At 49.1% G+C, this 70685-nt stretch overlaps 1 protein-coding gene across 1 annotated transcript; it reads left to right on the top strand.

Annotated features, from left to right (window-relative positions):
• Nucleotides 1-22653: 22653 nt before the first annotated feature.
• ZCCHC14 (zinc finger CCHC-type containing 14) lies at nucleotides 22654-70459 on the top strand. Its single transcript, XM_027977713.3, has 13 exons — nucleotides 22654-23255; nucleotides 39402-39525; nucleotides 46202-46275; nucleotides 55760-55831; nucleotides 58706-58815; nucleotides 59551-59645; nucleotides 59727-59781; nucleotides 60717-60996; nucleotides 62325-62416; nucleotides 62730-62857; nucleotides 63704-63844; nucleotides 63934-65406; nucleotides 66427-70459. The coding sequence occupies exons 1-13, from the start codon at nucleotides 22701-22703 to the stop codon at nucleotides 66480-66482; spliced, it is 3255 nt and encodes a 1084-aa protein (XP_027833514.2). The 5' UTR covers nucleotides 22654-22700; the 3' UTR covers nucleotides 66483-70459.
• Nucleotides 70460-70685: the final 226 nt, after the last annotated feature.

The raw sequence follows: 70685 nt of genomic DNA, 5'->3' as shown, positions 1-70685 counted from the left end.
AGGGAATAAATGGCATGTCCAAGGCCAAAGTGGGAAAGACAGAAGCCGGGTTCCAAAGCCCTGGGCTTTCCCAGCTGTCCCCTCTGATGCTGCTAACTATTCATGAACCCAGATGACACGAAGAATGTTTTAGCCTGATCATCTCAGGATAAAGGCAGGGCACACCCTGTCTCCACGCTAGTGATATGCAGTGCTGTGTGAGTGTCAAGGGAATGACCAGGATGAGGAGGCTGTTGCTGAGACATCTACTTCTCCCTTATCTGTGGCGGTGGAGCAGTGATAGGTGAGACAGCAAGTCTGGGGAAGCTCCAGCCTCATTACAGTCAGCCCCTGGGACCTCCTCTCTCCTCAGCTTCCCAGGGATGCTATTGAGCGACCCAGGCAAACCCAACACCTTCCAGTCCTGGTGTGGTGCTCAGAACTAGCTAAGGGGTGGACAAGAAGGAAGAAAGCACTACAAGCTGAGGAATGCATTTCCTGCAGAAGAAGAGGTAATTAACCTGGCAGACTTGACCCTCGCACAATGTGGGACTGAGCTATGCAGTTATCTGAAGCTAGACTGTATCTTCCCAGCTATAAAGTTAATGATTATGGGGCACCAACACTCTCAAAAGCGGCCTCTAATGGAGTACAACGGCCACTGTGATTATGACGGTAAAAGGGCAATAGCAGCTCTGTAATAACATAAGCCCCTCCCTCTCCAGCCTCGCCACCGCGTGTAAAGCAGCAGGGTGCTCCAGTGGAGAGAGATTTCAGGTCCGACAGATCTGTGTTAGAAACCTGGCATAAGGCATATCAGATGCGACCTCCTGCAAGTTATATGACTACTGTGAGCCTCAGTGGCCTCGTTTGCAAACAGAATCCTGATATTACTCTGGCTTCCACACTCTGTTCCACAGCCATGGGCTTCAGGAGAGGCTGGCTCCAGCCTCAGAAGGTGCGTCCTTATTGGTCAACAATGACTCTACAACTAAAGATGACTCTGTTCATCTCGTCTGAAGTTAGTTTAAGCATGGGCACGTGCTACAACCTGAACTAAGGGGCTTCAGTCAAAGTTGTTTTGTTTTGTTTTTCTTCGCCCTTAAAATTGTCATACATGGAAAAATCATCTTTCTTCTTCTTCTGGATGCTAAATGTGATTCCTGGAGCAGTTGCAGCCACTTGTGAGCATGAGGAGAGCCAGACTAAGGTCAGGGCTGACATTCTGAGGCGGGCAGAATGTACAGACATAAGGGTGAGTCTTCAATGGTACACTTGGGCCAATACACTCACCAACTCTAGAGTCTTCACACCTCAGGACTTTCTGACAGTGAATTTCTTTTTTTTCTTAAGCCTTTTTCAGTTGGATTTTCTGGTATACATAGTCAAGAGCATCCTATCTATTGCAGAGTCATGCTGAGGATTAAATATATATGGTGCCCACTATCATGCTTGGAAGCTTGTGTTGCCCTGTGATGTGATGATATAAGAAGCAAGTGTAACAAACCTCCGTGATTCCAAGGGCTGTCTTCATTCCTGTGTGTACATGATGTTCCCCAGCTAGAGACAGAACCTTCCTGAGAGACAGCGCCTTGGAGTCTGTGCTCTGCTCCAACGCCTGCTTCACAAGCGCTCTGCTACCAATCCGGGGTAAACAGTGAGAGCTGCCTACTGTATCAGGCCACTATGGCCCCAATAATGCTGAGAAAGACATCATCATAAATAGAAATCAATGCTGATTAAAGGTTACAAACATTCAGTTACAAGATGAATAAGTTCTGGGGATCTAATGTACAGTGTTCACCACTAGAGTTAATACCATATTGTGCCCCTGAAATTTGCTAAGAGAGTAGATTGTAAGTGTTCTCACCACAGACAAAAAAAGATAACTATAAGACATTGATGAAACAAATTGAAGATAATAAAAACAAATGGAAAAATATACAGTACTCATGGATAGGAAGAATTAATACTGTTAAAATGACGATACTCCCCAAAACAATCTCTAGATTCAATGCAATCTCTATCCAGTTACCAACAGCATTCTTCACAGAACTACTGCAAAAAATTCTGAAACCTGTATGGAAACACATAAGACCCCAATAGGCAAAACAATCTTGAGAAAGAAGAGCGAAGCTGGAGGTGTCGCATTCCCTGACTTTAGACTACACAAAGCTATGGTAACCAAAACAGTATGAGACTGGCACAAAACCAGACACAGAGATTAATGGAGCAGAGGGCTCAGAAATGAACCCACACACTTACGGTCAATTAATCTATGACAAAGGAGGCAAGAATATACAATGGGGAAAAGACAACCTCTTCAATAAATGGTGTTGGGAAAACTAGATGGCCACAAAATAATCAAATTGGACTATTTTCCCAAACTTCGTACAAAAATAAACAAAATAAAGACTTCAAAGTAAGACTTGAAACCATTAAACTCCTAGAATAAAATATAGGCAATACACTCCTTGACAGAGGTCTTAGCAGTATTTTTGGAGGATCTGTCTCTTTAAGCAAGGGAAAAACAGATGATACTATATCAAACTAAAAACCTTTCGTAACTATCAACAAAAGGAAAAGGCAGTCTACTGAATGGGAGAAGATATTTCCAAACAAGATATCTGATAAGAGGTTAATATCCAAAATACACAAAGCACTTATACAACTCAATATAAAAAAAATAATCCAGTTGAAAAATGAGCAGAGGATCCGAATAGACATTTTTCCAGAGAGACATACAGATGGCCAATAGGTACATGAAAAGATGCGCAAGATCGTGAGTCATCAGGGAAATGCAAATCTAAACCACAATGCAGTATCACTTCACACCCGTCAGAGTGGCGACATCGAAAAGACAATAACATGTATTGGAAAGGATGTAGAAAAAGGGAACCCTCGCACACTGTTGGTGGGAATGTAAATTGATGCACCACTATGGAAACAACACAGAGCTTCCTTTAAAAATGAAAAAATAGAATTACCATATGATCCAGCAATCCTACTCCTGGGTATTTTTCTGAAGAACACAAAAACACAAATTTGAAAATATACATGCACCCTTAAGTCCATACAGCCAAGACACTAAAGCACCTAACTCTTCATTGATGGATGAATGAACAAATAAAATGTGATATACATCAGTTCAGCTCAGTTCAGTCGCTCAGTCATGTCCGACTCTTTGCGGCCCCATGAATCACAGCACGCCAGGCCTCCCTGTCCATCACCGACTCCTGGAGTTCACTCAGACTCACGTCCATCGAGTCCGTGACGCCATCCAGCCATCTCATTCTCTGTCGTCCCCTTCTCCTCCTGCCCCCAATCCCTCCCAGCATCACAGTCTTTTCCAATGAGTCAACTCTTCACATGAGGTGGCCAAAGTACTGCAGTTTCAGCTTCAGCATCATTCCTTCCAAAGAAATCCCAGGGCTGATTTCTTTCAGAATGGACTGGTTGGATCTCCTTGCAGTCCAAGGCACTCTCAAGAGTCTTCTCCAACACCACAGTTCAAACACACCAATTCTTTGGTGCTCAGTTTTCTTTATAGTCCAACTCTCACATCCATACATGACTACTGGAAAAACCATAGCCTTGACTAGACGGACCTTTGTTGGCAAAGTAATGTCTCTGCTATTCAATATGCTATCTAGGTTGGTCATAACTTTTCTTCCAAGGAGTAAGCGTCTTTTAATTTCATGGCTGCAGTCACCATCTGCAGTGATTTTGGAGCCCCCAAAAATAAAGTCTGACAGTGTTTCCACTGTTACCCCATCTATTTCCCATGAAGTGATGGGACCAGATGCCATGATCTTCGTTTTCTGAATGTTGAGCTTTAAGCCAACTTTTTCACTCTCCTCTTTCACTTTCATCAAGAGGCTTTTTAGTTCCTCTTCACTTTCTGCCATAAGGGTGGTGTCATCTGCATATCTGAGGTTACTGATATTTCTCCCGGCAATCTTGATTCCAGCTTGTGCTTCTTCCAGCCCAGCATTTCTCATGATGTACTCTGCATATAAGTTAAATAAGCAGGGTGACAATATACAGCCTTGATGTACTCCTTTTCCTATTTGGAACCAGTCTGTTGTTCCATGTTCAGTTCTGTTGCTTCCTGACCTGCATATAGATTTCTCAAGAGGCAGGTCAGGTGGTCTGGTATTTTCATCTCTTTCAGAATTTTCCACAGTTTATTGTAATCCACACAGTCAAAGGCTTTGGCATAGTCAATAAAGCAGAAATAGATGTTTTTCTGGAACTCTCTTGCTTTTTCCATGATCCAGCGGATGTTGGCAATTTGATCTCTAGTTCCTCTGCCTTTTCTAAAACCAGCTTGGACATCTGGAAGTTCACGGTTCACATATTACTGAAGCCTGGCTTGGAGAATTTTAGGCATTACTTCAGTAGCGTGTGAGATGAATGCAATTGTGCAGTAGTTTGAGCATTCTTTGGCATTGCCTTTCTTTGGGATTGAAATGAAAACTGACCTTTTCCCATCCTGTGGCCACTGCTGAGTTTTCCAAATTTGCTGGCATATTGAGTGCAGCACTTTCACAGCATCGTCTTTCAGGATTTGAAAGAGCTCAACTGGAATTCCATCACCTCCACAAGCTTTGTTCATAGTGATGCTTTCTAAGGCCCACTTGACTTCACATTCCAGGATGTCTGGCTCTAGATGAGTGATCACACCATCGTGATTATCTGGGTCATGAAGATCTTTTTTGTACAGTTCTTCTGTGTTTTCTTGCCACCTCTTCTTAATATCTTCTGCTTCTGTTAGGTCCAGACCATTTCTGTCCTTTATCGAGCCCATCTTTACATGAAATGTTCTCTTGGTATCTCTAATTTTCTTGAAGAGATCTCTAGTCTTTCCTATTCTGTTGTTTTCCTCTATTTCTTTGCATTGATCACTGAGGAAGGCTTTCTTCTCTCTTCTTGCTATTCTTTGGAACTCTGCATTCAGACACTTGTATCTTTCCTTTTCTCCTTTGCTTTTCACTTCTCTTCTTTTCACAGCTATTTGTGAGGCCTCCCCAGACAGCCATTTTGCTTTTTTGCATTTCTTTTCCATGGGGATGGTCTTGATCCCTGTCTTCTGTACAATGTCATGAACCTCAGTCCATAGTTCATCAGGCATTCTATCCATCAGATCTGGTCCTTTAAATCTATTTCTCACTTCCACTGTATCATCATAAGGGATTTGATTTAGGTCATACTTGAATGGTCGAGTGGTTTTCCCTACTTTCTTCAACTGAAGTTTGAATTTGGCCATAAGGAGTTCATGATCTGAGCCACAGTCAGCTCCTGGTCTTGTTTTTGTTGACTGTATAGAGCTTCTCCACCTTTGGCTGCAAAGAATATAATCAATCTGATTTCAGTGTTGACCATCTGGTGATGTCCATGTGTAGAGTCTTCTCTTGTGTTGTTGGAAGAGGTATTTAGCTATGACCAGTGCATTTTCTTAGCAAAACTCTATTAGTCTTTGCCCTGCTGCATTCTGTATTCCAAGGCCAAATTTGCCTGTTACTCCAGGTGTTTATTGACTTCCTACTTTTGCATTCCAGTCCCCTATAATGAAAAGGACATCTTTTTGGGGTGTTAGTTCTAAAAGGTCTTGTAGGTCTTCATAGAACCATTCAACTTCAGCTTCTTCAGCATTACTTGTTGGGGCATAGACTTGGATTACTGTGATACTGAATGGTTTGCCTTGGAAATGAACAGAGATCATTTTGTTGTTTTTGAGACTGCATCCAAGTACTGCATATACATATTCAAGGACCATTACTCAGCCATAATAAAGAATGAAATCTTGCCACTTGTGACAATACTGATGGACCTGGAGGGCAGCATGCTAAGTGAAATAAGTCAGGCTATCAAAGACAAATATCATATGATTTCACTTATATGTAGAATCTAAAAACTAAAACAAACGAACAAGCATAACAAAACAGAAATAGACAGTTGCCAGAGGGAATGGGGGTGGGAGGAATGAGTGAAATAGGTGAAGAGTCGAGGGGAGGGGCAGACTTCCAGTTACAAAATACATACATCATGGGGATAAAATGTAGAGCATGGGGAATACAGCCAATAATATTGTAGTAACTTTGTATGGTGGCTGAGGATAACTAGACTTATCCTGGGGGGCCATTTTGTTACATATAAAAGTATCAAATCACCATATTGTGCCCCTGGAACAAACATAGTGTTGTAGGTCAATTATACTTCAACTAATAAAAAAAGAAGGTAACCTATGTGAATTGATGGAAATGTTAATTAGCTGTTAATTGGTAATCACAATTAAGTGTATAAAGTCATCAGGTTGCATACCTTAAATATATTCAATTTTATTTGCTAATTATACCTCAATAAAGGTAGAGGAAACTGACACATGCTACCACATGGATGAACCTTGTGAATATCATGCTACCTTAAAGCGGTCAGTGGCAAAGGCTGCATTTTGTACAATTGTGTCTCTATGCAACATCCAGAAGGGGCAAATCCATAGAGATGGAAAGCAGATCAGTGGTTGCCAGGGCTGAGGCTGTTCTGGATGACTGAGGAGGGGCCATAACAGGTACAAGGTTTCTTTTGGGGTGATTAGAACTTCTAAACTTGTAGTGACGGTTGATGCATGTTGTACTCTTTTAATTCACTAAAAATATTGAATTGTATCTACTTCCGCTTTATTGACTATGCCAAAGCCTTTGACTGTGTGGATCACAACAAACTGTGGAAAATTCTTAAAGAGATGGGAATACCAGACCACCTGACCTGCCTCCTGAGAAATCTGTATGCAGGTCAAGAAGCAACAGTTAGTACTGGACTTGGAACAGACTGGTTCCAAATTGGGAAAGGAGTATGTCAAGGGTGTATATTGTCACCCTGTTTATTTAACTTATATGCAGAGTACATCATGAGAAATGCTGGACTGGATGAAGCACAAGCTGGAATCAAGATTGCCAGGAAAAATATCAATAACCTCAGATATGTAGATGACACAATACTTAATGGCAGAAAGCAAAGATGAACTAAAGAGCCTCTTGAAAGTGAAGGAGGAGGGTGAAAAAGTTGGCTTCAAACTCAACATTCAGAAAACGAAGATCATGGCATCTGGTCCCATCACTTCATGGGAAATAGATGGGGAAACAGTGGAAAGAGTGTCAGACTTTATTCTGGGGGCTTCAAAATCACTGCAGATGGTGACTGCGGCCATGAAATTAAAAGACACTTGCTTCTTGAGAGAAAAGCTATGACCAACCTAGATAGCATATTCAAAAGCAGAGACATTACTTTACCAACAAAGGTCCTTCTAGTCAAGGCTATGGTTTTCCAGTGGTCATGTATGGATGTGAGTGTTGGACTGTGAAGAAAGGTGAGTGCCGAAGAATTGATGCTTTTGAACTGTGGTGTTGGAGAAGACTCTTGAGAGTCCCTTGGACTGCATGGAGATCCAACCAGTCCATTCGAAAGGAGATCAGCCCTGGGTGTTCTTTGGAAGGACTGATGCTAAAGCTGAAACTGCAGTACTTTGGCCACCTCATGTGAAGAGTTGACTCATTGGAAAAGACTTTGATGCTGGGAGGGATTGGGGGCAGGAGGAGAAGTGGACAACAGGATGAGATGGCTGGATGGTATCACTGACTCAATGGACATGAGTTTGAGTAAGCTCTGGGAGTTGGTGATGGACAGGGAGGCCTGGCGGGCTGCAGTCCAAGGCGTTACAAAGAGTCAGACACGACTGAGTGACTGAACTGAACTGAACACTGCTGGCTTCTTCCCTTCCTCCCTTTTTCCTGCATTTGGTGCAGGAGGTGATGTCTGGAGCTGTGACAGCCATACTGATACCATTAGGAAGGACCAAATCACAAACCACACAAATGCTGTCCCTGACATCAATGAGCATCATTGCTGAGGTGGCACCACCAACTACTCATCTCTGGATTTCTTGTCCCATGAAAAAAATAAACCCTAAATGTTCAACATCACCATTCTTTGCAACCAAAGGTATTTCTCATTAAAACCCAGCATCAGTTAGAAGAGTCTAGGATGCCTACTAAGTGGGCCTTCACATTCAATGAGAAAGTCACAGGCAGCATTTCAATCCAAATTTCATCAATTATTCAGTCAACAAACACGTATTGATTACGTTACATTTACTAGACACTGCAAGCAAGCAGAGCTGCCCTTGGGAGTTGCTAATTAGCAGGTTACATGGGTAAATTCATACCTGATGTCAGAACCACAGATGAATAGTGACTAGCACATATTATTGCAAACTGTTATCACATAGGTAATACAAAGAAATTTGGTCAAATGTAATTGATCAAAAACCTGAAGAGGTTTTAAATTACATCAATTATTTTCTGTACCAGCAATCACGCCCCTATTCAAGTGATGAGTGAGTTGGCTAGGTGATCCTTGGTGGCCCTTAAGGGGATTATTTTCCTATTTTCCTCATCTACTAGTTAAGAACTTAACCTGCCTAACAGCTAAATGCTCTTCCAGCTCAAGTCTTTCTCATCCTGGGATTGAGGCTATGCTATAAAGGAATATCAACAATATTTTGGAAAACATTCCACTTTTCAAGCACTTGGGTAGAACCATAACTATACATAACAAATCATAATTGGCAGACAAATATCCTAATTGGAGAAATTAGCCCAGTACCATGATCTTTACAGAAGAAAAAGATTTTGCTTGGGAGAAGTGTCACAAAAACTTATTTGGGAATTCAGAACGACCATCTCAAAATATTTAATTAGCACCTATAAGGCGTCTGTCTAGAGCTGGAAACACAAGGCGGAAGAAAAGTACCAGACCCAGGCCCTGCTCTCAGGGAACTGGAATTCCATTAAGCCACTGGCACATATTTTGACAGTATTAACCTCCATCTGGGACATGCCAGCATGGTCTTGCCATAAACTATCCAGGTATGGTTCTGATGGTTCCATCTAGAAGTTCTTGAGGAATACTATCCCTGTAGGAAAGAAAATAAGCCCATCACCAAGAATCACACATGTGACATATGGGCCAGTGGTTACAAATGTGAGCCACACGATTCCCTCTTCACAACACCTTAAGCTGAAGCCAAACACATATTAACATACAAGCATATATCCTACATATATAGTTAAAATGCAGGGCAAAGGCCTCTGCTTGGGGAGGAAATTCTCAAAGTGATTAGGGTCACAGAGTGAGCAGGAAGTGGAGTCTGTCCTTCCTGGCGTCTGCGTGGGCAAGCGGCCACCCTGAGCCTCAGTCTCTTCTTCTGTCCAAAGAGGGCTGAGTGAGATGATGGTGCAGAGCACCTAGCTTCCAGCAGGTTAACATAGGTGCTAGCTCCAGGCTCACCTAGCGCCAGTGACCCTCCTTGCCCACAGAGCCATCATCCTGACCTGGGCTTGATTTTCAGCCTTTCTGGAAGGCACAGGGCAGTAGGATTTGGGGTCAGGAAGCATTTTTTCTTGTGTGAGCTCTGCCAGCATCTGTTCTCCTTCCCCGAGGCCTGATCGCCTCCTTGCCAGGTGAGGAGAACGATCTATTGATTTCAAAGCATGTCATAGGGTTAAATGAGGCATGAAGGTGCTTTGTCCCCTGGCATTTCTGCCCTTCCTGCTCTTGGTGCCAAAACCCTTAGCTCGGTCAGGCTTGGCAGAGGCACGGGGAGCTGCCAGTCTTGAGGCCCTGCTCTGTCACTTGCTGTCTGTCCTCCGGCAAGTGACGTCTTGTGCCGTGCCCCATGCACCGAGCCAGCTCCCACAGTGCCAACAACCATGATGACGATATAGGGCTGTTCTTGTTCTCTGACATGGGACTGGCTCAAGCCAAAGTTAGGGCGGTGAGCCCTGAGGCTCGGGAACCTATGGGGTGTCAACTGCTGGTTCAGAGCCCAGGTGAGATGGGCCAGTTTCCTTGCCCTGATCCCGAGTGCACTGCGTTTCCAGTGCTTAGGATTTTGTAGAGCCCTGCGTACATCAGGACCCGGGGATGGAGATGCTCCTGGAAACGGTGGCAGCGCTATTTCTCCAGCATCTGCTAAGTGCCGGCAGTATCTCATTTGACTCTCCTGCCATCTTTCCAAGTGGCTATCTTTATCTCCATTTCTAGGGGAGTGAGGCCCTGGGAGGAGGCGGAACTGCAAGCTGGGGGTGAGGGAGCTAGGGTTGGAGCCTGCTTGGTCTGACTCACAGAGCACCTGCCTTTAACCTCTCTGGTCACCTGGAGGGAAGACAGGCTTGGAAGGGCTCATGCAGGCAGAGCATGGTACCCAGGAAGTCTTCAGTGGCAGGAAGCAGAAAGCCCAAGGAGGCTGAACAAAGTGGTTTTATTTTTCTCATGGGACAAGCTGAGCAGCTGGGTGATGTCAGGTACAAGGTGACAAGATGGCAGGCTGGTTCCCCAATGCTGTGGCCCCCAACACTGTGGCCACATTGTGCTCAAGCAAGCTCAGATGGGGAGAGGAAAGAGGGGCACCTGGCACACTTGTCCTTTGATTTGAGAAGCAGAAGTGTTTTAGAAACTTCTTGGCAGAATTACTTGGGTCTCACTGGCCAGAACAGGACCTCACAGTGACTCCTGGATGTGAGGGAAGACAGGCACATAAAATGTGGTTTCCCACCTCTGTAGCCTGAGATGATGAGAGAGAGCAGGTGGGGAGGGCTTGTGAACCACCGTGAATAGGTATTTCATGGGCAGCGCTGCACATTCACCAAGCGGCCGTCCCCACCCGGGTCTTGGAGGCTGGATCAGCGTTCTGGGGCCGAAATAACCAAGAACCACAAACCACAGGGGCTTCAAACACCAGAAATGGCTTCTCTCACAGTGCGGAGTATGAGTCTGAAGTCCACGTGTGGGCATGGCTGTGCTGCCTCTTGGAGGCTCTGGGGAGTGTCCCTCCCACCTCTTTCAGAGTCGGGGGCGGGGTGCCCAGGTGTCCTTGGATTGTGGCCACATCATCCTACTCTTGGCCTCCTTCTTCACCTGGCCCCTCCCTTTATGCTTCTCTTTGTATGCGGACACAAGTCCTACTGGGTTAGGATCCACCCTAACAGCCTTGCCTCAACCTGCTTACCTCTACAAAGGCCCTGTTTCCAAACAAGGCCGGCCCCCAAGCGATGGGGGTCAGGACTTCAGCACATCTTCTGGGGGTGGGGGTGGGGGTGGGGTGGGGAGGGCAGAATTCAGCCCAGAACAGAGACCCTGTCGGTGGGAGGGGAGGTAGGGGCCACGCCTAGGCCATTTTCCTCTAAGATCAGACCCCTGACACCTGCGGTCCTTCTTGCCTGAGCACGGCCTTTCTCATCCCTCCGCCTGCCTCACACCCCCTGCTCAAGAAGCCCTCTGGCGTTTCTCTGACTGCTCCTTCCTCTGTGAGAGGGCATTCTCTGACACGTGAGTCCTAAAACCTATTTTCAAAGTCCTGACTGCCCTGCTTGGCACTGACCTCTCCTCCCACCCACACAGGGCACTGTGGCCCAAGGATGCTCGGGGCTTTGGGTGGTCTTCCCGGGCAGAGGCTCAGCTCCTCCCTGTCCCGGGTGCCACTGCTGTGTAGCCAGGGTCGCAGGTTCCCCCTCTGGTCTCACTTCCATGATGGGATGAGGACACCTGTCCTGGGTCACAACACTGAGACCAGGGAGGGGGCGGTGAATAAGCCTTCCGCCTGAGTCATTGTCCCAACCGCCAAGGTTTACTGAACACCTGCTGGATGCCATGTGCCCTGCGCCCACCACCTCCACTCTGCGAGGAGGAGGGTATCAAGATGCAGGTACGCAGAGCTGCTTATTCTTGTTTTGTTTTTTTCACTTCCAAGGGATGCAATTTTCTGGGACCTCACCCTAAAGGGGGGAATTGATTATGTGACAGTTCCTTGGTTCTAGGAAGCTATCGAACACCCAGATAGAATGTGATCGACTCACCTGGTTGCCGGGTCTTCAGGGAACACAGAGCAGCACAGGTCCACTCTCCATCAGCCTCTGGAGCCAGTGGCCCCCACACCCAGCTCATTGTGGTGTCTTTGTGTCGTGGGCAGGGACCAGTTGCTCTGGCAGATGGCGTGGGTGAACACAGGATGGAAATGTTCCAGCAGAAGAGACAGAATCACCCGACCCCTCTCAGCAGCCTCCCCGACCCCATCCAGAGCAGAGGCCGGCTCCTGTCTCCTGCTGCACAGCAAGTCACCATACACTTAGCAGCTTACAATAATACCCACTGACCACCTGACAGCTCTGTGGGCCAGAAATCTGAATCCAGGCTTGACTGGGTTCTCTGTGCAGGTCTTACAGGCAAAAAGCAAGGTGTCCCCCAGCGGGGCTCTCATCTGTGAAGAATCAGCCTCCCGGAGGCTGTTGGTCTGATGTCCTGTGTCCTTTCTGGCCATGGGCTGGGCCACACTCAGCCCTAGAGGCCACCCACATTCTTTCCCAAGTGCCCCATCTGTCTTCAGAGCAGAAACGGCGTCATGTCCCTCTGGCCCTTCTAGCGCCTCTGAGGGCCCCTGTCTACCCCTAGCCAGGGAAGACACCCTGCTTTCACAAGTTCCACCTGAATGGGTCAGGCCCATCCAGATAATCTTCGTGTCTTTTAAGATCACCAGACCTGGGACTTTAATCTGCATAATTGCCTCACAGCAGCACCTGGGCTAGTGTTTGGCTAACCAGGGACTGGGGACCCCGGGGCAGAGCCTGGGGCATCCTCAGAGAGCCCTTCCCCAGACCTCCAGGCAGGGCAAGCACCACCTTTCTCCTTCTCTAGTACAAAAGGGGACGTCCTTTGGCACAGAGGGGTTTGTATGAATTCACCTCTTACAGCGAAGGAAGAAGCATAACAGAGGCCTGGCCTGCAGGGGGAAACCCAAATATTTATAGAGAACAAGCCTGTCTTCTGTAAGGTGGCGGGGCAGGCCAGCTCTTCGTTCAGACTCGGGAGAGTTGGTCTCTCTCTAGTTTCTTTTTCCTTTTCTCAGGACATTTTAAAGTGACCAACTGTCAGTGCTTCTCAAAACTGATTTGGAGAGTGAGGTCTGATGAAGTGAAGCGAAGCGTGTCGCTCAGTTGTGTCCGTATAGTCGATGGAATTCTCCAGGCCAGAATACTGGAGTGTGTAGCCTTTCTCTTCTCCCGGGGATCTTTCCAACCCAGGGATCAAACCCAGGTCTCCCACATTGCGGGTGAATTCTTTAACAGCTGAGCCACATGGGAAGCCCAAGAATACTGGAGTGGGTAGCCTATCCTTTCTCCAGTGGATCTTCCTGACCCGGGAATCGAACTGGGGTCTCCTGCATTGCAGGTGGATTCTTTACCAACTGAACTATCAGGGAAGCCCTGAGGACTGATGAGTTTCCCAGTTTAACAGACCCTTTGTCTAGGCACAGATGGTGCCAACAGTGGCAGGAGATGTCCATGGAGGTCCCCAAGCACACAGGCTCCAGGGGCTCTGGACAGTTCTGGTTTCACCTCACCGTCCTCCCAGAACACGTGTCTACCTGGAACCTATGAGGGTGACCTTATTTGGAAATAGGATCTTTGGAGATGTAATCAAGTTAGATGAGGTTGTCCTGGATACGGGTGGACCCTGAATCCAAGGACTGGTGTCCTCATGAAAAGAGGGACGTCTGGACACAGAAATGCAGGGAAGAGGCCACGTGAAGACAGGCAGAGAGTAGAGTGGTGTGGCTGTGGGCCCAGGAAGGCAGGGACTGCTGACAGCCACAGAAGCTGGAAGGACAGCCTACAACAGACTCCCCCTGAGACTAACCCGCTGACACCCTGACCTCAGACTTCTCGCCTGCAGAACTGTGAGAGAATAAATTTCTGTTGTTCTAAGCCACCAAGTTTGTGATCATTTGTTTCTGGCAGCCCTAAGAAGCTAATATACCCACTGTGAGGGGTGTTTTTTTTGACTACCGCCTATGGGATCTTAATTCCCTGATCAGGGATCTAACCTGTGGCCCCTGCAGTAGACGCTCAGAGTCCTAACCACTGGACCACAAGGGAAGTCCCAATGTGTAAGTGTTTTTTAAATGTAATCTCTGGTTGGCCATGGACCTTACCACTCCGTTTTATTATACCATCTAGCTTTGCTCATTAACTTTCTGCCTGGCTCTTGAAAGCATTTTAATTTGCAACCTGAGGTTTAATGAATACATCTAATAAAACAGAAGTCACTCATTCGTGTCCGACTCTTTGAGACACCATGGACTGTAGCCTACCAGGCTCCTCCATCCATGGGATTTTCCAGGCAAGAATACTGGAGTGGGGTGCCATTTCCTTCTCCAGGAGATCTTCCCAACCCAGGGATTGAACCCGGGTCTCTCGCACTATAGGCAGACGCTTTACAGTCTGAGCCACAAGGGAAATCCTACATCTAGTAAAACTGGGTTTCAAAAGCAAATACCTCATGTTTCACGTAAGAGTAAAGTCCCAACAGATCCAGGATCTAAAGACAACAAAATGAAACCATATCCATAGTAGATGAAAATATGGGTTAATTCCTATATAACCTGAGTGTAAGGAAATGTCTTCTAACCACAATTCCAAATCCAGATGCAATAAAAAGACAAGATAAACACATTTAACTATATAAAAGAAACCTTTTCAGGATAAAAATACTATAAACAAAGTCAAAGGCAACTACAAATGGATAGAGAGTATTTTCAACATAAATCACAGATAAAGGGCTAATATCCCTAAACTATTTTTTTAAATTAAAAATTGACAGAAACAGAGACCCAAAACCTCATAGAAAAAAAAAAAAAGGCAAACAACATGAACAGGCAATTCATTTATAAAAAGATACAAAAATGGCCTCCACACCGGTTCTCCAACCCTACCACAGACTCTCATCTCTCTGTTATAGCTGAGTAAATCTGTTTCTGCTCAAACTAGACAGATTGTATGTTTGCAGTGTAGTTGGTGAATACAGGCTATTTCCAGATCTCAACATACCTAGAAGCATAAAGACTTTCCAGCCTATAGGACATCCAAACACCACCTACACCAGGCTCTGGAGATAGTTTTAAGACTTCTCAGATGTATACCCATGCAAGCACAGTTTTATTGCAAGGAGAGGACTGCCTTCCGGGTGACTACTTTGAAAGGACAGGGAGTTACTGGGTTGGGTGAGCTCTGGTATGACTGCCGGAAAAGAAACCTTCTGTATTTTAGAGTTACATCTTGCAACCCAAACAACATGCTCCCTGCCTCTGGAATGTGATTCTCATCCACACTCAAGTCTGGGTGTGCCTTATGTCTTGAGACTTGACTGGGGAGGCACTGGAAGCTCCACAGGATGTCTGTCTTTGTCCCTGCCTGATCCTTCTCAGAAGACCACTTGGGATCTAGAAGAGGTGGGTCAGCCTTCAGCCTAGCGCAAAGTCTAGGGCAGGCAGAACTGCCTTTTGACAGTCAGCAGAACGCAGACACAACCTGAATGTCCGACAATAGGAGATTAGTTGAACAAATCACGATACATCCAAACAAGATTCTGGGCTGTCCTTGACAATCACGATTTGGAAGAGATTCCGTGGCAAGGATAGATATCTGGGGTATGCTGTTGGGTGGAAAAAAATGGATGGTAAAATGGGGAGCACAGTCCTATTTTTGAGGAATATACCATTTTTGTAAAAATAGATTTGAATGTGTATATATGAATATGAAAGTGTCTAGAAAAATATATTTTAAAATGTCAGTGTTGGTTACGACTGAGAAGCAACATTATTTGACTTTAAGTTTGTTTTTTACTAAGGTATAATCTCTTTACAAGGAACATGTATTATCTTACAATCAGACAAAATTACACAGTTTTAAATATGTAGTACAGGCTTCCCTGATAGCTCAGCTGGTGAAGAATCCGCCTGCAATGCGGGAGACCTGGGTTCGATTCCTGGGTTGGGAAGCTCCCCTGGAGAAGGGAAAGGCTACCCACTCCAGTATTCTGGCCTGGAGAATTCCACGGACTGTATAGTACACTGGGTCACAAACAGTCGGACATGACTGAGCGACTTTCATTTTCATATATGTAGTACATATACAATTATATATGTGTATAAATCCCCAATTTATTTGCTTTAAAATACGCCAGAAAGAAAATATATATATTTCTCCCACTCTAGCGGGAAATAGATGAAATAAGAACAGTGAAATGCCATCTCTGTTGGAGGTAGGCTGTAGGGATGTGGAGAATGACTACACTATACTCTTGATATTCCAGTACGTTTGAAAACTTCCATAGTAAAAAGATAAACAAAAGAAACCCAAAGCACAAAAAATCAAAGGCAGCAATGAACTGTTAGTTTTCAGAGGATATCGTTACTGTGCCATAAGAAACATAGAAATATGAGTAAGAAGCAAATATACAACAGAAGTAAAGCTGCGGAACTTACTGATGTGAATTCACTATTCACTAACTGGGTGGTCTCTTTAAGCATCAGTTTCCTTACTTGTAAAACAGGGAGATCCAGGACTTTGTGGCAGTCCAGTGGTTAAAACTCCCAAGTTCCCAACAAAGAGCACATGGGTTCAACCCCTGGTTGGGGAACTAAGATCCCTCATACTACCCGGTGTGGCCGAAAAAGTAAATAAAATAGGGAGATCCTTATGGAATGGCAGGCCTGTAACATGAACTTGACTCTGATAGGACTGTGGCTGTCAACCCAGGGAAGCACATTAGAAGCCTGAAAGGGAGAACTACTTGCCCAGGGGGACTTGCCCAACTTCAGTGTGCCCTGGGGGGCATGTCTCATGCAGATCTGAAGGCCCCACCCCTTGGAGTCTGACTCTACACCTGGGGTCTGGCTGAGGAACCTGCATTCTAGGTGACAGCCCAGGTAACGAACTCCCCCTGGGGAAACACTGCATCTAGACCAAGGTTAAAGACACCCTGGAAAGCAGGTCTGCCCTGGAGAACATGTGGCCAAACAGAACCAGGCCGGGCGTGGCTGGGGACAACTGCCCGTTTATGACCTCAGGCGGACTTTGTTAGTCTCATGGCTAGAAAGAACTGGCATGCCACAGACACCTTTGGAATCTGTAGTTTGCAGAGATAGTGAATAATGACTTGTACCTCTGTGCTTTACTCCCTGAGGGACAGAGTCCTAGCAATTGACTTAGATCAGGATCTGGTTCCATCAGCCGCACCCACCCCCCCCCCCCCCCCCTCCCCCTGCCCCGGCCCCCAGGGTTAAAGCTGACTGCTCTGCATCTGCAAAATGGGAACAAAGATAGCATTATGACGATTAGTCCCACCAGCTTGAAGCTACACCCAGCAAGGATCCCACAGAGGGGTTAGGGACCCACTTCTTAGGGCCGGCACTTTAGGGGTCCTTTGCTGGCTCAGTCACAGGAAGGCAGGGCCTAGGGAACATGAAAACATTTACAAGGAAACCACACACATTCTGGCCACATACCCCAGGGTAAAATAAGTGGTGGCTCCAGACACGAAGCCTGTGGGCGTGCACCTCCAGCCCTAACTGCCTAAGGCACCTTCATCTTAATCGGAGTCTCAATCTTACTTCTGTTTTCTTTTTCCTAACTGCAACCTGGCCTCCAGGCTCTTCCTCTCTCAGTTCAGTTCAGTTCATTTCAGTCGCTCAGTCGTGTCCAACTCTTTGCGACCCCATGAATCGAAGCTTGCCAGGCCTCCCTGTCCATCACCAACTCCCAGAGTTCACTCAGACTCACGTCCATCGAGTCAGTGATGCCATCCAGCCATCTCATCCTCTGTCATCCCCTTCTCCTCCTGCCCCCAATCCCTCCCAGCATCAGAGTCTTTTCCAATGAGTCAAATCTTTACATGAGGTGGCCAAAAGTACTGCAGTTTCAGCCTTAGCATCATTCCTTCCAAAGAAATCCCAGGGCTGACCTCCTTCAGAAAGGACTGGTTGGATCTCCTTGCAGTCCAAGGGACTCTCGAAAGTCTTCTCCAACACCACGGTTCAAAAGCATCAATTCTTCGGCGCTCAGCCTTCTTCACAGTTCAACTCTCACATCCATACATGACTACTGGAAAAACCATAGCCTTGACTAGACAGACCTTAGTCGGCGAAGTAATGTCTCCGCTTTTCAATATGCTATCTAGGTTGGTCATAACTTTTCTTCCAAGGAGTAAGCGTCTTTTCATTTCATGGCTGCAGTCACCATCTGCAGTGATTTGGGAGCCCCAAAAAATAAAGTCTGACACTGTTTCTCCATCTATTTCCCATGAAGTGATGGGACCGGATGCCATGATCTTCGTTTTCTGAATGTTGAGCTTTAAGCCAATTTTTTCACTCTCCTCTTTCACTTTCATCAAGAGGCTTTTTAGTTCCTCTTCACTTTCTGCCATAAGGGTGGTGTCATCTGCATATCTGAGGTTATTGATATTTCTCCCGGCAATCTTGATTCCAGCTTGTGTTTCTTCCAGTCCAGTGTTTCTCATGATGTACTCTGCATAGAAGTTAAATAAGCAGGGTGACAATATACCTTGACATACTCCTTGTCCTATTTGGAACCAGTCTGTTGTTCCATGTCCATTTCTAACTGTTGCTTCCTGACCTGCATACAGACTTCTCAAGAGGCAGGTCAGGTGGTCTGGTATGCCCATCTCTCTCAGAATTTTCCACAGTTGATTGTGATCCACACAGTCAAAGGCTTTGGCATAGTCAATAAAGCAGAAATAGATGTTTTTCTGGAACTCTCTTGCTTTTTCCATGATCCAGCGGATGTTGGCAATTTGATCTCTTGTTCCTGTGCCTTTTCTAAAACCAGCTTGAACATCAGGAAGTTCACGGTTCACGTACTGCTGAAGCCTGGCTTGGAGAATTTTGAGCATTACTTTACTAGCATGTGAGATGAGTGCAATTGATCCTAAATGAGAGGAGAAGCAAGGCCCTGGTAGAGGAGCCGGGGTCGGGGAGGAGCGCTGAACTCGAAGTCCAGGTGACTAGTCTCATATCAGCCTGGTCCCTGGCTACCGCAGTAATTCATCAGCGTTGCTAACTCAGACACAAGAGGTCACCCCAGGCATGTCACTGCAAAATCGTTCGGAGAATTTGGGGTGAATGCCAATCTTTCCCTTTCTCAAAAGTAGTATTAAAACAATTTCTGCTCCATCCCAGCTCTATGGAAAATGCAGAGACATACTGTCCTACCTCTTAGGGCAGGGCCCACCGCACTGCCATCCCTGGGTCCCCGCGAGTTAGGCATGTGGCAGGAATAGCCTGAAAGAGCAAGTGAACTTGTTTCTGCTCTGCACTGTGTGGCAATCTCCCTGCTGAACACGTGGTCCACCTCCCTGTCATCTGTAGTCCCCTTGCTTTCACAGGGAAGGGTGGCCTCTCAATCTCCTTCCATGGGTCCCAAGCCTCTCCAATTTGTATGAGCTGGAGAAACACTCAAACACAGGGGAAGCCAGGCGTCACCTCCTGGAGACCAAGGGAAAGTGAGGAGCTGCTAGCAGCCCAGGGCTACAGGCTGTTTTTGGGCAGGATCCCTGGGCAGCAGGTAAAACAGAGAAAACCTCAACCTCAGGACTGGACAGGGGGTCAGTGCCCACCCTACCCCTTCCCCAGAGGCCCTTGGGGAGGAGGACAGTGTACGGAAGGGAGCACTCCCTCGTGGACTGGTGCCCATCTGCTTCAGAGCAAGAAGTCCAGGCTGTCAGTTCCTTAGAGTAAAGGGTGGGGGCTGGGGGGCTGGGTTCCATTCTCCTTAGAAGCCCAAACCCTTAGTGGGGTCTGGTCTTGCAGGGCAGAGACTTAACTTGAGCTAGACCGAAGCTGACAAGCAAACAATACTGTAGGAGTCTCCTGGGGCTGTGGTGACAACCAACCACAAACCTGGTGGCTTAACACAACAGAAATGCATTCTCTTATGTTCTGGAGGCCAGAAGTTCAAAGTCAAGGTGTGGGCAGGGCTGTGCTCCCACTGAAGGCTTCAAGGGAGAATCCTTCCTGCCTCTTTCAGCTCCTGGTGGCTCCAGGTGACCCTTGGCTCCAAAGCTCTGCCTCTGTCTTCATAGGGCCTTTTTCTTACCCAGTCTCTGTTGTTGTTTTTTTCCCCTGTCTCTTATAAGGACACTGTCCTTCAGGGCTGACTCTAGTCCCCGATCTCATCTTGATTCTTAACTGAATTATATCCACGAAGACCCTCTTTCCAAATAAAGCCACATTCTGAGCTTCTGGGTGAACAGGACCTTTTGGGGGGGGACATGCTTCATCTCAGTCCATACTTTGAGTAGCAAACAGCACGGGCTGAAGTGACAAGAAGGTGGCTGGGAGCTGGGAGCTGGGAGCCCTCCATCTAGTTGCTCGTGGCTCAGTTGCCCCAGTTGCCAAGGGGCTCCACTAGCATCTCCGACCTCCATGCCAGCTGGGAGGTGGGGTTCCTGATTCTTTTTACAGATGAAGAAACTGAGGCTCAAAGGGATCAAATGAATGGCCAAGGTCACATGGCCAGCTAGAGCAGGGCCTGGAATCCAGGTTGACTGGCACCAGAACTTAAGGGTTTCACAGACAGGTCAGGCTGGATTTGAGGAAGCCCTCAGCACCCATTAGGTCCCAAGATCTTTCCACTCCACGGAACTTAATTTATCAACAGAAAGCAAAGGTGAACTATTTTGGTTTTCATGTTCCTTCACTTCCTCATATTGTAGATTTGGGAATGTGGCTACTTCCCTGGAATCACCTGATAAAGTGCAGTTGGGGAGAACAAGGATTAACTCAATTACTCATAGGAATCAGTCTGTACTGGGGAAGGAAGTGGGGACTGGGCCCAGCCTTGCCCCTGGCTACCTGTGAGGATGTGATACACTTGGGAAGCTGTGCTGACCTTCACCTGGATGCCGGCTCCTTCCCACAGCAGCCAAGAACAGCAGGAGGTTCCAGGAAAAGTTGCCCAAAGAGTGGAGGGGGTGGAAGACTGGGAAGAAGTTGTATCCCCCACCCCCTCACCCCGCAACTATGGCTCTGCAATATCCGTAACTTTGAAGTCCCAAGGTTAGAGAACGTTTTGTTAGGAGGTTTCTAGTCTCTTGGACCATGTCCTGAAGAAATGCATTCATTTACTCAATCAATCTCTATTGCTTAGTACCCGGCACCAGGCTGTTGGCTCCACAGGCGAGAAGGCAGGCTTGGCTCGCAAGCCGGCACCTCACCACCCCTCCCCTCCCCCCTAGAGCTGCTGAACGAATGCAAAAGCGGGCCAGATGGAGAGATCGACAGGAAGGGCCGGGAAGAATGACTTTCTTGCTCCCAGGGCCTAGGTTTCCTTATTGGAGACGGCAGACCGCTGCCCGCAGTTATGGCTGGGCCACCACCTTCTCCCCCGCCTGTCCCCAACCCGCAATCCGGGCCGATGGAAATGCTCCCTGACCCTGGCCGGTGTGCTTGCATCCTCCGGGCTCCCGAAGCTGAGGAAGTGACTCGTGAAAGGAGGCCGGCCTAACGACTCCATTTGGGCGAGGTTTTCTCACAAAGCTTGTTCCCGTCACATCCCAGGGCAGGCCGGCCGCCTCAGGGATGCGGGCGCCGGGCCTTTGTGAGCTCACGACCTTCTCAAGGGCCCCCGGAGGCGGCCTGTGGTCACCCTCACTTTCAGGGGAAGCACCCGGGGCTCAGAGAGGCCAAGCCACTCGCCCAAGGTCACAAAGCTTCGCAGAAGCAGAGCGGGAATGGCGATGCGGGGGGCGGGGGAGGGGGTCTCCGGAGGCCCTCTCCCAGCGGCTTTTCGAAGACACCCGCTACCTCCCTATTGTGACGCTCAGTAATAAAACAGGAAGGCCGGACGCCCGGCTTTCAACCAGGACAATGCTCCACGCAAATCTGCGCGAACAAAAGCAACCATAAATCCGCCTCGGGTTTTCGGCCCACCCGGCCCCCGCCGGCCAATTGACTCTGTCGGCCGCCGCGGGGCGGGTCAGGGAGGTTCCAACGTGATCGACAGCCCTGGGGAGGCGTGGCCGCGGCAGGGGCGCATACGATTGGGAATCCGAAACAATCGCAGGCCGAGAAGGCGCAGCGCGGACCAATCAAAGGGAGGGGCGGGCTCGGCCGCCCGGCTTTCGTGAAAGGCCGCCTCCCCGCCCACTTTCGCCTCGTCGCGGCGCCCGTCAGCTGCGAACGCGGCGCTTGGCCCGGATTCGTCCGCGGCGCTGGAAGCAGAGGCGCGAGGCCGCTGCGAGTGCCGGCACAGATCCCTCCGCCGCCCGCTCCCGAGCCCTTTCCGAGCACCTCTCCCGAGCTGCAGCGGCCTCTGTCCCGGGTAACGGCCGTCTGCCCAGTGCGGCGGCGCGGCGGCATGGCCCGGGCGGCTCCGTCGGGGGGCGGCCCGCAGTGACAGACCCTGCGGCGCGGGGGGAAATGGGGGCGGCCGCCTCCCGGGCGACGACGACGACGACGACGAGGAGCAGCCGCCGCCGCCGCCGCGCACCGGCCGTCGCCGGGGACGGGCGCGGGCCAGGATCCCGCCCGTGAGCGGGGGGCCCGAGGCCGATCGTCGCCCCCGGCCGCCCCGGCCGCCCCGGGCCCCCCCGGCGCCCCGCGCGCGCCCGGCCGCCGGCCCCTGGCGGGGGTCTCGCCCGCGCCGCGCGCCCCCGGCCCCGGCGCGGCCCGCGGCGCCCGGCCGCCCTCGCCCTCGCCCGGCCCCGGCCGCACCCCCGCCCGCGCCCGCGCCCGCCCGCGCCCCCGGCCCCGGCCCCGGCCCCGGGCGGCGGCCCCCGGCCCCGCGTGGCGGCGCGGCGCGGGCGGCAGCATGGTGGAGAAGCGCTGCCCGCTGCAGAGGGACGGCGTGTACCGCTGGTTCTCGGAGCTGCCGTCGCCGCAGCGCGTGGAGTTCCTGTGCGGCCTGCTGGACCTGTGCATCCCGCTCGAGCTGCGCTTCCTCGGCTCGTGCCTGGAGGACCTGGCCCGCAAGGACTACCATTCGCTGCGCGACTCGGAGATCAAGGCCAACAACCCGGCCGACCTGGGCAGCCTCACCAACCTGACGGACGAGGTGGTGCGCAGCAAGCTGCTGGTGTCGCTGGCGCTGCTGGGCTCGGAGCAGCGCGAGGCGGCGGGTGTACTGTACCGCACGCTCACGCACATCGACTCCATCATCCACAACTACGGGCTGCAGCTCAACGAGGGCCGCACGGGCGATGAGTTCCTGCTGCTCTTCACCATGGCCTCCAACCACCCGGCCTTCAGCTTCCACCAGAAGCAGGTGCTGCGCCAGGAGCTCACGCAGATCCAGAGCAGCCTGAGCGGCGGCGGCGGCGGCCCCGGGGGCAAGAGCACGCTGCCCACCTGCCCGGCTTGCCACAAGGTGCGTACCTGCGCCCCAAGCCCCGACCCCAAACCCCCACCGGAACCTGACCTCACGCCTTGCTCCTCAAGCTTCCACATTACCGCAAACGCCTACCAGCGCCCGGAGCTTCCGCCCTAACCGTGTCCTCATCGACCCCCCCCACCACCCCAGCCTCCCACTCGCACCCCAAGGGTCCGCTCCGCACTTCACTCGTGTCCCACGCCTCTCCACCCGGCACCTCCAACCCCACCCTCACTTCAACTTGCCATCCCCACCTCGCACTCCGAACCCGCACCCCAGGACCCCGCCTGACCCCGCACGCCCTTTGGGGACCCGGGGGAGGGGGCTCCGGGATTGGGAAGAGCGCCCTGACCGAAGGCCGGCCAGGCCTTCGGTCCACGTCTTCCGCTGGAAGCGCGATAAGGCCTTTGTCCCCTTAATCAGGCTCTTGGGCGACAGATAACCGCTACACAGTGTGTCCTCTTGGTTCCTCCAAATCTGGTGTTTATTATCAGAAAAGGAAGCCGCTAGTGAGGTGGGAGGTGGAGATTAGAAGGTGCTGGAAGGGTAGAAGACGTTTGCAGGGTGCCGTGTGGGGCCCGAGGCCTAAGTGCCGGTATCCCCGGAGCGGTGGGGCCAGAGTCGCCCCGAGGAGGTTAGGGTCGGCGCGGGCCGCAGGCCGCCGTGGGCACGTGTCCGTGTGTGCGTGTACGTGAGTACACACGTGAGTGTGTGCATGTATGCGTGTGTATGGAGGGCATATGTGTATTTCTGAATGTGTTTCTGTGTCTGTGTTTATATTGCGTGTAAGAATCAGGCTACCGTAAGAGAAGGAAAAACGGGTTTGGAGCCTTGAACACCGGTGAGACAGTTACTTCTCGGTGACCCGCCTTCCTTTGTAGGAACGGATCCCAGACTGATGGGGAGCCGACTAGGACTAGTTAAAAGATCTGGTGTCTTCAAATTAAACAGGAAGGGCAGAGTGGTCATTCACATAGAAATGTGAACTTTTGTCTAAATGTTTCAAAACTATGTAAACACAAAGTGTTTGGAGCTCAAACTTATTTTTAGCAGCCCCCTGGGACCCTGTGCTAGGATTGTTCTCCAAGCAAAAGGATTTATCTGTGACCATGTGTGGTGTGTGTTTTTGTATTAAAACTGATTTTCTTTGGGAAGTGGAAGATTGCAGTCACACCGATAGTCTAAGTGCTTTCCTATGGCGGCTGAGTGTTCTAAACTAAAACTTTGATTCTCTGATTTGCTGGGGGTGGTTTTCAGCTGTCTTTCACTAGTGAATTGTGGCTTTTAATGACTTCCTTTGAGACGTGGTTGTGGTACCTACATTGGTTTTTAATCTGTCTTATCTCTTTTGAGATGGGCGCTACCTCTGAGGCTGTAGTCTCCTTTTTTAAGTGTGTGTTCAAATCCCACCCTAAAAATGTTCCTGCATTCACGGCAAAGGGAGGGCAGGGTCCTGGGAAAGGTGGCTGTCCCCAGGGAGCTCAGTAGGCTTTGGGGGTTCAGTCTTCCGCGGCCAGTTTCACCAGCCAGCCCTCTGCTCCTGTTCCTAAGCGCTGCCGCTGTCCGCGGCTGTTACTCCATTCGTAGTCAGCTCTTGAAGGGGGTTCTTTAGTGTGTACAGATGCCTCGCCTTATGAAAGCAGAAGATGGTGATGATTTTAACTTTGGGGCAGTGAGCTAACGCTGGAAAAAAAACAGGCAGTGAGCTAAAGCTAGAAAAAAAAAATCTTTGATAAGAGAGAGTTTTTGTCAAACCAGAACTACCCCTTGGATAAGGTTTGGGGGCTGATTCCCCTCCCCAATCCCCCCTACCTCCCCCCTCTGCTCGTCTGGCATGGGCTCAGAATTGACCGGCTGTGCGACCTTGACCAGAATCCCCTCTTCCTGGTGTTTTGGAGTAGATGGCCTTGTGGGCTTGTTTGGGGGTTCCATGACGTCCCCTGTGAGGTGCCCAGCAGATACACTGGGAGCTTCCTTTGCTGCCTTGTCGTCTTTGGCTTTCTTTAGAGGAGCACTGTGGTTTTTGTTTTTTGTTTTTTGTTTTTTGTTTTTTTTAATGATTTTGGCTGCAACACAGGGCTTGCAGGATCTTATTTCCCCTGCCAGGGATTGAACCCAGACCCCTGGCCATGAGAATGCCCAGTCCTAACCACTGGACTGCCAGGGAATTTTCTAGGAGCGCTAACTTAAGTAAGGCTTGTTGTTAGGGAGTGAAATATTTAGGTTTCAGAATGTTGGTGTTTCCTAAGTTGACTTTTGAATATGTAGTTACTTGGAGTTGGCATTGTTCATCTGTGGGGAATTGGAGAGAGCTGCCTGACCCTTGATAATGAAGTTATAGTGAATAACTTTGGGGGCTCTTGCTTCCATCTTTCAGAAACAGTCATGGTGTCTAGTTTCATCTGGACAATCTAAGCTCACTCACATTCATTTAACTTTCTGTTCCTTTGCTGATGTCTAGTGTATGCCTGACATTGATGCAAAACTCAGGTGAAATCTACCATGTAAGCCTTTGTCTTCTTAGTATCTCTTCAGTCTGACATTTAGGGCAGTCCTGAAAAAGCAGCCTGGTTAAATCTCTGTTTACATTTCTTTTTTAAGATGTTGTGTTTTGTTTTGAGCTCTCTGAGTTTGGAGACTTTGTGTCTTTTAGAGATAAAGATGATGGTTGTTTTTTATTCTTTATCCTGTTTAAAGAGAGACTTGCTAGTAATTAAATTTTCTAATGCAGTGGTTATTTCCAGCTGCTTCTCCAAAGTCTCACTGTGTTATTTGAAAATTCTTCTTTCTCCAAGGACTTGTAGAGGAAGTTTAAAAGTGTGAAGGATGTAAACTAGACATTTTAACTTTCAGAAAGGAAGGTGCTCATAGAACCTGGAGGGAGAGCAGGGTGGCTGGCTTCATGGTGCTCATAGCTGACGGCACTATAGGTATGTATTGCAAACTTGGTGATGGTAGCTGGTTTGCACTTGACACTGCCTCTGTCTTTCGTTTTATTTAATTATAAAGTCAGAGTTTTGGAAAGTGTTTACATTTATCCTTTGCTATCTTTTCTCTGTATAAATGATAAGGTGCTGTGGTATGTGCTTATTTTTTTAAATAACAGCTTTATTGAGATTTAATCCCTATATTGTGAAATTCACCCCTTGAAGGTGTGTGATGCAGTGTTTTTTCGTATATTCATAGAGTTGTGCAATCATCCCTGCTGTCTGATTCCAGAACATTTTCATCACCCCTAAAAGGAATCTGTGCCAGTTTGTATCACTTCCCATCCCCCCTCCCCTAGCCCTGAGAACTGTACTGCGTTCTGTCCTTGGGTTTGCCTGTTGTGGACACTTGATGTCAGCAGGGTTACAGTGTGTGGTCTCTGTGGCTGACTGCCTTCCCTCAGTGCACTGCTCTCAAGGGTCCCTCGGGTTGCATGGGGCCTGTGTCAGCACTTCCCTCCTTGTAGGTTGAGTGCTTTCCATTGTGTGGGTGGATATGCCCCGTTTTGTTTATCCCTCCATCAGTTGGTGGACAGGTGGATTGTTTCCGGTGCTTGTTTCTGAAGGACTCTTTTTCCTTCGTGGCTGGTAGACTCTTGTCTTAATCCCTTACACCTAACACCCACCCAGTCATCTCTGGAGTGTCGCCAACATTTGGCCGTCCCGAGGGACCTGACTCTCAAGACGGGAGTCCACCTGGCGGATGGCTGTGTAGCGCGCAGCACTGCCCTGCAGGTCTGGGCTTCCAGAGGAGCTGCGCTGAGAGGTGGCAGAGGCCACTCTGCTCTTGGGGCTGATGGCACGCTGTGAGCCCCTCCTGCCTTTGTGTCCGGAATCCTTGGGTCAGGAGCTTCACGGACCTACTGCGAGAGGGTGCGGAAACTGTTTTTAAAGTGCTTAGCGCAGGAGGGTGGCGGTTGGTGGTGGTCTTCTGGCCATGTGCCCTGGTCAAGCTCTGGAGCCCTCCGCTGTGGGATGAGCACCAGAGAGGCTTGGGGTCCACGCAGGTGCGGTGAATACACCTGCTAACAATCCCTCGCCCGAGGCGAGCAAGAGCTGACTTTGTCTCTGATTTTCCAAAAGTTTTTGGAAATCATTGCAGTTCTGAAGGGAGACACCGAGTAATTTGTCATGTGACCTAGAAGTGGCTTCCTCTGGTTTCTCCTTTAATCTTAAACCTGGTCTGCTGGAGCTGGGAGTCGTCTGAAACCACGAGAAGGGACTTTGCTTGGAGCCACTGTGCTTCCTGCTCAGGTTAAAGGAAGCGCTGTGCCTGGAAGGCCACTGCAGCTCCGCGGTCACGCTTGTTCCGGGCAGCCCACGTCCAAGGCCGCCCTTCAAGGCCGCTCCCAGCAAGTCTGACTTCCTTCAGTGCACTGCAGGAGGGGGTGTCCTGAGACAGATTGATTGGATTTTTTTTTTTTGGCCAGCTTTTGTAGGTCCCAAAGACTGTCCTCTTTTTATAGTGAAGTACATGGTATGGGAATTGAGCCATCTTGGTATGCAGTTTTCACTGCTTTCTTGCTGCTGGTGTGTTCATCACAGATGAAAACCCCTCGCCTCTTCTGTAGCTGTCGTCCTGCTGCTTTCCTGCTGTACCATGGCTCAGACTATGTGACACTTGGCCCTCAGGTTAAATTCAGGCCACTTACTTTGACATGAGGTAGTTTACACGTGCGTTGTTCAACTAGACAAACGTTTGTGTTCCTATTTCACATGTGTTCTGGGGTGTAGCTGTGGAAGCTGGAAGTTTCCTGTCCTGTTAGGATGTGATGAGCAATGGGGTGGCATCACTGATGCGAGTTAGAACGTAAGTGTAGATAAACATCAACATTTGCCTTGTTTCTGCAGTTTTTCATTATTTTTATTTAGTCTTTATTTTACCCATTTTCTCCTCAGTCCTGTATACTTTATTTCCCTTCTTTTGGATTGAGGACATTTTGGATGACTGTATTTTCCCAACAAATTCATGTGTGCATTTTACAGCTTCAGAGGAAGTGAGGAGAAGCGACCTGAGCTGGTCCAGCTTCTGTTTGTTGGTGGACTTGGTGACTGTTAACAAATAAAAAAGAAAATTTTTATTACATCTAGGAAAAGCAGTTTCTACTTAAGTATCCTTTTTCCTTGCCTTCGATGGGTTAAATTTTAGAAGAGATCCCTTGAATATCTTTTTTTTTTTTGAGAAACCCCCGCTCAGAATACTACTTCTCTCTAGTTTAAGCAAGAACTGTTGCTGCAGGTTCACTATTATTGAGTCTACAGATTATTGAGGACTTCCTGATTTTTTACGTTTACCCTTGACGTACATGGTTTAGAAATTCGTTTCCGCAGGAGAGTTTCTCCCTGTCTCCATAGCTGTTTTGTATGTGGCCCACTCTGTGTAGTGGCCTCTCTGTTTTACAGCTGCCCTGTAAGACTCAAACGTTATAGAAACACTTCTCTCAAAGTCAGAAGCAGTTGTTGAGAAGTGATAAAATATTTGATTAGTTCTGAAGCAGCTTGTTTTGTTTTGGGTCAGGAGGCCTGGAGTCATTTCGAGTGAAGAGAAGACAGACGCAGGACAGACCCTCTTTCCAGTAATTGCCGCCCTGGCGGCTCTCACTGGTGCAGAGTGTCACGTGTAGGAGGCAAGGCTGGCGGCGGGACCGAGGACTTGCCTGTGATGGGTCAGGGCTTGGGGTGGATGTTGTGCAGGTTTGTAGAAAAATCACTAGCCCTCAAAATGTCTTCCCTGTCCCCGTCCTATCCTTAATTGCTCCTTTCAGGGGCAGAGCTTTCCTTTCTGTCCCAGGAAGCCCCTCTGCCTCCGTCCTGGTCACATCTTTCTGTTTCCTCAGGGACACTGTTGGGTCACGTGCTGCACTCTGCCACTTCCTGTCCTCCCCACCTCCCCACACCAACCTTCGACCTTTGCTGTTTTCCCGCTTGACGCATCAGCACTTTGCTGGAGGCAGCAGAACCCTTCCTTGCACGTGAACCCTCGGCCATGCACTGTGGTCTCGTTCCTCTGTGGCCAGGTCTTGCTTTCCAGGGGGCACCCATTTTTAATAGTCTGGTGTGAAGTCTTCCAAGGTTCTAATGCCTATCTAAATATATACTTATGTATTCTTTGAAAACATAGTGTATACATAATTCAGTACAAATGGATCTCTCATCCACGCCGCTCTTCATGAGTGTGACTGAGTGTGCGCGCGCACATGTGCACACACACCCCCAGTGATCGAGGACACAGCAGCCTCCTTGGAATCAGTACTACTGCTCTGGGCCTGACTGTCAGCTATTCCTCAGCCTCCTGTAACCTGGCTTCTGCCCCCAGCCTCTTCAAGGAAAACAGTTTTAATTAAAGAGTACCCAGTAATCTTTTAAATTAAGAATATTTTAATAATGAGAGGTAAAAATAAATTGAAAAGCTACAAAAGAATATTCAGTGAACCATCCCCTTCTCCTCACTCCCCTGTCCCCCATGCACTTGGGGAAGGATACACAGAACATTTCAAGCTTCTGTTCCCTTACCTGAGTGTAGATACTTTTTATTTCACATTTTTAAAACAGGTTTATTTTTACCCAGGAACCCATGCAGTTCTGTTCCCCTCTTTTGTTTCTTGTAGAACCTTCCAGAAAGACTCTGTATTTATAGATAGATGACTGGTGCCTTACCACACGCACGGGTCTGTCCGTCGCTTGTGCCTCTTGGCGTCTTTCTTGATGAACATCATGTCGCCTGCAGAGCTGCTGCCCTGGGTCTCTGTTGATGGGCTTTGTTCCCATCTCACTACTACAGACCACCCTGTCACTTCCCTGTCCTGTGCGTGCCACCTGTGTGTGGCAGACAGCACGTGTGGCCTTTTATGTGTGGTAAGCGTGTCTGCAGAGGAGAAGCCTGGACGTGGGGTTGGCTGTGGCTCACATGGTCTGTGCTCCTGTGATTACTGGCGTGTTGCCGAGTTCATTTGTGGGATCCCCACAGAATGTGAGGAGGTGAGGAACACCGCTCAGTGTGGGGGCGCATGTTCAGGTGATCCATTTTATATATTTCTGTTGAGCTCTCTATAGTCTTTGCCCCCTCTCTGTTGGGTTATTGATCTTGTCTTTATTCTTTTTTAGGAGCTCTATAAGTTTCAAGGAAATTGTCCTTTTGTCTCTAATGAAAGTTTCAGGAATTTATTTTCCAGGTTTGGTTTTTTTCCCAAAAGACTCTGCCATGCAGTTTGGGCTTTTCCTTTTAATGTTGCCTTTGTCAGTCTCGCCTGGCTTCGGGGCGTTGTGTCGTAATTAGAAATGCAGTGTGCACTGTGCGTTGTACACATGACTGTACATGTGCATAGATTGTGCTCATAAAAATATAATGCATCGTACACAGCAGCCACTCCCTGTGGTGTGCTTATATGGAACTTGTGTGGTTTCTCATTTTGCATTTAACCAATCCATCTGGAATTTATTTGGTCTAAGGTACAAAGCTAGTTTTATATTTTCCAGATGACAGCCTAGCTGTCCCAGTGCCATTTGTTGAATAACGCACCCTCCCTCTCAGATTTGAAATGTGGCGTATTTCCGGGTATGTTTCAGTTCACTTCTGGACTGTCTTTTGGGTCTCACTGATGTCTCTATCCTGATGACCTGTGATTTGCCAGATTCACCCCTTATCTTTCTCATCTCATTTGTTCCCTGGGCTCTCTGCACTGTAAAATTCTCTGGGGGATGGTGTTTCGTTTTTTAAACAACTGTGGCTGCTGAGACTGCTCAGTTAAAGGGTCTGGGTGGGGCTTGGTTGGGGCTGCCTGGGAGCCCCTCCCACTTTATTCTCTGAGAACCCTCCCCCACCCCCAGCTTCCTCCCCTTGTTTGTGCCTTGGTTTCTGTTTCTCCTGCTTTCCTGCTCTTTTGATGATGGTATTCCTCCGACTCCTCTCTGCTCTTGTTACTTGATAATTCCTGACATTTCAGCTGTGGTCTGCCCTCTCTCTTATTCCCCCAACTCTAACCAGCTGCGACTGAGCTGTGGTCGGATGTTCCAGGGAGCTCGGGGTGTCCAGAGGCGAGGTCCTGTCTTCCATCTCTGACCGCTGAGCCGGCTCTGACCCGCCGGCCAGGATCCCGCACCGTTGGCAAGTCTGCCTGCTCTCTCATCTCCACAGTCACTGATCTCCACCGACAGGGTGACACGGCAGCCGGGTTGTGTTCTGTCTGTCGGTCTGTCCCTTGCTCCCCCTGTCCCCCACCTCTCCCTGAGGATCTTGGCATGATGGTTACATATACGGGACACTTGTTTGTAAGTGGATTGGGGTAATTTATGAGGGCGTCAGGGCACAGATCACAGTAGTCTTCTGGGAATAAGCACAGCCCTAGCCATGGGCAGCTCGACTTCATCCCGAGTCAGGAAGCAAGCGAGTGACAGCCTCCTTTTAGAATTAACTGTTGTCCTTAAGTCCACAAGAGACAACTTTAGAGCTTTTCTCCCTTGTTTTGTGATTAAATTTATAAACAGAAATTTTGGTGCCATATCTCTTTTTAGAAATAACAGTGACATATTCGGGTGCTGCCCTTAAGTGGGCTCTGGTCTAGGGTCCCCGACCTGGGTCTAGTGTGTGATGGTGCCCCGCTGACTGCAGCCCTCGGGTGTCGCAGCAGTGGCCCGGGAAGCTGCCCGTAGGGCTGGTGCTCTCTGGCCTGAGCTCCTAGCGTGGCGCGCGCCATCCCAGCGTGGCCACCTGCCCTCTGCCTGGCTGTGTGTCTTCAGCTCTGTCTATACTCAGTTCCTCGTGTTCATGCACCCCCTTTTCCCCTGAGCGCCCCCCAGATGCTCTGCTCTCAGAGTGGGCATCTGGCCCCACTGCTTGGCTCACACAGTCTATGAAGAAGCCTTCTTTGGCTCCTTCTGCCCTAGCCCTTACCATACTGTGTTGTAATAGGTTTCTTCACATTTTCATTCCCAAACTTTGATTATTGGAGGCAGAGACTGTGTCGTCATCTTTCAGTCCCAGAGGCTAGCGGTTCCTGCCTCCTGGTAGGGGGTCTGTGTCCTGAGCAGTGGAGGGACATGCCGGGGGTTTTCGAAAGGCCACCTGAGTGAACACATCATCTTCCTCAGTGCTTTTCTTTCCTGTGGGCCTATTAGTAACAGCCAATGGCTGTTTCTCTTATGTACTGTATAGATGCAGAGTCGAGTGAATTTTAACTTCTGTATCCTGCTTTTTTATTTTTCAAAAGCTGGCGTGCAAAAGCTTCTGTTGGGAGAAACTCTCTGAATTTGATGGTTTGGCTTTATATATACCTTGACAAAACTGAGTTGATGGACAAGTACACTGAGAGCTGGGAACAGAGGGTGTATTCTTCCAGTGCTCTGATGGGCTTGTCACCTGTAAAACTACACACGTGGGTCAGGTTGTCTCAGAGAGGAGTCTGTAGCTCTGAAAGTAAGACTGTTTGATTGTATTCCTTTAATGTTTGCAAAACTGTAAGTTGTGGTAAGCCTAGATATGTCAGTGTACTGTAGAATGGCAGGAAACCGAACGACTGTTACCATGCTAGTTGTTAGTTTATATTTCTGTTATACTTTAAACATTGACGTCGAATTCATCATGAGAAAGGAGCATTGTAGCATCATTTCTGATTATTTAGGACTTTTACATAAGAACCTCAATAGAATTACTAGAAAGAAATTGTATCCTCAGTTTTCTTACTGATTCACAGTGAATCTAATTAGAACATGTATTATGTAGGAACTACTTCTAGAAATATTATAGTCTAGACTAGAAAAAAAAAATAACTGAAAAGGAAAGAGAATTAATTTGTGGGGAAGAAAAACAGCCCCTCCTCCCATCACATTTGGGCATTTTAATAAAAATTAAAAGCTTGGGGATAATGGTAACAACCTATCTGTATGACAGTTAATTAAGTGAATGAGATACTTTGATGTGGGTTGCTGGGGCCATGTGGGGGAGTGTGTGGTGAAAATAGCCTACAGTGGATGCCCCATCTGTCCTGGGCTGTGACCCCACTGGACGCAGCACTCCCCGGGCCCCTGCTTCCCCGGGGAGGACCGAGCTTCTCCTATCACCAGCTTCCTGACCTCTGTTCTGGTGTGCTAACTTTGCAGATGGGAATTTTCTGAAAAGGCTTGTTTGTGTGGGTCTTTTCCTTGACTAGTTACGAAGCTCAGGAGCCATGTGCTGTTAATACTTGTGTTGGGGAGGCTGAGTTACCAATTGCAGTGATTTTTTTTCCTTTCAGAATAGGTGTCAGCTCACAGGGCTCCTACCGAGACACATCCCCAGGGCCTGCTTCACTGGTGCTTCTGAGCCTTTGATATGTCCTCGTCCTCTTTTCCAGCTGGGGGTCTGGCTCACCCCCAGCATCTGTGGGCGCCTGTTCTGCCCGTTGCGGATGCCCCAGTGTTCTGGGCTGATTCTGTGTCGTGGCTCGCGCCCCAGGGCATCGTGCAGCACCCCCGGGAACGCGTGCTGTTCTGTGAGGCTTGTGTCAGGTGCAGCCCGCTTCACTTACTATGACTAAACACTGAGCCAGGTTCTTAAAGAATACCCCAATATTGATGCGTCCTTCTGGCCAGGATGTGCACGATACCGGTGTTGTGCATACTGTGCCCTTCTCGTTGGAAGGGCTGAGGGTGAAAATAGCCTGTGGCGGATACCCTGTCTGTGTCTTTGGCTGTGATGTTCTGGAAAGAAACTACTGGAATGGATCTTGCATGCCGAGGGGAGCAGCTTCCACCAGGACACCGGTCACGTGACTTACGTTTTTCCTGAAGGGGAGGGCTATCTTCCTGAATGTATTTTGCATTTCAAACAGAGTCGCTTTCAGAGTTTATAGAGATGGGGGTTTGTTCCCACCTGGTGTGCCTTTTGAACTTGTGCATTTAATAACATTTCTCTGTGACCCCTTGCATCACTGTGTTCTTCACCGCTAACATTGTGCCTTTCTCTCCAAACCTCTGTTTTGAATACTCCCCAGCCCCACCTTAAATTTCCTGCCTATCAGCTGCTCAGTTCCAGGAGAATACACCTGAGCTGTTAGGTCGTTTAAAACAAAGCTCTGAGTGAGAGTTGGTAGTGCGCTCAGATGAAGCCTGCTCTGCACCTCGGCCATGTCGCCAGCCTGGACCGTGGTGGCTTGCTGCGAGGTGACAGGCTCCAGGCGCTCCCCCACTGCCCTCCCTTCCTGCCAGGCTCTGGTTTAATCGTAGGCTGTGGGGTGGCCTGGAGCCGAAGTTGTGAGCTTTTTGGGGCACACGGTGGGGCCGGGTGCGCCGTGGGCCTGTACCTCCCAGGGCTGCTTGTGAAGAACTTGGCTCCAGAGTTGCTTTGCTAGAACTCGTCTAGTTACGTACTTGGTACCTCGTGCTGAGATTTTTGAGCGGTAATCATTTTTTTTCTCCCATCTTTTCTCTCTTTTTAATGAGCAGAGCTCTAGGGTAAGGAATATTAAAAGGAATGTTTTTATGTGGAAAACGGTTTTTGGTTAGCTCTGGCTTTCACTTGTCCTAAGTCAGCAAATAGCTTTCACTATTAAACTATCTATTTTCTTGTTCTGGTTTTTTAGAGACACGTAATCACTGCTTTAGTAAAATGCTTACAAATCACTTTTCGTTCTGATTTTATGTGTTTTTTCCCATTGACTTACAAGTATCAACATTCAGCACGTTGTTCTTCCCACTATAGAGGCGGCACTTGGAGAACAAGTTGGAAATCAGGGACTCTGTCTGTAGACACTGGAGTTGCGGGTCTGTTCCTGCTCCTGGAAGCCCCTCCCGCAGGTGTTTGCTTGGCTGGCTCCTCTCCCGCCAGGCTGCAGCTCCACCGGCCTGCCCGCACTGGCGGGGTTTCCTGTTGGGGCTTCTCAGCACCTCTGACAGCTCCGTGACAGCGCCAGCCGGCCAGGAGACAGGGCAGCCGCTGGGATGAGCAGCTGCCGTGTTTTAGAAGTTCTGTTTGACGTTTTCATGTTGTTTGCATCTTGTAGAAAGGTGCTCTCATTTACATTTGGTATCTTTAGCTTTTTTCCTAATCCTGATAGTGATTATTCCTTTCTAAAACATTAGAAAACAAAAAATATATTTTAATCACTCAGATAAAAAGTAGTATTAAAATTATGGCATATTTTCTTCTTTTTCCAATGCCTATAATGTATATGTCTATACAATTTATATGTTACACATTCACATATCTAAATGTGAGTGTTCCCCGTGCCTTTCATTTTCCGAAGTTGTTTTTTAAAGGCTGCATAATATTTAATCGTATGGATGTACATTTATGTATTTAGATATTAATCTTGATGGATTTTTTTTCCCCCTTTTTGGCTGCACTGCATGGCTTGTGGGATCTCAGTTCCCTGACCAGAGATCAAACCTGTGCCCTCAGTGGTGAAAGCTTGGAGTCCCAACCACTACACCACCAGGGACTTGCCTGTTTTTCTTCTTTTGAACCTTAGATGAACCTTTTTGCACACAAACCCTTGTATCGCTGGTTATCCTCTTAGGACAGATTCCTCCTAGCGCATGAGTGGGCCCAGGGGTCTAGAGGCAGTGAAGTTTGTTAGAGACACGGCTGCGGCGATTTGCACTTGCTGGCTGGGGGCGAGGTTGCTCCCCTGTGACATCATGAGCACCGACTCATGGGGCCTTTGCCTGTGGTCCAGATAATCAGGTCACCGTCCGTGCTGTTGCAGGGTGGCGCTCGCTCTTCATAGAAGAGCTGCCTGTGGGTGGAGTGTCTATTTAGAGGAGAAGGCAGCCCCCAGGTTCCCAAGACCGGGGATGCAGGACCCGGAGTCCTGCCTGGACTGCGTCCCTGGGCGAGGTCAGCGACGCAGCTTCGCATGCTCCGCTCGGGGCGCGGTCGAGCAGCCGCCGGGGGAGCCTCTCTGTGGGGCCCCGTGGATGTGCGTCCCCTCAGGTGTCCCCGCCGTGTCGCGTGTCCGCACGTGAGCCTGTGCAGTTGCCTTCCTGGCTGGCCTGCATGTGCCCTGGTTGTCGCAGCAACTGCTTTCCCGAGTCCTGACTGTCTTTCCAGCACGCCACTTCAAGTGCTTTCCATTTAATTCTCACAAAAACCCTGCGAGGTGGGTGCAGTGGAGGAAGCTGAGCGTGTGCCGGAAAGAGGTCTTGGCCTTGGTGGCTTGGTCGGCGGGGCCACGGCTGCAGAGCCCGAGCTGTGTATGAGGCAGGGTCGAGGGGGCCCTGGCTGAGGGTGCAGCCAGGACAGAGGCCTCCAGTGTATCCTGACCGTCTTCCTGCCCTGGAGGCCCCGTGGATGGAGCAGAGGGCCGTGGGAGATGTCAGGAGCCAGGCCCCGTGGGTCGTAGGAGGGGCGGCTGGGAAGGTGGAAAAGGAGCTGACTGGCCCAGAGGGTGTCAGTCGGTGGGCACTGGCAGGAAGCGGGACTGTGAGCCTAATGGAAAACATCCGTCAGGGCTGTGCTGGGCTGGCGGCTGGACCGCGTCTTCCCAGAGCCTCCCGGCAGCAGCAGAAGCGACCCCGGCACCAAGCAGGGCTCCGTTCTGAGCCCGTCAGGCTGCTGACGGCTCTGCTTGTGAGCGTGAGTCAGACAGCGCTTGGTTGAACAGTGTGGGTCACATGGGGCAAATTAGCTTCACCAAAAATAACCCCAAAAACAGCAATTCTGGGAAGCACAAGTGAAGACAGCTTTCAATGTAAACAAAGGACCAGAGAGAAGATAGAGGCTGGGTTGAAAGAAGTGAACGTTTGGAAAACTAGGAAGACATGCTTTAAAAGTGCCAAGGAAAACAAATGTTTTTTTTTCTTGTTTCCGTTTTCGTTTTCTTTCCTGTATTTATGTAGGATGCAGTGCATCCCTCCTGCTGGGTAACTCCAGAGTTCCATGTGCTGGCAGGGCTGAGAACCAGAGTCATTTCTGTGCCACTGCCCCCGCCTGGATGAGTTCTCTGCTTCAGTGTTCACCAGAGGGGCTGAGGGCACTGCGGTCCATTTTTGCAGCCCCTCCCCAAAGGCTGTTTGTCTGGAGCGTGGCGTCCGTTTCGGCCGGTTGGGCTGTTGCAGGCTGGGCAGGGGTGTGTGTGTGTGTCTGCTCCACGCAGAGAGGTTCCTCACGGGCCAGCAGGGCCTGCGCTTCCGTTAGCTGTTGCTGAGACCCTCAGTCTCCCTCACCTTAGGACCAGGACTGAGAATTACCCGCCAGGGCAGCTGAGAGAACGTGGGGGTTCCTGGGGGTCAGGCCAGATGTGGGAAGTCGGCTGCCATTGTGTTTAGGGTATTGGAAATGTCAGCCTCCCAAAATACTGTTTGTTATTTAAAATCTTGCTCTTTGAGTAACTTTGTTGTGGCTCAGTTGCTAAGTCATGTCTGACTCTTTGCAACCCCATGGACTGCAGCACACCAGACTCCACTATCCCTTGGAGTTTGCTCAAATTCATATCCATTGTGTTATACTTGTCAGTGCTTTTACCTTATTTAATAAAGAAGTTCACTTCTGGAATATTCTGATCATTGGATGATAAAAGAAAACTTTGCTCCACCTAAAGGAAATAATGCAAATTAAACTACAGATACAAGTAATTGGAAAATATAACTGTCTTTCAGTGTTTCTGTAAATGTTACCAAATGAATGGACTTTTTTGGCAGAGTGCTGGAGGGGGAGGGTTTTCTTCCTTGAGTTCCGTAAACTTGCAGGTTAGCCAGACCTGCAGACTTACTGAACTTGTGTGGGTCCTCGAATGTGGGGAGGGGACACCTGCACAGCTGGGACCTTCCTGGGCCGGAGACTGGCCGCTGGGAGCAGGCGAGGTCATGCCTGCCGCGGCCTCCCTGAGCTCTGTCTGTGGGGGGCTGGGTGTCCCGTCTCCCGAGGTGGCTGGTGCGTTCTGCCCTCCCCCACCTGCCCCAGGCCCGCCACCTCTGCCGGGTGCCCCAGCCAGGCCTGCACAGAGCAGGGTCTGTGCCGCCGCCTACCCGATAGCCAGGTAACGAGGTGAACTGAGGACAGGGGCAGCCAGAGAGCTTCCTGTGTGCATCTCGCGTCCGCTTCGGGTCAGGGTTGGGACCAGAAGTCATGCCCCTTTTCCCCAAACCTTCTCTTTGGCTGTGTGTGTAGCACTGTGTTTCTCCATCTTTTAAAACTTGCTGCTTTCGGTAAACTTTAAAATCGTAACTTTTCTGTGTTGTCCTTATAAATTGTGAGTAGGAAGATACTAAAGCATTGGTCATTTTTATTCCTCTAAATCCTAAAAGTAATAAATACATTTGGCTATAAAAATTTTCAAATACTGGTCGTCATTAGGGGAAAAAAGTAAAGGTGCTGCCCCTCCCTCACCCGCTCCCAAGGACCCCCCTCCCCATCCCTCCTCGCCCCTCCTCTCCCCTCCTCTCCCCTCTCCTCCTCAGCTCACTGTAGAGTCCGAAGTGGACTTGGGGCTGGGGGGGGTGGTGGTCCTGGCTGTCTGTAAACCTGACGAGGGAGCCAGGGATGGAGCAGCCCTCCTGGCTCCTGTCGGGAACTTGGTGTAGGCTGAACCCCCAAGGCCAGCATAAAGTGGGGGGCTGCGGGCAGTGGTCCTTTTCTTCCTGGGTCTCTGTCAGTAGCTGTTCAAGGTGTTTTCAGTGTTCCACTGTTAGAGTGAGCGTGTCCCCCCAACACACACTCATCATTCTCACTCGTGAGTACTTTGTATGACAAACAACCAGAGATGGGATTGTAACGTATTTCTAGAATATCTTTTTTAAAAATGCACCTCCAAATAGATCCAGGTCTATCCTGTTCTCTCCTGTTTTTATTAGAGCGTTTTATTAGTTTTTTCAAGATTTATAGGACAGTGTTAAGTCCTGCTTTGTAATTAATAGGAAACTGTGATTTGAGGAACTGAAAAATCAGGTTATGCCTCAGATAGGATTTGTGACGGCTTAGTTAACAGCTTCTACCCAGCGAACTGCTGGCCCAAGTCATGAGTCCGCATGTCTGCTCAACCGGGATGGCTTTACATTTCACTGGTGAGTGGTGAATTGCTCAAGGTTTTGTCTTCCGCCTGAAGTGCTCACACTAGCGATGACTGTTTTACAGAAATATTGGAAGCTACAGTAAACATCAGTGACTTTCAAATAAAAATGAAAATCCTTACACATGAACTAAATTTAGGAAGAAAATAAGATGATGGCGACTTTGTCCCCACAGGTCACGCCCAGGCCAGAGCCCCCCGTCAGCAGTGTGAGCAACAGCTTGGAGAACGCCCTGCACACATCCACACATTCCACTGAGGGGTCGCTGCCCAAGAGGCCTGGAGGGAAACTGTCCAGAGGTGAGCCGGGGCTGCGGGGAGGATGGGGTGTGGGGAGGAGCTGAGGGTCGTGGCGTTTGGCTGGATGCTTCCAGGTGCTTTGAAAACGCCAGTCTTAGATGTATAACTTTTTCTGAATTCTGCAAGTTCTGCATGGACGTGTCTGGACTGTGGAAGTCTCGCGTCTTGATGTTTATCAAGGGGAAGTCAGTGGCCGTTGTCGTGCTGCGCCCCGCGCCGGGGATCCTGCCTTAGAGCAGCGCTTTGTGCAGTGACGCGCTGTTGTCTCCGCACTGACGCGGTCGCCGCCAGCCCCCCGTGGGGCCCATGGGACTGAGGGCCTGAACTTGTAGTCTTATTTCATGACGTTGCAGTTGCGCTGGCTCAGCGTGGACAAGGCAGCTCTCACTCCCACAGGGGGAAGCTGGTCTCCCTGGTTCTCAGCCGTCTGGCTTCGTGCGGCCACAGTGGACTGTCATGCTGGTGGCCCCCTGGCCAGTGGTGTGGGCCCTTGGGGGGCTCACAGGGACAGGATGGGGCGCAGCCCGCAGAGCCCCCAGCTGCTCTCGCCTTCCGGTTTGGAGCTGGGAGAATGCCGGCGGTGCCGAGTCCTCACACCTGTGGCTGCGGGCCTGGACGGCTGCCCTCAGTATGCATTTCTCCTGTTGGCACAGTTATCAAGATCCTTCATTCCTGTGTTTTAATGTAAGTGCTGGTTGAACAGCAGTGTCTGTCTCTTGCCGGCATGCCTGGTGCAGAAAGGCAGGACTGTGGTAGGACCGGACCTGACTGCTCTCAGACATCATGACCCTTAGAAGATGCAGTGAGCCAGACCTTGCTGATTATCCGCAGTGGTCTCCATTCAGTGGTCACAGGTAACCGTAGTTCCTCTACCGTGAAACTGGCCTAGCAGGTAACTGGCCTTTGGTTTATTGGTCGTGCTTTCCCCAGTACCGTTACTGCTCTTGGAAAGTCTGAAGCCACTGTCAGCGTTAGTAGCTTTCTTTTCTGTACCCCACTTCAGTTTTGGATTGTCTGTGCTTTTTAAAAGTCTTCAGAGACACAGTTCAACTTACAAAGAGGTCAGACTTTTGTGTTTCTTCAGATTACAGCTCAGGGGACAGCGGTAAGGACGGTCTGAAGCACTGACTAGTCTTAGAAGGTGGTCCTAGCTTGTTACATACTTTAACCCACCCGATCTTCCTAAGACCCTGTGGGACTCAGGTATAACAACCTGGTTCATTGTAACCGCAGTCCCCATTTCAGACAGGAGAACTGAGTTGTGATTAAGCAGCGTTCCTAAGATAAGCTGGGATTCCAACCCTGAGATCCCAACACTTGGTTAAACAGAAGAGAGTAGGAAAGGAAAGCCTTGCATGCATTAGGCGAAAGCTGTACCTTTTCTCTCTACTGTTGACTGAAGGTTTCAGGTTCGGCCTTCCTCTGGAAGCCGCCTGGCAGCCCACAGGAGCCCGCCGGTGATGCTGCAGCCCTACGGAGCAAGCTGGCACTCTTTCTGTTCAGGGATTAAATAACGGTGCCCAAGGTCATGCAGCTGGAGTGTCACAGTTTACACAGCTAGAGGCTGCGGAGCCCCTGGTCTCCCCCTGCCCTGAAGCATGGGTCCTGGGCCAGCCCGCCTGCCCTGGCCTCCTGTCCCCCATCTCCGCCACCGTTTTAATTTCCTCCCAACACAGGTGCTGTCAGCCCTGGGCCTGGACTGCGTGTGGCTCTGCTCAGCGGGCCCTTCCCTTCCCTTTTAAAGTCTTGCCGCACAGTGCTGCTGTGGACTTGAGTCCACTGGTCATGGCCGCTGCGGGGCCTCGCGCGTACGAAGGCTGAACAAATGCTGGCCTTACAACAAGCGTGAACAAGTGGGTTTCTCGGGGCCTTAAGTTCAAGCGCTGTATTGCTAACCATCCAAGTGGAATATGCACTCATTTCCTAATTTTCTACTTTAGATGTATCTTTTATCACCTTTATGTTTTCTGGATCATGTTCAACTTTTGTTTATATCTTTCTGGAGAACTAACAAATCAAATAATGCAGGGGAGCTAGATGATAAAATCAAAGAAAAGTAAATTTATAGAGTTTTTAAATTCATATAATGTGACCTAAAAAGATGTAGAAAAGAGGATCAGTTTAATCAGCATAGTAGTGAATGCTTAAATTTTAACAACAGTTAAAAGAAGCAGTGTTTTAAAAAATTATTTCCATTAACGCAGACAACTAAATGCTAGATGAAAGTGAGAAAGTAAATTGATATTTAGGAACATTATTTAGCTCAGACTCTTAAGAATACAGCTTTTAAATTCTTAGATGAAAATTAGATTTCAGTAATAAAACTGTAAAGCTGGAGGCATCTTAAATATTATTCTGGTTCAGTTTCTTTAATTATGAGGACACTGAGTTCTGTTGTATGGAGCTTGAGAGAAGGTGTTGTGCTAGAAAATGATTATTTTTCATATTTTCTCTCACTCATCAATAAAACCCTTTTTACTATGCTTTCTTTTAGCTTTGGTTTAGTTTTGGGTTTGGCATAAAATTGGTTTCTTGTTATTGAGTGTACCAAATTAAGCTATTTAACAAAGATACATTGAAATCAAGTAAAACACATAATTAGCAGGAAACTGACGACAGCTAGGTTTTTTCCAGAAGTCTTTAGGGTAGAAAGGGAAGTGTTTCAGAGGAGAGCCTCCTTCTCGGGGCATGTTAAAGCCATTATCTCAGGGTGTCCTGTTCTCTTGTGCGACGTGGCCGTCAGCTCTGGGAGGTCACGTGACAGCGCTTGGCAGCGAAGGCGGCCCTTAGGCTGTGGGTCTCCCAGGCAGTCCCAGGCTGGGGTCGGGAGTGTGTTCCTGGGCCCGGCGGTGTGGCCGCTGGAGGGGGTGTGAGCCCGCCGGACCCCGCTTGGGCCTTCCAGGGCACCTGCCTGCACTCTTACCGCGGTGCATTTTATGGTCTTATCCACACAGCTCGGCCTCCCTCCTTTGTTAATGATAGCAGTGCTCCGGTTATTTAATTAGGCATGGATCCAATTATAAAAATGGGAGTTGAGTGCAATTACATGTCTTGCTGAAGGCCATGTGCTCTGACTCTTAAGATTTGAGGAGAACCGCTGATGTACAACTTTAATAAGAAAAGAAGAAAATTTGAGCCCAGGAAATGCTGAAAGGAAGCAGCACACTGTCACGTGCTGTTTCTCCACGTGGGAGCAGGCTGGTGGCCTCAAGCCGGAGTCCCGCTGCATGCCCCGCCCGAACCCCTTCACGGTCTGGGCCCCGGGGAGGCACGCTCGTCCTGGGTGCTCTTCCCGCCCAGCCCTGGGTCTTGGGGGTCTTCCCAGTCAGCGCTAATCCTGTCTTGGACTGTGTTCTCTTCCTCAGGTGATGGTTTGATATCCAGCCCCTTAAACTGACAAGTTTTTTGCTTATACGTTTCAGAAAGGAGTAGGGCTTCACGTGTGACATGACCCAGTCTGCAGGCTCACAAGGGTGGCAGGAGGGAAGGGGGCCCTTGTCTACCAGTGGGCTTTCAGTGGGCCGTCAGCAAACGTGTGTGCACACAGGTAAACACTCTAAAACCACAGAGCCACACTGCAGAGACGTGACAGGAAAACTAGCCATAACTCCACCACCAGACGCAGTTAACCCTGTCAGGTCTGATCACTTACTTTCAGTCTCTCCTTACATTTTAAGCTACAGTCATGTCATACATGCAGTTTATAATGTTTCAGGTAAGAGGATAAGCACTTGTTCATGTTTGTATTGTCATAGACATGGTCTTTAGTAGCTCCGGAGCTGGGAGTGTCTTATAGACATGGTCTTTAGTAGCTCCGGAGCTGGGAATGTCTTACACATCTTTGAAGCCCGGCTGAACACCCCCCAGCCCGGCCCTCGTGTTGGCCACCGTCACCGCTCTCGCCTGCTGCAGAGACTCCACCTGACCCCACCACTGCCCCCACCGGGTGTCCTCCCACCCTCAGGGCCCCGTGTGGCCACAGGTGTCGCTTCCAGGGTGGGCGGCACCAGGAGAAGACAGCAGGTCTTGTCCGTGTGTTTGGTCCAGAGGCGTCCTGGTGGCACCGGGGCTGGTGATGCAGAACAGAGTGCAGCGTCTGGTGGGCTAGGGGCTCCAAAGGGGTCTCGCTAACATCTCAGACCTCTGCTCCGAAATGCCTCTTTGATCTGAAAACAGCTGAGTAACATTCATCTGCTTTTCACATTTTCCTGTCCAGATATGAGTCACTTCCCGCCTTCAGTCGGCTAGGGTTTTCCTTTCTGCCTTTTTTCATAAACCCTAATGTTCAGCCCTGGAACTTGTAGGTACTGTGGCCCAGGAAAACGCCAGACAGGTTTCCCTGTGCTCGTTGACTTTGTATATTCTATTGTCTAAAGAAGTGGAGGGTCTGGATTAGAGTGAGGTCACTGTGGGTAAGTTTTTAAAAATAGTGACTGGGAGAGTGTAAGAGCTGTTTATTTGCTGACAGTCTGCCTGGGGAAGTCAGACAGGAACAGTGGGCAGTTTCACTGAGCGAGGCCGGGCAGCGCACAACTGCTAAACGTAGTGTTTTCTTTGTTTTGCCAGAAAGGAAACAAGCGTTCTTGTTTTTTTTAAAGAGTAATTCCTTCCTGTGAGATGCTATTTTAAGTTTAAAATACTCTGAACCAAACGGGTTCTAGTGTCTCCCACGATCCCTATCAACCCTGATACAACTTTATAAATTTATAGAGGCTCAAAAATTCAGGCAGCGGTTTGTGAAGGCAAGGACTCTGGTCAGTGCCGGCCGCCTTGTGCCCAGCCATGGAGTACGGCCCAGCACACAGTAGGCGCTTCATAAGATGAGGTGGTGAATGAACAAGTTGTTGGATCGGCATGTTGTTTTCTGCAAAGATCCAGATGGTTGGTGTTTCTGGATTGGGGAGGAGATGTGAGGAGTCTGGCACCACTGCTGGGCTCTGCTGCCGGCAGGTGGAGAGCGCCTTTGGCGATGCGTCAGCCCACAGTGTGGCTCTGCACCCTGGAGACTGTCACACCAATGGCCGAGGGCCGCCTGCGGCCCACCCGCCCCTGACTTTATGGCGCCACCCAGTAGAACTCCCTGTGATGGACCAGGGTTCTGGGTCCGCTCAGCATGGCAGCTACTGGCCATGAGTGGCTGCCAAGTGCTTAAAATGTGGTTAGTGCAACTGAGAAATGAGGTTTTTAATTTTATTCAATTGTAATTAATACCAAGGTAAGTGGTCCCATGGGGTCAGTGGCTGCAGTAGTGGGAGGCACAGGGTTAGAACCTTTCTGAAGCCTGGTGCTCAGAGTTGCTCGTTCTCTGGGCGCTTAGACGTATTATGGGAGGAGAGAGTTCTGTGGCCAAAAAAAAAAAATTGGGGAAATGTGGTTAATAAAAGTAGATTTACTTGTCACAGGACTTCTCAGAGCCTTTAATATGATCACGTACGTGGGCAGTCTACGAAAAGGAGTTTCTTAGATTTTCCCTCCAAACTTTTGACCACGAAGCTTTCTGGGGGTTGGCCCTGAACGTCTTACAGAGTGGTGTTTGCTGGAGGAAACTTAGGATGTGTGGCCAACCAGGAGATGGGGCGTCTGCAAAAAGTGTAACATGATAGTTTTGTGAGTTACACTGAGTGTGTCAGGTTAGACAGGTGTTGAGTATCTGCAGACATGCCCATAGTTCACAGCCAAGTGACCTGCAGGAATACGGGTGAAAAATCAGGAAGCTGTGTATGCTGTTCACACAAGAAAGCCTCCCTCATTCGCTGCGGTCTTTCCGGAAGAGCTGGATTGTCTGACTGCTGTGCCTGCCAGAAGTTCATAAGCTTGAAGAAGCAAGCAGTTAAAAGAGTATTTGAGATGCATTCGTGTTTGAATCAGAAACAGGACATACATACCTGAGTGTGGTTTGGGGGTTTGGAAACTAGATCATGTTTATTAAGTGCTGTTTTATTTTCAAAAATATTTGTGCTCGAATATTTGCATCTTACAAACTTAATTTGTATCTTAAAACTTCAGTGCTTACAAGCTTAATTGTATCATTTTCTTTCTGAGGAGAGAAAAAAAGCACCCGTGCGAGTGAAAGGGGAGGCATGGGGAGGGGACCGCTTTGGGGCTGTCTGATGTGACTGTCTTCTCCTGTCCTGTCCACCCGTGCAGCCGTGGCCCCTGCTCTGTAGGGGCGGTGCTAGGGGTCTAGAGCACCTGCTCCACAACGGCAGTCCTCGCGCCTGCAGCCTGGCCCCGCCCCAGAAGGAGACGGAAGACGCCAACGAAGGCTCTGGGCAGCTGCGTCTCTAAACAACCAGAGTGGGAGATGTTGATCTTTAGTCTTTTAGGGATGAGAACAGAGCATAACCAACCTTCAGTTACAGTTATCATCCATGCCCTCTAGCAGGCAAATAAACGTGTGTTCTTTTCAAGCACCGTTCCCTTTTTTTTAAATTTGTTTTTATATCTTCCCTGTATTTTCCGTCTCACGATCAACTTTGCCCTCATTCTGAGCTCGGCCTCCAGCTTCCCTCGTTCCTGACGAGCTCCCCGTGGAGGAGATGGTGCCGGGTGCTGGGAGCTTTCCTGTGAAGGCCACTAACATATCGATCGATGCAAACTAATCATATATACTTCAAGCTTTTATTTCATTTTTATAATTTTGTTTGTTGTTTCTTTGTTTTGTTTACTTTTACAGTGACTGTTGAAAAGATAGACCTGAAGGGATTATCACACAAAAAAAATGAAAGAAATGTTGAATGTTCCTTTGAGGTAAGATACAAAGTTTTTTTCCCCTTTTCTCCTCTAAGGGATAGGACGGGAATATTTACCATGAAGCAATACTTTTATTTATCTAAATAAAAGACGGGTCTTTTTGCAAAGCTCTGTGCCAATGCTGTGGGAGATAGAAGTGGGGGCTGGGCCTTGCAAGTGGCCGGTCCCCAAGATGCGCTTGTTGGGGCTGCTTGCTCTCCATCGAGGGGAGGGTGTGGGCTCAGGTGCAGCCTGAGCTCGCAGTCCAGTTGTGTCCCTGTTAGCTGTGTGACCAAGGACAGTGCTGAACCTGTGTGTGTCCCAGCACCTCCATCCAGTCAGAGGCTGGAGTCCAGGGGAGTCAGTGCCTGCAGAGATGAGCCGTGTCCCTCTGCACCTCCTGGATGACAGAAACTCCTTGGTGGGTTTGGGGGGTATGTGCTCTGGACTGACACACTCGGCTCCTGGTAGTTGGTCCCCTAATTTGGCTACAGTGGAGAATTGTGAAAATTGAGGCGTACTGTTTGTCAGGCCCTTTGAACCCCACTCATAGCCAGTCTGCTCAAACTGGGTTTGGATTCAGCCCCCATCCTCAGCCTCTCTGTTAAGCAGCGAGCTTGGGCAGGGTGGACCCTCGGCCTCTCCCCAGACTAGGGGCTTGTGACCAGGATGGGGGCAGCAGGCTGGCAGACAGGGACACCCTGAGTCTTCTGGAGGTCCAGCGGACAATTCCAGAAGGCTCCTTGGAGGCCTGTCTCAGCTCTGAGCTTACTGTCCCATGTGGTTATTGCTGAGTTTAGGAAGTTTCTACCCAGATGCATAAGCTGAATGAAGTGTTTTAGTGTTTAAAGAAAAGCTTTGGTTATCTGAAAGCTTACTTCTCCCGATGAGCACACTGATAAGCTACACTCTTGTGTTTAGGACAGTGATAAGCTTTCACCAGCTAGCAGTTCAGCTAGTTTTTTTTTCTGTGGGGGCCCGGGGTTATTAACCTAGATAGTGTATTCAAAAGCAGAGACATTACTTTGCCGACTAAGGTCCGTCCAGTCAAGGCTATGGTTTTTCCTGTGGTCATGTATGGATGTGAGAGTTGGACTGTGAAGAAGGCTGAGCGCCGAAGAATTGATGCTTTTGAAATGTGGTGTTGGAGGAGACTCTTGAGAGTCCCTTGTACTGCAAGGAGATCCAACCAGTCCATTCTGAAGATCAACCCTGGGATTTCTTTTGGAAGGAATGATGCTAAAGCTGAAACTGCAGTACTTTGGCCACCTCATGTGAAGAGTTGACTCATTGGAAAAGACTGTGATGCTGGGAGGGATTAGGGACAGGAGGCGAAGGGGACGACCGAGGATGAGATGGCTGGATGGCATCACGGACTTGATGGACGTGAGTCTGAGTGAACTCCAGGAGATGGTGATGAACAGGGAGGCCTGGCGTGCTGCGATTCATGGGGTCACAAAGAGTCGGACACGACTGAGCGACTGAACTGAACTGGGGTTACTAACTTGATGTGCCGTTAGGGATTTACAGCCCAAACTGTATTTGTTGGATGGTAATTTGAGATACTAAGGAAAGATAAAGATGAACATTTAAAAACACACAACTCTCTTATTTATGAAGCATGCTGCTCGTTCGTGCAGCTTCAGTCGTGTGCATGCTCTGGGCAGTGAGCTGCCCTCTCCTGCTTGTGACTAAGTTAAGTGGCTGCCTGTGGGATGTGAGCGTGTAACAAGCATGAGCTTTGGTTTGGGCATCCCATTGCGCTAGAAAGATGAGGTGCCTTATGGTTGCCTAGTTTCCAGGGTTTAACCGCGGTCTCTGGCTGGCTGTGGTCAGAGCTGCAGTTCTGTAGAGGGGAAGGACCATGGACCCTGTGGGAACATCTCTGCACACACCTGTAAACTTACAGATCTCTGTCATCTCACACACCCGTCTACAAAAGCAAGTCCTAGGAGCATTTTTCTGTTCTAGCAATCAACACGATGAAGCTAAAATTTGCATGGAGAAAATTCCCTGGTAGTCCAGTGGTTAGGACTTGGCACGTTCAGTGCCGTGGCCCGCGCTCAGTCCCTGGTTGAAGAGCTAAGATGCTGCATGCTGTGTGGTGCAGCCTGCATAAATAAGTGAATGATAAATAGCATGTATATGGAAAAAACTACAGAGCAGTCAAAACAGGTTTGAAATTGTTGAGAAGGGGAGGGGCCGCCCCTGGGGCCAGAGGCGTGCTCACATGTACACGGTCGGTTGATTGTTTGGAGGACTTTGGGAGAATATCATTGGTGTTTTTAAAGATGAAACATTTTTAAAATTTTCTAAGCGACTTTCTTTTTTACACTTCTGATGAGACGGGTATCACATACCATAAAATTCATCCATTTTAAGTGTTCGGTATTGAGACCTCCCTGGTCATCCAGTGGCTAAGACAGCTGTGCTCCCAATACAGGGGACCAGGGTTTGATCCCTGGTCAGGGAAGTAGATCACAACTAAGGCCCAGTGCAGCCAAATAAATTAAAAAAAAAAAAAGGTTCAGTGTTTTTACAATTTATTCAGAATTTAGTAACCATTACCACAATTTAATTTTAGTATTTATATCACCCCAAGAAGCCCCATGCCTGTTAGCAGTCATTGCCCTCTCCTTCCAAGTCCCAGGCAGTACTAATCTGCTTTCTGTCTCTGGGTTTGCCTGTGCTGTGTCTTTCTCACGAGTGCAGTCATACATATGTGATCTCTTGTGATTGGTTTCTTTCATGCAAATGATGTTTCTGTGGCTCATCTGTGTTGAATCATGTATTGGTACTTCCCTTCTGATGGCTGAGTGAGTCTGAACTGTGTGGATGGACACATTCTGTTTGCCCACTCAGCACCTGGCTGGTACACTTCTGGGTTGTTCCCACTTTTTGCCTCTTACGGATAATGCTGCTGTGAACATTTGTGTACAGGTTTCCGTGTGGACAAATGCTTTCATTTCTCTCGGATATACACCTAGGACTGGAATTACCGGGCCTTTTGGCTTACAGATATTTTCTTTCGCTGTGTGGGAATTTACTTCATGTTCATGATGCTGTCCTTTGACACACAGACGTTTTGACTTTTGATGAAGTCCAGTTTACCTACTTTTTTTCATTACTCGTGCTTTTTGTATTTAAGAATTCTTTGTCTAAGCCAAGGCAATAAGGAGTCATTCTTGAGTTTTCTGATAAGAGTTTTATTGTTGTGGAATTCCCTGGCAGTCAGTGGTTAAGTCTCCACGTTCCCAAAGCAGGGGGCATGGGTATGACCCCTGGTTGGGGAGCCTAAGGTGCTGCATGCTGCTCAGCGTAGCCAAAAAAAGCAAACAAGGGAACTGTGGCCCTCAGAAGGACAAAGGCTGCTTGGGCGCCATCACTCAGGCTTAAGGTCCCTCCTAGCCCCCGAGTGCTCCGTATGTGTTCTGGGACAGGCAGCGCTCTGATGAGCCAGAGCAGCTCAGGCTCCCACTGCCTGTGGCTCTGCTCGGGGTTGCCCTGGGCTGGGCTTGGGGTCGGCAGTGGTGACTGCTCCATCTTGTGGGCCAGGCCTCCTCCGCTTTGGGCTAAGGCCCTGGATGCCACACCACCCTGGTCAGTGATTATTCACAAAGGTATAAAGGCAGTTCAGTGAAAATAAAGGTTAGTCTTTTCAACAAACGGTTCTGGAGCAGACAACCACATGCAAAGAAAAAAGAATCTTGATCAAACCTCACCTCTGGTATAGACGTTAACTCAGAACTAATTTTGGACCTAAGCATAAAGCATAAACTGTAGAACTTGTAGAAGAAAGCACAGAAAAAAGGTTTGTGACTTAGTCAGGCAAGTGGTTCTTAGGTGGGTACCAAAACACGACCCATAGAAGACAGGATGGGCGGATTAGGCTTCATCAGCATTGAAAACTTGCTCTTTGAAAGGCTCTGTGGAGAAAATTGAAAGACGAGCCACAGAATAGGAGAAACCTATTTGTAAATTACGTGTATGTTAGAGGATTTATATTCAGACTATAAAAAGAACTCAATGATGAGAAAATAAGCCAATAAAAAATGCACAGACGTTTTACCAAGAAAGATGTGTGGATGGCAGAGAGCACACGTGAACAGATGTGCAGCGTCCTTAGCCGTTAGGAAGTTAAACCAGTTAAAACCACCACGAGTTAAGGCTGCCTGCCCATCAGAATGGCTGAGATCCACAGGACTGACCACACCAACTGCTGGCGGGTATGTGGAAGGACTGTCCTGGGAGCATAAGACGGTGAAACTACCTAGGGAGACTGTTCAGCAGTTTTTTAAAAAGTTAAACATACTCCTAAAATATGACTCATCGGCCCCACTTCTAGGTCAGTACCCAAAGGAAATGAAAGTATGTGTTCATACAAAGGTTTGTCCAGCTTTATTTGTAAGGCCCCAAATAGCCATCATTGGGAGACTGGGCGTACACCGTGTACTGTGACCACACAGTGGGCTGTTGGGCATGGAGGAGCGGTTGCTGATGCAGTATGGACAGAGAGAACTCAACAATTGCGCTTGTGAAAGAAGCCAGGGAAGAAAGCATGCTCCTTCTGGGTTTATTTAGATAAATTTAGAAAACGCGAAATAATCTGCAGTGACAGAAAGCAGGTCAGTAGCTTGCTGGGGAGGGGTGATGGCTATGTCCGTTATATTGACCAGAAGGATGGTTTCATGGGTGTATCTGCTCTGCTCAGTCGCTTCAGTCGTGTCCGACTATGTGCGACCCCATAGATGGCAGCCCAGCAGGCTCCCCTGTCCCTGAGATTCTCCAGGCAAGAACACTGGAGTGGGTTGCCATTTCCTTCTCCAATGCATGAAAGTGAAACGTGAAAGTGAAGTCGCTCAGTCCTGTCCGACTATGTGCGACCCCATGGACTGCAGCCTACCAGGCTCCTCCGTGCATGGGATTCTCCAGGCAAGAGTACCGGAGTGGGTGCCATCATGGGTGTATACGTACGTGTAAACCGACCAGAGTGTACATTTAAAATATGTGCATCTCAGTGTCAGTTATACTGCAATAAAACACTTTTAAAAGTTACCTGAGGATTAATTTTTGTCCACAAAGCCCTAGATAGGATAGTAATTAGGATAAATTGTCCTTTAAATAGGTTGTCTTTTGAACTTGGAAATGAATATCTATTGTACCATGGCCAGAACAGTAAAAACCTTTATTGGGAGTGTCTGCCGTACCACGGTGAGGGGTGCCCTCTGTTGCTTACAGTGTAGGAAGACTCAGGAAGCAGTTTTTTCTGGAAGCTTTCACTTACTAAGGGGAAAGTCAGCGACACTTCCCGTGCCCCCTCCCCCCCTCATTTTCTCAGCCTTATTTATCTCTAGTTTTAATTTTTATGTGTCATTGTTATCCAGGATGCAAATGAAAGGTTTTTTTTTTTTTATAGGAAGATGTAAGTAACAAATAGACTACAAGTAGGAGTTCGAGTTTCCTGTTCTTTTTTCTCCATGGAGTTGGTTTTGTTTTTGCTGAAGTTGTAATTGCTGGTTACTAGTTACCGTGGAAATCAAATCCAGGAAGCAGATGACAGAATCTTTTAAAATACAAACTGATTTTGTATCCATGTAGAAATGTCCACATGTTACCCGCTTCCCCACACTCACTGTCGAATAACTTAAACTTTTTAAAAAGTATATTTTTCTTTACTTATTATGCATGAAGGACAGGGTGGGAAAAAACCCCAGAAGACGACCCAAACGCTTGAAATGCCTAGCAGACGGGAGAGTGGTGTTGACTTAAGAGGGGCTGCGGAGCAGCAGCGCTGAGAGCCCCGCTCTTCTCACGCCGGCTCTGGGGAGCCCAGCTGCTGTTGTGCTGCTGACTCTGCGGCCCCACGGACTGTAGCCCAGCAGGCTCCTCTGTCCTTGGGGTTCCCAGGCAAGATACTGGAGTGGGCTGACCGTACACTTATTTTAGTGCTGCGTCTTCTGTGAAAGCTGGCTTTTCCATCTTGAAACAGTCTTCACTGCCCTGGATGCTCCCTCGTTGCTAGCTGAGGGTCAGTCTTGACAGCTATTTCTTGCTCAGTTTCTGCTCCCATCAGCTCCACGTGTGCAGAGGCCCCAGCGCACGTGCTTGCGGCACCAGCGGGCACCCTGCGCCTCAGTGCTTGTGTGGCAGCCGGGCCGTGTGGCGGGCGCTGAGTGCTTTTCCTTGCCAGTGTTCTGCTCTTCCTGGGGCTAATTGTCTCTCTCTGTTGCTTGGGAACAAGTACTTGGAAAACACCTTTGCCCCTAAAGTTTTCCCTGGTTGTGTTCAAATGGGTCCGACATTCCGTTGGTTTCCCCTCTGGAGCTGTGGCCCTTCTCCCACCTGGACTCAGGCTGGCACCGTCTCGTTGAGGCCCCTGTGTCTTCACCTTGGGGTCCCCTCTTCCCTTCCAGCTCTGGTTCCCTGCTCTTGGCTCGCAGATCATCTCTCGTTGCAGGTCAGTTCTGGTTCTTGTAGCTTCTTAGAGAAGGTCCTGGGGAGGCACAGTTCCCAACTTTCACGTTTGGCGGTGTCTTTATCCATCTGCCCTGACACGTGATGGGAATACAACTCTAGACCAGCCGCCATGTTTCCTTAGGAGCTTGGAAGCACTTCTTATTTCCTGTCTCGCAGTATTACTGTTGAGAAGCATGGCTCTGTTCTACAGTTTCCAGAAGTTTTAGGACCTTTTCTTGGTTCCAGTCACTTGCACATTTCTCAGAGCCAGACTTGGGTGTAGGTTTCCATCCTCTGTGCTGGGACGCATCAGCCCTTTTTATTTAAGCCCCTTAACTTGGGGACCTTTTCTTGAATCATTCTTTTGATTTCCTCTGCCCCTTTTTACTTAAGCCCGTTAACTTGGGGACCTTTTCTTGAATCATTCTTTTGATTTCCTCTGCCCCATTTTTCTCAGTTTTATTTTGGAACTCCTGCTGTTGGCATGTTGGACCTTAAGACTGGCCCTCTGTTTTATTTCTTTTTGCCTCTATTTTCTTTCCCTTTGACTTTTTTTATTTACTCTGTGGAAGAGTCCTTCATCTTCTGTATCTTGAATTGAATTTTTCACCTCTGCTGTCCTGTTTTAAACTTCGAAGAACTCTTTTTCCCTGACAGTTCTTTTCTCATAGCATCCTGTTCTTGGCGATGCTTTCTCCTTGTAGTTCACAGCAAATCTTGGTGGTAGTTTTAGCATTAAAAACCAGTTCCCAAAGCACGTGGTCCGTGCTGCTTCCAGGCTGCCTTGCCCTTGGTGACTGTTCTGCCTGTCCTTGTGTTTGGCTTCAGAGCTCCTCAGAGGCCTGCTGGCATGTCTAGTGGTTCTGGGCACATGAGGGCTGTGACCTGAGTAGCAGAGCCTCTTCCTAAGCTGCTGCCCCTGTACCAGAGGGTGCTGGGAGCAAGACAGACAGTCAGAGGAGTCAGACTCTTGAGTGTGAAGAAATGCTTACCTGTTCTGTGCATACCGTGCTTTTTTGTGCATGTTTAAGATACACTGAAGTCCATCTCTTTAGGTCTCAGTGGCTCTTTGAGTGAGTGCAGGTGATAGGAAACGACTGTGGCAGCATTTGATTGGCACTGTTTTTTCTTGCTGGTACAGGAGCCGTGGGTTAGCTTATGACTGATGCTATCCTGGACTTGCTGGGTCATGTGTCTCTAGCTTGTGGCAAGATGCCAGGCTGCTCTCCTGGCCCACACCCCTCTGGGGGCTGGCCGGCCTCTCTTCTGGCTCAGGGCTGGGTCAGGTCAGCCTGCAATTCCTGCAGAGGTGTGTTGCTGAAGTCAGCTGGTTTCCAGTCCTTGCTTTGTATCTGCCCTGGGTGGAAACATCAACTCCTTTTGGAAGTCAAAGAAGATTATATCAGGAGCAGGCAACACAGAATAGTTGTGCCTCTTTAAATGTAAGATCGTCAGGGAAGCAGATTGTCTGTTTCAGTGTAAAATGGTGTGTTTGTGCTGTGCTCACCATTTGGGTGTTGGACTTGGTGCTTTGAGTTGAGTTAGGGTGTGTTCATGCCGCGTGACGTGCAGCATGTTCTGCTTTGAAGACCACAGTGCCAACAGTGCCTGAGTCACGCATCTAAAGCTAGAGAGCCCTCACCTGTGATCGTGGCTGCTGCTGCTGTTTCAGGTGGGGAGCAGCTCACTACCCCCAGTCTTGTTTTTAGTGTTGTTAAAAGATTTAATTATTTGAAACAGAAAAAATGGTGTAGGTATTTTCATTTTAGTGTAGGTAGATTTTGGATGGCGCACAGCACATTCGTTAAAAAATGCTAGCACTTGTGATGAATTCTGGGAGGCGTCGATAATTCAGAGATAAAGGAGAAAGGTTCCTTGCCTTGATCGATTTGTATTTTGTTGGGGCTTGAAAAACATACGTTAGTAATTGTTCTGTGCTATGACAGCTCCAGACTAGAAAGGGACTCGTGCGAATTTCAACAGGGAGGAGAGATGCCAGCCTTGAGTTCAGGCCTGGGAGACCATCAGCAAACATGCAAGAGGCCGGCGGGTGGCGGGCGCTTGAGAGTTGCTTGATTATCTCCAGGCTCTAGTTTCTCTACATCAGTGTGCATGTAATACTTCCCTGTGGGTGATGAAGACTCTCAGTCATTTTATTTCCTGGCTTGAAATCCTCCAGTGCTTCTGGACTTCCGGGTGAACGGCATGGTTTCATGGTTTAACCTTTCTTGTTCTGGGCCCTGCTTCCCTCCCGTCCCACCCTCTTCCCTCTGTCCTGTCTCGCTCCTTCTGAGTTCAGCTCACGCCTTTCTCAGCGCAGGAGAGCCTCTAATAGGTGTCTGTGCTGACATAGGTGGAAAATACCACAGGCAGTGCTGGGAAGCCAGCCCCCTGCCCCAGGGAACTCACAATCTATTTGGGAAGATGGACATTTGTGGTCGTGAACTAAAACTGCCTGCTGTCACAGGTACAGGGAGGAAGGACAAACACAACCAGGCTCCATAGAGCTTCTGGAAAGGCCTTTCTGACGTTCCCTGCTGCGTTCTTCCCCCGCCCTCTGCCGTGGAAGCTGTTCCCTGCTCTCCCGGTCCTGACTGCCCTGACTTGTGTCAGACTCCTGAGGGCCAGCGGCACGGCCGCAGCCCTGAGCGTGAGCACTCACTGGACGGGCTCACTTCTCATAGTGTCTTGACTCCATGTAGACAGACAGGGGTCCCCACGTGGGGGGCTGTGCACACAAGCACAAGCAGTCGGGGTCGTCACGGACTTTATGACGCTTTAAGGGGCAACCTTAGACTCCACGCATGAGTGACTTAGTGATGTTTGAATAATTGTGCAAAACAGGAAGCTAAGCTTTAATGGACTAGAGTTACGTGAACATCTTTTCTGTAACACGCCAAGGGGTATATAGACGCACGAGGCTTTCATATATATAAAGTCTCATCTCACTACCGCCATATACTGGCTGTGAATCCCTGGAAGAACGTGCTGTGAATTGAGTATGTGGAGTCTGTTTTTAAGGTTTGTTTATTTATTTGTTTTTAAGGTCTTGTGGTCTGATTCTTCAATCACATCAGTAACCAAATCTTCCTCTGAAGTGACTGAATTTATTTCAAAGGTAAGGTGATTTAAGGGCTCTTATAAGAATTACAGGGTCCCATTCATCGCGGTCAGAAGGCAGCCTGACGTCCATGGACGCTGCCTTGAGCCAGGGCAGTGAGTGCAGGGTGGCATTCCCGCTGGTGGGGCATGTGGTCCACACTCCTGCCCGTTGTTGAGAACTGGCCGGGGCAGAAAGATGTGAGTCTGCGGGTGCCAAGGGCTGTTTGGCTGATGGTGGTTTGTTGCTCTCCAGCCACGGCTGAGGGAGGGGAGGGGCTACACGGGCAGCAGTGGGCAGAGACTTCACCCGCTTCCACCTTGATGTGTTTACATATTGAATCTTCCTGTTTGTTTTTATTTTTTCAAATATTTTAAAAAATTGAAAGGCGGATGATGTACATCCTGCTTGTTTTTAAACTGATTCAACAAATACCATTTCACTCAACACCAAGCTGCTCTTTACCACCGTACACTCTTGTGCATCCGCACACGCCTGCATGTTTAAAGTCGCCCAGCCTGGCCTGTGCCAGGTGGTGAACCACTGTCTTAGCCACAGTTGAGCATCTGAAGTGGCCACCTGTGCCAAGTGGAGCCAGCACGGCTGCAGTGTCTCCAGAGTGCAGCTGGCAGTTTGATTATCAATTCAGTTCAGTTCAGTCGCTCAGTCACTCGCTGACTCTTTGCGACCCCATGGACTGCAGCACACCAGGCCTCCCTGTCCATCACCAACTCCCAGAGTCCACCCAAACCCAGGTCCATTGAGTCGGTGATGCCATCCAACCATCTCATCCCCTGTCGTCCCTTTCTCCTTCTGCCCTCAATATTTCCCAGCATCAGGGTCTTTTCAAATGAGTCAACTCTTCACATGAAGTGCCCAAAGTATTGGAGTTTCAGCTTCAGCATCAGTCCTTCCAAAGAACACCCAGGGCTGATCTCCTTTAGGATGGACTGGTTGCATCTCCTTGCAGTCCAAGGGACTCTCAAGAGTCTTCTCCAACACCACAGTTCAAAAGCATTAATTCTTCGGCACTCATCTTTCTTTATAGTCCAACTCTCTCATCCATACATGGCCAGTGGAAAAACCATAGCCTTGACTAGACGGACCTTTGTTGACAAAGTAATGTCTCTGCTTTTTAATATGCTGTCTACTTTGATTATAAGATCAAGGAAAACATCCCATGGGAGAAAATCGAGTTGAAAAGCTTGGACAGAAGGTGCTTGATCACGCCTTTGTTTCGGCCTGCCCTGCCCTGAAGAGCGCCACAGGCCTTCTTTCTCGGGCTGTGGGTCCTGCCCCGGGCTCTCCTGCTCCTCTGCACCATGTAGACCACTGAGTTTCCTCTTCTCCGGGCCTCCCTACTTGTTTTGTGGAAAAGTGCTTCTCTGGGCTCCACTCAGGCTGGCAGACCTTGCCACTCTTGTCTGGGTATTTGCAGCAGCTGACACTCCCCTGGCTTTGGCTCCTTCGCCCTTCCTGGGCTTCTGCCTCACTGTCTGGTCCGTCCCTTCCTTCAGTATTTCTTCTGCTCCACTCTCTCTGCTCCTGGGCCTTGAGTTACGTGTACTTGAACCTGTCTTCAAGTTGAGGGATGTTTCTCCTCAGCTCTCTCCAGGTTGCCGATGAGCCGAATTCTTCATCTCTGGTACCATGATTTTAGGGGTTCTTGTTCATTTTCAGTTGTCTGATAGCTCTGACATCTGGGTTATTTCTGAGTCTGGTTCTAATGATTATCTTGACAATAGACTCCCACCTCTTTTTTATCTTATAATTTTTGATTGAATGTTAGACATCATGTCTAGAAACTAGCCTGGAAATGGAATCCATCAAACCATTAGTGTGGCTTTGGGTTAGTCTTGTCAGGAGCAGAGCTGGGTTTGGGTTCCTCCAGCAAGACCTGCTGGTCCCTGGAGTCTCGAGAGGAGTGTGGCGGTGTCTTGCCTCACCTGTGGGAAGGAGTGGGTCTGCCTGCCCCATTGATTCCACTCCAGGGAGGGTGCTGTTACTTGTTGCTGGGGATAGATTTGTGGTGGGGATGGGGGCTCCCCATCCTGGTGCAGCCTGAGGTCCAGGCACAGGGTTGGGCCCTTTCTCATCGCCACCCTTCCCTCCCCAGCAGCTGACCTGGTCCACTCTGTGCTCATGCACGCCCCTCCACTCAGGAGGGCTTCCTACCCTTCCTTGGCGCTAGAAGGATTTTGTTTTTACCTTCCCTGAGAAATGACCAGTGTCAGGAGGACTTCCTCTTCTTCCTCTTCTCCCAGAGGCAGGAAGGTGTTCTGCCTCATCCCCAGAAACTTGGGGGTGTGCTTGAGCTCTGAGAGCAGACACTGTCTCATCCCTCCCCCAGTGGCCTGTGGGCTTTCTGCTTTGGATGGAGAGCAGGCTCCGGGGGAGGTATGGGGTTTCCCGCCTGGCCCCCGGGACAGCCGTTGCACGCTGTGCCCCCTGCAGAGGCTCCCTGCGGCCTGCCACCCACGGAAGAGAGCTCGGAAGTGAGGGGACAGTCTCCCTGTCCCGTGCCTGGGCTCCTGGCCGGCTGCTGTCTGACCCTCACTCCGCCTGTGGGACGTGTTCATCCCTGCCCATCTCCTCTGCCCACTCGAAGGGCAGCCACCTCTTCCTCGTGCTCTGCCGCGGCTGGACGGCTCACGTGCTCTGTCTCCTGGGAGGGCAGGTCCCTCTTGGGGTTGGGCCGATGCGGTGGCTTTGCCAGCCAGCTCCCTGTGCTGTGGTGGGCTGTGGCTTCCTGCGTCCCTGTGGGTGCAGAAGCCCAGACTCACCCCGGCAGACGCCGCCTCCTCGCACCTGCCCGGTGTTTCTCGCACTGAACAACCCTGGTTTTGTAAAGGAGATTGTGCCAGACTCCCTGTGCCTTTCCGTCTCTTTCAGTTGTCTCAGCTGCATCCTGAAGAAAATTTGGAGAAATTCATTCCTTGCTTAGCTGGCCCAGATTCCTTTTATGTAGAGCGAAACCATATGGATCTGGAAGCGGACCTGAGGTAATGCTCCCCCCACACCCCTGCAAGGCCACGGAGAGCAGCCCCTGCAGCAGCACCGTGTGACTGGTGGACCGACGGCCCTCGGTGGTGTGGGTGGGGCTGGGCTGCCTGGTCACGGAGGGGCTGCTCAGGTGACATGTGGTCTGGGTGGTTCTGGTCTCCTCTTCAGTTACAGAGAATTTGAAGGATCTTAACAGCCTAGGCATGCTTTTGAGGATATGCAATTGAAGGAATTCTGAAGTATATGGCACCACATACTGTAATTTTGACAGTCTTACGAAATAAAGTCTGGTTATTCTTTCTCTTCTGTAGTAGAAAGGATGAAACGAAGACCTATAAAAGGTCTCCTGGGCCCAGAGTCTCTGGACACTGAGGGTGTCCTGCATGCTGTCCTGTACACATTTACGGAGGGGGCCCTGCTGCCAGGGCCCGGGGACTGGGCCCGCCGTCGGAGTGCCCCCCGGCAGCTGAGACCACAGGCCCTGTGCTGTGGGCCTCGAGAGGCTCTGTTCATACAGTGTAATACAGTGTGAATGCGGGAAGGGGCTCCAGGAAACACGCGAATCCTGCCGAGAACTGAACTGAATACAGCAGGAAGATTAGAGGTTAACGTGCTTCTGTTTAGTTTTTCTCTGATACAAATGCCTCTTAATGGAAAAGTAAAATTTCTCTCCCAGTTACTTCTTGGTAATAATGCATTTTAATGCTGATAAAACCACTCTGTTTCTTTTTTAGGTATTTGGCTTCGTTACCTTCTCATGTGTTAAAAAATGACCATGTTAAGAAATTTTTCAGCACTTCTTCTCCCACCCAACAGCTTCAAAGTCCAAGTGAGTTTGTAAAATGTAATTCAGTAAAAGTAGAAATACTTTCATGGTCTGTGAATGAATTGTTTTCATTTTAACTTGTAGGTCCTGGCAACCCTTCCCTTTCTAAAGTCGGTACCATGATGGGCGTGTCTGGAAGGTGAGACTTCTCCCATGCAGCCAGCACATTTCTCGTCAGCCTTGCTACAGAGCTTGCTTCTCACTGGGTGTCAGCAGTTGTTTCTGGAGTTAAGGCATTCTTGATCTTAGTCTTGACTAGTAATATTGGATAAGAATTGGATAGAGAGAATCTACTTTTTGATTTCTCAAAAAATAGAAAAAAAGGGGTTCTCTGAGCTACTGGAATTAGAATTCCCAAAGACCCTTATTGCAAATGCCAGTTTCTGGGCCCTGTACATTCTAGGACACCAGAATTTCTGAGAATCTTCATTTTTACAAGCTCTCAGGCAGTGGTTAAGCCCATGAAGGGCCAGAGTTGCTGCTCTAGGGGTTTTCTGCCAGCTGGGGCCCTAAAATGGGCTGACCTCACATGTGGTGGGTGTGCACGCGCATGCACACACACATGCATGCGTGCACACACACACACACACTCGGTCCCACTGACGCTATTCAGGCAAGGAGATCTTTGGTGTCCCGCTTTTCTTGTTCACCCCCACCTGGAGTGTGTGAGCACATGGTAAATCTGTGCGTCTGCAGTTTAGTGTGGAAGGGGCTGGGACAGAGAGAGATGCTTTTGCTCCTTCCAGCTTCTGGAATTTACTTAAATGTGTGGAGTCGATTTTAGTGTATGATTGTTGGTATCATCCTGTGATAGAAGCAACAGAAAAAAACTAGGCAGCTCAACCGGAAGTCTGGTGGCGACACACAAACGTATGTGCATGTGCTCAGCACCGTGTCTAGACAGGCGCGTGCACACGGCCATGTCCAGATGGTCACCTGGTCCGTGGTGTGGTGGCAGAGGCCGCAACTTGAATGCTAGTGGTGGAGTCGGCCGCAGATGCAGTCCAGATCGAGGAGCTGGTCTTGAGTGGAGGCCGTGGAGTTTTGAAAACCACCTGTCTGCTGTCCTTGCAGGCCTGTGTGCGGAGTGGCTGGCATCCCGTCCTCTCAGGGCAGCGCCCAGCACCATGTGCAGCACGCAGCCAGCGCGGCCGCCTTGCCCCACTGCTCGCACTCGGGGGGTGCAGGCTCGGCGCTGGCCTATCGGACCCCGATGGACAGCTCGCCTGCCATCCTGATGCCGTCCAGCCTGCAGGCCCCGCAGACCCAGGAGCAAAACGGGATTTTAGACTGGCTTCGGAAACTGCGTTTGCACAAGTATTACCCTGTCTTCAAACAGCTCACGATGGAGAAGGTATGTTGGTTACTGGCAGGCAGACAGAATGCGCTTGTTGTCTTGGGTAACCTTTCTTTCTTCGGACCTCGTTCCCAGAGGAACCGAGCTGGGTTTGGGCAGTGTGTATGTTGTGGGGGTCATGCCACCTGGTCCTTAACACTGCCAGATGCGTGCTCCCCAGGTCCCACGAGCTCGCTGGAAGGGGCCGTGGATTTGAATTTGAAGCTGCCTGCAGCTGGAAACAAAAACTGGAACATAAATTGCTTGTGAACAAACAGCTTTTTAAAGGTAGTTTGGGGTCTTCCCAAGTAGATGCTTGCTGTATGTGATGTGAAGAGTGTTGTGCCTCCAGCCACCCTGCAGGGGGTAGAAGTAGTGCATTCTGGTGCTTGCATCCCCCTTACTTAGACGGCCCTCAGTGCAGGCCTTTTTAAAGGACCCCACATACTTTGACCCAGGTAAATGCAAGTTTCAATGTCTCTGGTTAGACCTGTATGGGATGTTTTAACTCTGAGCGCCCTCTGCTGGATAAAGTGCTGTTGTAGCTTTGATCTCTAAACATTTCCTTTGTCCAAAAACCTGCAATTGAAGAACTAGAAATCAAGCTTTTACTGCTAATAAAAAACACATTTTAAGTATATTTTCAGTACTCTCAGTTTAGGATTCATAAGTCTTAAAAACAACAGATTTTACTGTCCTTGCTCATGATCAGTTTAAACAGTTATAGTCTGATGTATGTAGTTGAAAAGGCTAAAATCACAGATCATATTATGGACTGGCACGAGAACCAAGTAGGATGTTTTTCTTAGTGTAAGGGCAGTGGGTTAGGTTCCCATTCAGTTTGGATGGCACCTGCTTTTCTGGATCACTTGATACCCAACAGATTTGCTGGTGTCCCGTGACTCCAAGAAACAAGAGCCGCTAAAGAGGACGATGCTCCTGTCTGTGGGAGTTGGGTCCCTGGAGTGGGAGACACTTCCATGAACTGCATCCCAGTAGCAGTTGAGACCGCAGGACACTGTCCCAGTCAGCTGACTGCACAGTACGCACCTTCCAGGGGCCCCACCTTCACCCAGCTGTGGTCCAGACACCTGTGCTAAAGGCTCAGGAGACACAGCTCGTGACCCTCAGATGCAAAGTGGGTGTCTTATATTTTGGACTTTGGACACCAAGTCAATTAGCAAGTAAAAGTTATAGTGTTTCCCTGTCTTTTATTATCTGGTTAAGTTTTATGGGTTTACGTATCTGAGAGGTTGAATATGTTTATTAAGTTAAACTCCAAGTTTTTTGTTTTCAGAATCCTAATTAATTCTCAGTAACTTTGTAATTTGTTTCTTCTGTGGAAGTTTCTGAGCCTCACGGAAGAAGATCTAAATAAATTTGAATCCCTCACCATGGGAGCAAAGAAAAAACTCAAGACTCAACTGGAGCTGGAGAAGTGAGTGTGAGATTGTTTATGAAATGTGTTCATTTTAGTTTCTAACATGAGGAACAGATACTAGGAATTGTTACTACTGGTGGCTTATCAAACCTTAATTAGTACTCTTAAAACTCTACAAATGTGGCTTTGGTTTGCTAGGAACGACCCTTTAGAGTGAATCTGACAAGTCAGTTATCTTCTACCCTGGGGATTATTTGATGGAAATCACCCTTCTGTGGAATATGTATACTTAAGTAGCATCTGTGAAGCATTGAGAGTTTGTTCAGCAGACCTGAACACTCGGTTGTTGGTGTGCTTTCCTGTCACACAGGGAGAAGTCAGAGAAACGGTGCCTGAACCCCTCGGCCCCTCCCCCAGTCAGCAGCAGCGGAGTGGCCCGCGTGCCCCCCACCAGCCACGTGGGGCCCGTGCAGACGGTGCGAGGCAGCCACGCTGCAGGTGGGTGGGGCCGGGTGCGCCTGGACCCGGGACCCTTCTGGGGACGATCAGACCTCAGGTCACACCACTTTTCCATTTTCATCTCCTAGTACTTAAAGAGTTACTTTTCATCGTTTTAGCCCCTATAGTTTCTGCAGTAGACAAGTAGAAGGGACCTTAGGTTTTCAGCTGAAGACAGGTGACTTGCCTGAAGTTGTTTGGGCAAAAGGTTTAGACCCAGAAACTGCTCTGGTGAGAGGGAAAGAACAGGAAATGTGAAAATAGATGCCAGTCTCTCCCCTCCACATGGGTGCAGAGAGGTGGCCCTAGGCTGCTGCCCTGCAGGTCCACCCTGAAGTCCTTGACGCCAGACCACCAGCCCTCTCCCTTCCCCCTGCCTTCCTCTCTTCAGGGGCAGGGGTGGAGGACCACGGCAGCCGCCCTTCTGCTGCTTTCCTTATGCACTAGAAACATCAAGAGTGACAGGAACCAGGAAGGAAAAACTGTCAGTGCATCTTTTCGCTACTTGTTTGACCGAAAAGGTCTTGTGTCCCTGGGCCTCAGAACACAGAGGTCTCTGTGTTGGTGGAGGGCTGCTTTTGCAGCACCTGGTGGTTGGGGGTCCTTCTCCTGGTCTGTGGTGTGTGCTTGGGGAGTCGAGTGCACAGTCCCATGTGCGTCTGCCGTGTGGGAGCTTCAACCCCGTGCACATAGGGCTAGGGCAGGACCTGCCTCCTCGGGTCTGATGTGAAGACAGACGTGACAGGCATGCCTGTGGGCGGGAGAGGAGGGCACAGGCAGCGTTGTGTCCTGTGGCTCGAGGACCTCGGTGCCTCCTTTGGACTGTCACCTGTCCCTTCTCCACAGCGCTGCGGGTGGAGGTGGAGCAGGCCCCTCACCAGACGGCCCGGGAAGGCAGCTCCTCCGAGTGCTCCAGCTCCTCGCCCAGCCCGATGGGCGTGCAGGCCCGGGAAGAGAGCTCAGACAGCGCAGAAGAGAACGACAGACGTAAGGATGCCCGCCCTTCCTGCGTGGCTCGCGAGGCGCTGCCCCCGCCCGGCCCAGGCAGGCTGTGCTGATGCTGTTTCCACCTCTAGGTGTGGAGATCCACTTGGAGGGCCCTGACAAGGAGAAGCCTGTGATGCTGCTGAACCACTTCACTTCAAGTTCCGCTCGGCCCACGGCGCAGGTCCTCCCCGTGCAGAACGAGGCAGGCTCCACCCCGTCGGGCCACCACTCGCTGCCCCCACAGATGATGACGGCGGCCTCGCACATCGCACCCATCAGGATGCTGAACTCTGTGCACAAGGCGGAAAGGGGGGGCACGGACATGAAGCTCCTCTCATCCTCTGTGCACTCGCTGCTGTCACTCGAGGAGCGCAGTAAAGTCTCTGGACCAAGAAGCAGCATCAAAGTGGACAAGAGCTTTGGCAATACCATGATGGACGTGCTCCCCTCGTCCACCCCCCATCAGCCCATGCAGGTCCTTTCCGGACTCGCCGAGAGCAGCTCCGTGTCGCCCACTGTCTCCTTTGGTCCCCGCACCAAAGTTGTCCATGCGTCCGCACTGGACAGGGTGATGAAGCCGGCACAGCAGCCGGCCCTGGTGGTGGAAGCCAGCACTGCTGCCGCGGGGACGTCCAGCACCGTCTTCCACGTGGCTCGGCCGCCCATCAAGCTCCTGGTGTCTTCATCTGTCCCTGCGGATTCTGCCATCTCTGGGCAAACCTCCTGTTCTAACAATGTGCAAATAAGTGTGCCCCCTGCAATAATAAACCCCCGGACTGCTCTGTACACAGCCAACACCAAAGCTGCCTTCTCTGCGATGAGCAGTGTGCCCGTGGGCCCCCTGCAGGGCAGCTTCTGTGCGAACAGCAACACTGCCGCCTCCAGTAGCCACCCGTCCCCATCCTTCGCAAACATGGCCACCGTGCCCAGCTGCCCAGCCCCCAGCTCCAGCCCCGCGCTCTCCTCGGTCCCCGAAAGCAGCTTCTACAGCAGCAGTGGTGGCGGCGGCGGCGGTGGTGGCAGCTCCCCTGGGAACCTCCCCGCCTCGGCCCAGAACCACCACCACCACCACCACCATCAGCAACAGCCGGTGCCCCAGCAGCCGGCACCCGCCCCGCCGCCCGGCTGTGTCGTGTGCACGTCGTGCGGCTGCAGCGGGAGCTGCGGCTCGAGCGGCCTGACCGTCAGCTACGCCAGCTACTTCCAGCACCCATTCTCGGGGCCCTCAGTCTTCCCCTTCCCGTTCCTGCCCTTCAGCCCCGTGTGCGGCAGCGGCTACATGGGTGCCCAGCAGTATGGCGGCGGCGCCTTCCCGGTCGTGCACTCGCCCTACGGCGGTGGTGTGGGCCCCGAGCCCGTGCTGGGCGGCCAGTCCGCCTTCACCGTCCCGCCTGTGCAGAACTTCATGGGGGCGGCGGGCGTCTACCAGGCCCAGGGCTTGGTGGGCAGTAGCAATGGTTCCAGTCACAAAAAGAGCGGGAACCTCTCGTGTTACAACTGTGGGGCCACCGGTCACCGCGCTCAGGACTGCAAGCAGCCGTCCATGGACTTCAATCGGCAAGGTAAAGGCTCTCGAGGTGGAGAGATCCAGACAGGAGTGTCCTTTTTATGAAAATAATAATCAACTTCCTTTTTTCTAAAGCAAGCAAGAAGTGATTTTCAAGTGCTCTCTGAAAAGGCACCAAACTCTTGATGGGCTGTGCAGCCCCCAAGGGCAGCTTTGGCCCAGAGACTGTCTTTATGATTTCTGCCTGCTCCTCACTCCAGTGTGGCTCGCTGGCCGTGGCCCGACGGCTCCGCGGTCTGTTCTTTTGTGCCACGTGACTGGGGAGCAAGCGTGGGTGATTCAGAGCCATCCCCAGTGTTCACTGAGGACCGAGGGCGTGGCGTGTGAGCGCAGGCGCTGCCGATGGGGCTCTGTCCCCGCGTGTGTCCCGGGCCCCGAGTGGCATGGCCGTGGCCGCCGTGTGGCTCGTGGTGTCCTCGCTCCCTGTGCTGTGTCTTCCTCCCCCTTTCCTGCTTCCACTCGCTATTTTTTTGTCTCCTTTAGTCAGGTGTGTGTCTGCTGTCGTTACCACACCAGGTTTGTTCTTGCTGTTTTTCTGGGCATGGGGAAAGCTGGACAGTCAGCCACTTGCTTTCTGGAGACTTTTGAGGGGAGCTGCACAGACAGCCTGGAGTCGGGTCTGGTGGCAGGTGGGGTGCTTGTGGGCTGTGGCCACTCCCGTTGACAGAGATGGTGCTGCGTCTCCTGAGGCAGCGAGCCCAGAGCCCTCTGTGGGGTTGGGCCTCCCTGGCCCTGCCCCAAGGAAGGGGCCGATTCTTGCTGTCTGAGCTCCCAAAATTTGAGGGAAAGGACTGGGAACTCTGCAGTCTCTGCACCGTTTGTCTGATTTGATAAACTTTACAAATGAGTTTGGGGGTGCAGCAGGGGAATTGGGAAGTGGTTAGAAGAGGTGGTTTAGATTTCCAGCACCCAAATCTTGACCAGTGACTCCGGAAATAACTTTGGACAGATCATGGCAGTAATTCTATGGTGATTCAAATTTGATCTCTTTTTTTTTTTTTTCCCCCTTCTCTAGGTACTTTTAGGTTGAAATATGCCCCTCCAGCAGAAAGTCTGGACTCCACAGATTGATATTTTTCTCTGGCAACAGAACACTATTAAGCCATGGAGACCTAAGGAAAATTAAATACAAAACTGAGAAGTCTAGTTGCTGTTGAGCTTAATATTTTTAATCCAAAGGTGCTTTACTTTACTAGACTGGATAGAAAACCTAGCGTAGGAATGCATCAAACTCAGTTTTATTGCCAAAATCCTAGACGGGAGCTTGATGTCAGGACTGGCCTAGTGGGTATCTCCACTGTGGGTGAAAACTGGCCACCTCCACCCTTGGTCGCAATGCAGAGACCTGCCGTCTCCTGAAGAGCATTGCCGTAATTGGTCCTTCTAGGCTCACACGTAATTCCAGGGCAGCTACGTGAGGTTGGAATCGAGAACTGAAGGTCGGAGTTCTCCAAGTGGAGTTCTACCAGTCGGACTCTTGACACCCCTGGTGAGGGAAAATGTCGCCTTTGTTTTGTTGTTTGTTCTGTTTCGTTCTTACAGTGGTTAGGCACTAATCTCTGGGCTTTTTAAGGATTGCACTACAGAAGAATGTAAACTGATGTCAATCTCTGCAGTTCTGGGAGACAGACTCCCTGAGACCAGTCAGTGCAAGACACTCAGAGAACCCGTCTTTAGAGTCGGCACCAGCAGGCTACATGACTTGGTACACAACAGAGATTGTAGTATTCCTTCCCTCCTTAAAAGCACTTGTAGCAGTTTCAGGTTTTTATTTTTATTTTTTCCTGCAAATACATTTAAACTACATTATTAAGTAGAAATAGTTACTTGCAACAACTTAATTTCTAAAAGGGTCCAAGTCCCAGAGAATCCCTAGCTGTCAAAGCTTTGAGGACACCTTCCTTCCCAGCCCTTCAGAGCTTTGAGTCCTGTCGTCTTCCCCATGAAGGAACCCTGGCAGACGCGATAGCAGCATGGCCTCGTGAGCGGCACTGACGGGAGGCTGCGTATCCTTAGCCAAGTTTGCAAGTTATTTTATCTCCCATGGACTTCCCAAGGACCCCAAGGCTCACTGCTAACGGATTCACACTTGAGACAGACCTTTCAACAATAATACAGTCCTACAATCTCTGAGCAAACGACTGAAATTTTCTCCTGTCAACTTCTTTTGTATTAGGCTCTGTATCAATAGTTAATTCCATTAAAAAATTACCGGAAAACTACGATAGAAAGTGGTTAAGACTCTGAAAGAGACTACACCGACAGGACAGAGCTACAAGATCTGCAGAAGTCTAGTTGTATCAGGTGGGAAATAAAGCCCACCACGCAGCTCTCAGTTTACCCCACTGCAATGAGAGCTTTTGTTGTGAAAGTTAGGGACTTGAAGCTTCATGGCTAAAGGGAATTTTGTGCTTCAATAATACTGTTTTAAATGCTACAGCCTTCAATGTTAAAATACTGATTGGTAAGGCCTTGCCCAGGGATTTTCCAGTTGAATATTTAAAAGAGAAGAAAATAATAATACTCAGACCATTCTTAAAATGGGACAATCAGCCTCATGCAGAATTGGTATAAATCAAGAGTACCCTAGAATTTGAGGCATTGTGTTGTAAGGCTTCAAATTTTTGAGATCAGTTTCCTGGCTTCTTGGAAACTAAAGCAGAAAGTTGTTACTTTTTTTAATGAAAGGCTTTTAGTAGAGTTTTTTAGAGTTTTATTTTAGTAGAGTTTTATTTCTATGCAATGCAGAATTGACAGACCTCTGTATTCTCTCTCTTCTTGGCACACAGTATTACCTACAGTTTTGAAGTAATGATGATGCTTACAACAGCTTTTTGGGGGAATGTTACATTGATCTCTTAAATTATAAACACTACAAAATGTCAAAATTGTGAGAACTGACACAACTTTGCCTTAAAGAGTACTAGACTGGAACTTGTCATATTATTATGTTTAAGGAAGACTTGGAGTGTTCATTGATGTTTACGATTTTAATATTTCTGAAGGCCGTTACAGTGGCCTGGATATGTGCTGAAAGCCAAACTTTTAAAATTTTTGGTTTTTTTTTAAACAAAGAACTATTTTAAATAAATCCTATTTCAACACAGTGAAATTGTTGAAAACTGTCTCATAACAAAAGAGAGAAATCATATTTAGGTTTTTTTTTTTTAGTCGTCAGTATTGGGGAATGAAAGTGTCTGTTGTACCCTTATAACTGTTTTGATAAATATTAGAGGTTAGCGTCAAATACAACAAAAAATCAGAACAAACTTCAACTTGAAGTATGACATTCAAATTGAGAAATAGGTTCAGACATTGTGTGGCTGTGTTCCAGTCATCAGAAGTCTCAGAGAAACTTCTAGCTGTCTTTGAAAATGCATGTGTGGCCACTCAGAGTTGCTAATGGTAAAACGTGAACACGGGACACACAGGCACAAAGCATTCAGTTGCCAAACCGTGAGACCTCTTCTTGAGTGAGTGAGTCCCATACTTGAACTTGGGAATATTTGCTAGCAGTATTGTCTCTGATGAAATTTCTCTCCAGAAGCAACCACAGTCTGTGAGCCTAAAAGAGCATTTGGCATTTCCTCAGAGGATGTCCTCATCAGCTAGAAACACAGGTCAGACTGACCCTTTCAATTAGTCATTGAAGTTGTGGGCTCAGTTTCCAAATGCTGCGGCCCCAGGTAGGTGTGGCCCCAGCCACTTTGCCCTGTGTAGTCTGTCATATTTTAAAGTTTCTATCCCCAAGAATGGGGAAAGTGGAATGTACAGATTGAAGTAGATACAACGTTGGGATAAAACACTAATCTTTTTGTTTGTTTGTTTTTTAAAGCAGAACACTCGATTTTCTACCTTATTTTCTAATTTTTATTTTATGATATTGAAAATTGGAAAGTGTATAAATGTTAAAAACTTCTAATTGCTAAAGAGCACTGAGAAAATGGGAGCTAGCACTTAGAATAATAAAGACGAAACTATTTTCTTGAAAGCAGGTATGTGATTGGATGTTTTTAAAAAAAACCAGCATCATTTATAATCTCCAAAAAATTACACGAGTTCAGCTTGTTAATATAGTAGTCAAGCAGGTTCAGTATTTTAATTTACCAATTTAGAATTCTAGGTCCTTTATCGCAAGAAGTCCCACAGTTAGTTTATACTGCACGCTGTATGGAGGTGCAGAGCGGGTAGTAACTTTGCCTAACGTTACATGGCTGTAACGCGTTCCCATCAGAGCACGGGCTGACCGAGGCTTGCATCTGTCCACTCACTCCAGTGTTGCTAGTGAGCACTTTTCTGAGCGGGAATCAGGTTGCACCCTCCTCGCTCCCTGTCATTGTCACTCTTCCTGCTTCTGTGGTGGCTTACTAGATGCCTTGCTAGTTTTACACAATGATAACTGATGGTGTTACGTGTCCAAGAGTCTTAAAGGTTGTAAGGGAAACCGTGGCCCTGCTCAGCTCAACCACCCATCCAGCGGATGGGCCTGTGGACCCTGAGCGAGGTGGCCGTCCTTTCCAAAGTGCAGATGACTCCCAAAGAATGAGGCAGGTGACATTTACATCCATGGGTTCTGAAGAGGCTCAATTACTTAAAAGTCCCGAGGTTCTGAATCAAAGTGAGTTATCTTTAATCAACACTTGCAAACTATGTACTATGCTGGTTGAGGCCAAAGGTCAGTTACTACACTGTTATTGGAGGGAGGGGAGCGCCGGCCAGTCCACCCCGGTGCTGTGAGGAGCCCCTCATGCGTAAAGTTCTTAGATGCACAAAGACAGGCTTTGGTACTGAAACTGAAGACCTCGTGTACTCAAGAATCTTCACAGCTTCTATTGGACATACTTTTTAGGAATGAAGGAAAATTCTCCCATTTTTGAGCCATTCTTTTATGTCAATTCTACAAAATTGCATGTAACTTTATAAATATTTTTAAAAGATATAGTTTTGTAAATATTTAATATTCTGCTAATTTGATTTTGAATTGTAAATGTCAAGTATTCTGTTTTTGGGGTTTTTATGTTTTATTATACTTTGTTAAAAAGGAAAAATTGTACATTTTTAGAATGTTTTTATGAGTAAATTTAATGTACTGAAAATAAAAATTAAAAAAAAAAAGTTTTTTATTAGGTCTTTGTCTCATAGATAGAATACGAGGCACATATCCTTTCCAGTGGCGGCTCTTGATTTCCAAGCTAGGGAGTCTGTTCTTTCTGCCGCCTTCTCAGTGTTACAAAAGGAATACCTGGTCTTAAATCCACTTTCTGTCTAGTTTCC

This window comes from Ovis aries, chromosome 14 (assembly GCF_016772045.2).
Source record: "Ovis aries strain OAR_USU_Benz2616 breed Rambouillet chromosome 14, ARS-UI_Ramb_v3.0, whole genome shotgun sequence".
Classification (NCBI taxonomy): Eukaryota; Metazoa; Chordata; class Mammalia; order Artiodactyla; family Bovidae; genus Ovis; species Ovis aries.
This window is presented reverse-complemented; position numbering and strand designations above follow the sequence as displayed.

Bases quoted from the DNA above. Each gene is read 5' to 3' on its own strand.
- ZCCHC14 (XM_027977713.3), top strand. From the start codon at position 22,701: ATGGTGGAGAAGCGCTGCCCGCTGCAGAGGGACGGCGTGTACCGCTGG. The intron at 58,816-59,550 runs GTAATGCTCCCC...TTTCTTTTTTAG, and splicing joins GATCTGGAAGCGGACCTGAG to GTATTTGGCTTCGTTACCTT. The intron at 65,407-66,426 runs GTAAAGGCTCTC...CCCCTTCTCTAG, and splicing joins CATGGACTTCAATCGGCAAG to GTACTTTTAGGTTGAAATAT.